The sequence below is a fragment of the Nannospalax galili genome, unplaced genomic scaffold (genome assembly GCF_000622305.1).
Source record: "Nannospalax galili isolate Female #2095 unplaced genomic scaffold, S.galili_v1.0 scaffold1519, whole genome shotgun sequence".
NCBI classification, from domain to species: Eukaryota; Metazoa; Chordata; class Mammalia; order Rodentia; family Spalacidae; genus Nannospalax; species Nannospalax galili.
This window is the reverse complement of record NW_008342631.1, coordinates 249,146-305,525: the sequence shown is the minus strand read 5'-3', so window position 1 is coordinate 305,525 and position 56,380 is coordinate 249,146. Positions and strand designations below refer to the sequence as shown.

The 56,380-nt window shown below is 41.3% G+C and overlaps 1 protein-coding gene across 3 annotated transcripts; it reads right to left on the bottom strand.

Moving 5' to 3' along the window:
* Positions 1-19,940: 19,940 nt before the first annotated feature.
* LOC103738610 (zinc finger protein 709) lies at positions 19,941-48,625 on the bottom strand. Of its 3 annotated transcripts, XM_029566218.1 has the most exons (5): positions 48,495-48,606; positions 46,201-46,414; positions 23,591-23,717; positions 23,326-23,386; positions 19,942-22,806 (listed from the first exon to the last, which is right to left on the bottom strand). In XM_029566218.1, exons 3-5 carry the CDS (start codon positions 23,622-23,624, stop codon positions 20,364-20,366), a joined length of 2,538 nt encoding a protein of 845 aa, XP_029422078.1. In that variant the 5' UTR covers positions 23,625-23,717; positions 46,201-46,414; positions 48,495-48,606; the 3' UTR covers positions 19,942-20,363. The 3 variants fall into 3 exon arrangements, with proteins under 3 accessions (XP_008836912.1, XP_029422078.1, XP_008836911.1); XM_008838689.3 differs by lacking the exon at positions 46,201-46,414 and having other exon boundaries at positions 48,495-48,624; XM_008838690.3 differs by lacking the exons at positions 23,591-23,717; positions 46,201-46,414 and having other exon boundaries at positions 19,941-22,806; positions 48,495-48,625.
* Between the last annotated feature and the right edge of the window lie 7,755 nt (positions 48,626-56,380).

Sequence of the window (56,380 nt, the reverse complement as noted above, 5' to 3'; positions counted from 1 at the left end):
CTCACTGTGTAACTGGCTGGCTCAAACTCATGAAGATATGCTTGCCTCTGTCTCCAAAGTACTGTAATTAAAGATGTGTACTACCACATCCAGTTCCTTTATTTTTATACAGTTATAACTTCATAAAGTCTTTAAAAGATGCATTTTATTTTTACATGTGTACATGTCTGTCTGTCTGTGTATTTCATGTATTTGCAGGTAGCTACATAGGTCAGAATGGGTGTGTCAGATACCCTACACATGGATCTATAGGTGGTTGTAAACAACTGATGTCAGTCCTAGGATTCAAACTCAATTCCTCTGAAAAAGCATGAAGTGCCCTTAATCTCTCTAGCCCACTCATGAATTTTTATAGTAACTGAAAATTACATACACGACTAACATTTTACACTCATATCAGCCTTTTGGATTTTTTTTCTTTTATACTCTTTTTTGGTCATCTCCATTTTTTTTTGAATTTTTGCAATTTTCACACAATATAGTTTGATAGTATTGAGATTACCCCTCCATAGCCGCACCCCCTTTTATTGCCTTTTTCCCACTTTAATGTACTCTATATAATAAGGCCTACAGAGTCTAATTTTTGTTTCCAAATGTTCTTGAATATGGGTCTATCCACTGGAGCCTGGTGAACCTATCAAAACTTCCATCCTTGAAAAAGACTGTCTCTCCCCCTACCAGCAGCCATCGGTTACCAAAATTTTCTTAGGTTGGGTTGGGGGTCTTTTACCCACTTCTCTATACCTATGCTGGGATTTTGTCTGGGTTGAGCTTACATGGGATTTGTGCATGCTGTCACCATTGCTGAGAGCTCATACAAGTAACTGAGCAGCTGTCTGGAAAATTCTGTTTCCTTGTGGTTATCCACCACCTCTCGCTTGTATGATCTTTCTGCCCCTCTTCTGCAGTGATCCCTAAGCCTTGGGAGGCACAAGTTTGATATAGGTGTCCTATTCAGGGATAAGCACTCTGCAGTCACTTGTTCTCTGCACAGTGGCCAGTTGAAGGTTTATGTGTTAATCACCATCTGCTGCTTAATAAAACTTCTCTGGTGGGAGCTGAGAGATGCAGCAATCTATGGATATAACAATGTCATTATAAATCAGTTTAATATGATATTTAGTAGAAAACTAGTATTAGACTCCCCCTATGTCCTGTGACTTATCTAACCTCAGGTTCTTAAGCCTGCTATCAATGTCAGGCATGGGCTCCATCTCAAGAAGTGGTTGGTTGCTCCCATAATATTTGTTCCACTATTGCACCAGTGGGAATATCTTGCCAGTCTTTGTAGTTCACAGGATTCACAGCTGGGTAAGTGTGCTAGATGGTTTTAGTTGTCAACTTGACACACCTGGGTAGAGGGAATCTCAATTGAGGAATCGCTTCCATTGGATTGGCCTGTGGCCACATTTGATTGGCCTGTGGCCACATTTGTGAGGCATTTTCTTGACTGTTGAGTGACATGGGAGAGTACTGCCAGCCCACTGTGGGAAGTGCCACCCCTGGGCAGGTTGTCCTGTAATGTATAAGAAAGCAGGCTGAGTATGGGCCAGGGGAGCAAGCCAGTAAGCAGTATTCCTCTATGGTATGTGATCCAGTTTCCTGACCCAAGGTTGGCTTCCCTTGATGAAGGACTGTGCCACAAGCCAAATAAACCCTTTCCTCCTCAAGTTGGTTCTGATCAGTGTTTTTGTTACAGCAATAGAAAGCTAAACTAAGACAGTAAGGTTGATGATTATCTTTTCCTTCCAGTAGCATACATAGCACCTTCCAGCACTATGAACACTAGCCAGTAGAGATGAGGCTCTGAAGTCAGCACCAGCTTGATTTCTCTCTATTCTATAGCTCATGTATGTAGTATCGTCAGCAATAAGGGCTTAGCATCCATTTTAGGTGGGTATCCAAGAGCAGGGGCAATGGCCAGTATTGTTTGAGGGTCCATCAGATCCCAGGTCAACATTTTCTAGAGAGGGAGTCCATTCCTGGCATTGAGGATTCTGTTTCATTACCTTATGATGTCCAGAAGAGTAATGTCCCCCTGTTATAGGGAAACTTCTTTCAATCTCTTTTTATCATGTATATGTATAAACTTTAAGAAGCTTCTATAGTGGTAGGTTTCCATATAGCTTTTTCTAAATGCCTTTAGTGTTACTTATCTCTCCCCAAACCCTGTCTTCTCTCCTGCCCTTCCACTTCCCAACCCATTTGACCTTTCCTATTCTAATGTTCCCCTTTCCCCTTCATATACCTTCATTCTAGATGCCTCTCAGGATTCACACACACACACACACACACACACACACACACATGCACGCACATACACACACGACACACGCATGCATGTACACACAGAGCCGTGGTTGTTTATTAGATTCCCGACCTCCCTGAATTTTCAAATTGAAACATGCATATCTAAGATTTTGAAGCTAGCATCCACCTATGAGAAAGAACATATGCATCTTTCTGGGTCTAGGTTACCTCACTCAGGATGATATTGCCTATTCCATCTATCTGCTGGCAAATTTCTTCTTTGATTTTATTAAAAATATTTTCTGAGGGCTGGAGAGATGGCTCAGTAGTTAAGACCATTGGCTGCTCTTGCAGAGGGCCTGGGTTCAATCCCCAGCACCCACATAGTGGCTAACAACTGTCCATAACTCCAGTTCCAGGGGATTTAACACCTTCTTCTGACCTCCTTGGGCACTGCATGACATGGGTGCACTTATAGACATGCAGGCAATACACTCATCTACATAAAATAAAAAGAATATATAAAATATATTTTAGGCACCAGACCAATGTGACTGACTTTAAATATATATTTTCTGAGCCTTTGACCTGGGTTTCTTTTCTTTCTATGCCCATGATTCATGGGTTTGGTTTTTTTTTTTTTACAGTGTTCCAAAGGTCTTGCATATTCCATTCCTAAGTTATCTTAGATTTGATATTTTGTTTGATTGTGATCCATTTCTGCAAGCTTGTATTCAAGATCTGACATTCTCTGCCCCATTTCCTCTACTTCATTTTTGCTTCTATCCTCTAAGGTTTTCGTTTGAGCACCTGAATTTGTTATTTCAAGTTTTATTTCAGTTTGACTTTTCTTCAGAAATACTATCTCTTTACTGGATTCTAGTTTCATATTTTGAACTGTTTTTAGTTATTTCGTTCAATGATTTGCTGTGTTTTCATGATCTTCATTCAGTTTTTATTCATATCCTCTTTGAGTTTCTAGAACATAAGTATAATTGCTATTTTGAAACCATTATCTTGTGCATTCACTTGGTTGTCATTCTCAAGAAACATTACAATGGGGTTGTTAATTTCTGAAGTAGCCACATTGTCTTGGTTATTCATGTTGTCTTTTTTCATTGAGACCTAGACATCTGGATTTGTGGGGTGGTGTTTCTCGGTATGGGTAAGCGATCTTGTCCTTGTTGAATGTTTGTATCCTGTTTGTTGTTTCTCCAACTTCTCAGGTTATGGCCAAGCTGCTGTTCAGTTTTGGGGCTATATTATGATGATGTAAAATCAAGGTGATAAGGCTCAGTGGTTAAGAACACTGACTCTTCCTGCAGAAGATCCAGGTTTGAATCCTACCACCCACATGACAGCAAACAATTGTCTGTAGCTCCAGTTCCAGGGGATCCAATGGATTCTTCTGTCCTCTGTGGACATTGCATGACACAGGTGCACTTACATACATGCAGGGAATATATGAATACACATAAAACAAAAATAAATAAAATATATTTTTTTAAATGGAGTGAAAGATGTGCTCTTGGTTCAGCTACAGATAGGTGCAACTTTTGAGCTAAAATTTCAGGATTGACTGCACTGGATCTGGATCAGCTGGGTGGAATGGGGCCACTAGGTGAGCAGGTTGACTTGTAGGTTGGGACATGAGTTCACAGGTCTGGGGCACTGCAGAGCTCAGACAACAGGGTACAGGGAGTGCTCAGGAACAGAGTTCTAAGACCACAAGTCTTGGGCAAGGAAGATCCTAGAGGCTCAGGCTAGGCTAAGAGTTGAGATTGAGGAGAGTGATTCACCCTGCCAAGGCTGGAGAGGCATGTAGATCCAGGATGGGATAAGATCCCATGACCCAAGGAGGTCTGAGCACTAAGATGGCAGGTCACTAGGCAGCCTCAAGAATGGAGCTCCAGACCCTAAGTCTGGGGCAGGGAAGGATCCTAAAGACCTGAGAGGTGAGATGGCAGCCAGTGACTCCTCTTTTGATGTTCTTGATTTTCTAATATCTAAATTCATGTTACAAATAATTGGGAAGAGTCTACATGGGAACAAAAATTATGTGTATGTCTGTTTCTATGTGTAGGTATGTGCACTTAAGTGCAGCTGCCCACAGAGGTGACAGAAAGGCATTGGATCCCCTCCAGCTGTAGTTACAGGTGGCTACCCAGCTAGCCTGGAACTCACTATGTAGACCAGGCAGGCCTGGAACTCACAGAGATCCACCTGCCTCTGCAACAACAGGTGTGCGCCACCGCATTTGGCAAGCAAATTAATTTTGAGAAGTAAAATGAATGACTTAAAAAACTATGTAGATTTTTAGTTCTGTGGTGAACTGTCTCCTCCAAATCTACTTCAAAAACCTGGCCTGCCTTGATTCTCACATAAATGGCATTTCATGAACTGTATTTGATTTTTGTTGGTTTTTTTTAAGCTTTATTATTTTTATTTTATGTGTATGCATGTATTGCCTGCGTGTAGGTAAATGCACCCGTGTCATGCAATGCCCATGGAGGTCAGAAGAGGCTGTTGGATCCCCTGAGACAGGAGTTATGGACAGTTGTTAGTTGCCATGTGGGTGCTGGGATTCGAACCCAGGTCTTCTACAAGAACAACCAGTGTTCTTAACTGCTGAGCCATCTCTCCAGCCCTATTTTTCTTGTGTTAACAGTTAATTATAGTTTCTATATTATCATCAAAAAATGTTTTATCTGATAGCTTGGCTTTTACTAATGTTCTATATTACCACACACCTTTTGACTTTTAAAAACATTTTCATATTTAGAAAGAGAAATGTTTGGTTCAAACTATCTTTAAGTGTTATGGGGTGTTAATTTCAATTATGTTCTCATGTGACCAATTTAAAGTGAAAAGAACAAGAACTTTTTGGCATAATAAGATCTAGTCAGTGCTATCTTCTTCCTTTCTGCCTTGGATTGCCAATCTTTGATTTGATGCAACACTGGTGACAACCCTTCTACTTTATTTTTCATCAGACAGTAATATGGCCTCTGGGACTTACTATGGTTAAATGTGAGCTTAGGCCTTTTATGTTCAAGAAAACCTCTAATTCTACCATTACCATAAAAAAAACCCTCTTCTTTCAATTTTTTTAAAACTTATTTTTGTTTTATGTGTATGAGTGCTTTGCCTGCATGGATGCACATGTGCCACGTACATGCAATGCCTGCAAAGGCCTGAAGAGGGTGCTGAGACCCCTGGAACTGCAGTTACAGATAGTTGTTGCTGGGAACCAAACCTGGATCCTCTGCAAGAGCAGTCAGTGCTCTAAACCACCGAGTCATTTCTCCAGCCCCTTGCAATTGTCGTTGAGAGCAGGTCTTACTAATGTTGCCCAGGGTGGTCTTGGACTCCTGGCCTCCAGTGAGCCTCCATCCTTGTACTCAACTTGTGCAATGTTATTTTAATGCTTTCATTGTCCTTAGTAGAATTCTGTGGTTTTATTCAATGTTCCTGTACACATTTTTTAAAAATCTACTGCTATAGGCTACTCATATTTCCCCATAGTGATTTGTTACTGGTCGTGTTATACTGTAAGGCTTCTAACAACTGAATACTTGTAACAATGACTGCATTCATTCATTTGCTGGATATTGTACACTTTTTAGATCTTCTGTAGTTGATAACACTCAGGTCTTTGTTCTATTTTCAAGATTTTAGAAAATTATGTGTATGTAAGCTTGGCATGGTGGTGCATGTGTAAAATCTCAGCACTCAGGAGGCAGAGATAGGTCAATCTATATGAGATCAAGGCCAGCCTGGTCTACATAGTGAGTTCCAGGCCAGCTGGGGCATATTCTACTTATTGAAAAGCAAACTCAAGCACGGTATGGGAAAGGAATGAGGAACTTTGTCTTATCAGGGGAGAATTTTCCTTTTATGGCCCCTGAACAGCAAACAAAACAACAAACAGATGTTATCAACCTAAGCCCATACATTGTTTGCAACATATACTATTAATAATTTGTTGCTTCCAATGTGCTTCCAAGATTGTTGCTTTCAGTAATGACATTCACAACATAAACACACAGACAGACAGACAGACAGACAGACAGACAGACAGACATATATTATTCTGAGCTAGAGACAAGGAAGAACTATGAAGGAGCAATAGGAAGCATAGTTTAAGATTAAAGCTATATGTTTATCTTTGTTTGCAAAAGTTGACTGCAAGAGAATTCCAAGGTCTGGTAAGATTATTTACCTTGTTTTCCTAAAGTCTAGCTAAAGTAAATAAGCTGATTACACTGGAAGGCAGATTGAATAGTGTTAATGACCTCAAAGCATGATATTAATTTTGGTTACAAGGTTAGATAAGGCAGGAGGCATGCTCAGAAAAGTCATTTCGAACCAGATTTGCAGATTGTTCTTCAGAATTACGTGGAATTTTTTCACATTCTTACTGTAATCTCCAGTCTCTATTCCTGAATTGTCTTACTTTTTTTTTTACTATTTTATGCCCTTGTTCAGATAGAGTCTTGCTTCACATGCTTATGAATTTTTCTCTGATAGTCAAGAAATGAAAGCACAGATGTTTTGTCTCAGAGCTGTTATTTCCCCTCCATCCTTTCTCCTTACTAGATTTGTGACTCTTTAGCTATTACTTTCTGATAATTTGTTCAATTTTTTTTCCAGGATTTAAGGGTACTTCATTTCCTCACAGTGTCTATTTTTAACTTAAACATTTTCCAATTGATTTATCACATTTTGGTGTTTAATGAAGTGTATGTCTGTGCATGTATGCATGCATGTGTATGTGTACTTGATTTTTCAAACTTGATTTCAAGATTTTATGTGTATGAGTGTTTTGCCTGCACCATGTGCATACAATAAGAGCACCATGTGCATACAATGTCCATGGAGGTCAGAAGACAGCATAGAATCTCCTGTAACTGGAGTGAAGCAGTTATGAACTGCCACATGGGTGCTGAGAACCAAGTCATGAACCTCTGCAAGAGCAGCAAGCACCTTAATCACTGAACCATCTCTCCTGTCCCTTATTTTTTGTGTTGTGTTTCGTTATGTTTGTTTTTTGAGGTAGTGTATCCTGTACCCAGGACTAGCCATGAAGATGCTGTGGAGCCAAGGATTATCTTGATTTCCTAATCCTCCTGCCCCTCCTCACAAATGCTGGGATACAGGCATGAACCACGTCTAGCTATATACTAGATTTCAATTCCACCTGTTCAGTGATGACCTACTAAGTCAGAAAGTTTGTGCCTGATCAAAAGATCCTTGTTCAGCTGACTTCAGCAACTAATTTTAATATAGAAATGGCTTGGTAGACAAAGAAACTGATTTTATTAACATGTATTCTATGAATTTGAAGCATAACTTTTGAGATTTTTAATAATCACCTGTATAGTTTACAATTACTCAAAATCAACAATTTTCATCAATATTTTGCAGCTATTTCATGTTCAAAGAGAGAGATTCTGCATAGTGATCCAATTTTGGTGGTATTTTAGTCTACATAATTTCATATTGCTAAAATGTTGGATTCTGGAAAACCTCTCAGTAGGAAAAGGCTGGATTGTTTTAAATGAGGTTGAAAAAGAGATTGCGAGTGAAACAGCTGCGTGCGTGGTGTAAAGATGAATTCTGAACCTACTTTCATATTTCCCTATCCATCTCGGAAGTAGAAAAGAACTTCAGAATGACAGCAATGACAAAAATCCTTTCTGATTTATGTTAGTTTCATTGTGCTCAGTGCTATTTCTCACAATCACACTTTTTGTCTCTGAGACTACACCACCTCACTCACCTTTTCTCTTCTTAGTTTCTATGAAACTTACTAATTTCCTTCTCTTCTTAAGATTTAGGAATTTCATTAATAATATCTAATGTTTGCTTGCTGAGAAAACCTTTTCCTGCTCATAGTGTTTTTGTTTGATTGATTTTCAATGAAATGGTTGGGAGTATATTTTAATTTTGTACTTTTGCATTTATGGCATAGGAATTTGCTGAAATTTTTCCTTTTAATGCATGTTGTTGGGTTTTTAAATGTACTACCCAACAATAATTTTTCTTAAATGGAAGGATGAAGTGAATTGATAGAAGGAAGGACAGATAGATGTGTGGTAGAGACAATGTTAATAGCAGAAAAGGATGAGAAGTTATCAGGAGTAAATGGCTGGGGGCATACAGCAAAGGAGTGCGAGGAAATAAAATGGACCAGTAAGATGGATAATTTTGTTTTGTGGTATTTTTCAAAACATCCAAGCACATTCTATCAACAGTTTAATAAATGTGAAGTTGGAAAAGTAATAATTTATACTTGCCTTGTCTCGTCCAAGTCGACAGAGATCCACTTGCCCTACAACTGCTCATCTTAACTAGTGCTCACCTCATCCCAGCACAAGGTTCCAATGGTTCATCTGCTGAAATAAATGCATCCTCACCTAGACCTCATGTTTCTTTCCTTCCTTGTCTCTTCTTTTTAGTACTTTCCACACGTTTAATCCTGTTTTAGTTGTCAGGTTAAATATTTAACTGTGTTTCCCAAACCACACCTTACCTAAGAGAAAAAAAGACTTCATCCACTAAAGACAGCTTTAACAGAGCTTAAAAACAGTTTGTGTAAATGATGGCAAATTCAGTGCTTCTCTGTTTGTGACTCAGTAAGCACCAGTGTGTCCTGGGGGATCTTATCAGTAGCTCAGATCATTAAACATTTTTTGATTGCACTACAATAGTCAAGGCAAGGGAAGAAATGTGTCCATCTGGTGACAAAAGACGTTATTTTAGAAGAACAACGGATCACTACTCATCTTCAGATACACTGTCAATTCCCATCTTCTTCTTCATTCACACTAGAAATAGCTGAGCTCTAAGCAGGAAGAGCTGTATAAGGAACTCCTGATCTCCAGTCTTTCCACTATACCCAAACATATCAATCATTAATTCTCAACTCTTACTGGGTTTGACTCCTCAAGCATAACCCACATGACAGGCAGAATGTTCTCAGGGGGAATCCCTCATCTCTTCCAAGGGTAAAATGGGGGCTATAAGTATCGCTACTCATAAAGAATATATTACTACTTCCACGTTTTACATATAAGAAAAATGAAAATTTGTGTTTTATATGTCAGTTATCAATGTTTAAGATATTATTCAGTGTTTCCTCCTAGGATAACTTGATGCATTCACACATGAATACTTGTTACCAAGTCAGTCATTCTCAACCTTTTTTCATTTCTACTTATCCTTGGATTAGTGACCAAACCTTTTTTTCTCCCTACTCAAATAACACTCCCATTCTGTGCTCTTTCCTGACCCCCTGGGGATAACTGATCTTGGACATTCTGTTTCAAGGACAGGGAATCACATATTGCACCTCAGTCCTTCCAGTATATTCTTCTCTTACTTGTCTATATGTGACTTTCTCTGCAGGATTCTAGGAATTTATTAAGATTAGTTGAAACATGATGGAAGATCCATAACTTTCCACAAGCTTAGTCTAATTCTAAAATTCCTTGCCCTATGGGCTGGCAAGACGACTCAGAAAATAAAGATGTTTGCTGCCATGCCTGAAGACCTGAGTTTGATTCCTAGGATTCCCATGGTGGGAGGAGTAAACCAACTCCAAGTTGTCCTCTGACCACCACATAAACTGTTCTCTTAAAAAAATAAAATTGCCAGGTGTGGTAGCACATGCCTTTAGTCCCATAGCACTTAGGAGGCAGAGGCAGGTGGATCTTTGTGAGTTCAAGGCCAGCCTGGTCTACATAGCGAATTCCAGGTTATCTGGGGCTACAGGGAGACCCTGTCTCAAAAAGACAAACAATCAATCAAATCCCCTGTGTCAGAAAGTCCCAAGTGTACCCAGGTCATTATGTTAGTGCTGGGCCCCGTGATCCCTGCATGGTAGCAAGAGTCAATGCTCCAGTAAAATAGTAGCTAAATCATCTCTTATATTAATAATGATTATGAGCAGCAATATCACACATTTCATTGCCAGTGGGTATGAGACATGTATGAACTACAATCCTACATACCACACTGATAATAAAGACACCACATGGATTATGTTGATGCATGAGAAACAGAAGGTTAACTCTGAAACAGGGAAAAAGAGCATCCCCTAGAGGGTTCTTAGTCTCATTCATAAAAGAATTTAAGAACGGACCCAAATGGAAGCTTTAGGACAACTGATTAGAATTCTAAAGAAAATTCCTCAGGGCAGGTAAGCTGGTAATCTTGGCAGCTGCCTAGAGGAGAATGGTGCAGAGAAGGAAAGAAAGCCATGAAATCATGTAGGTTTAGAGCCTGCATGAAGATCAGACATGTGGCTGACTGGCAACCACACGGCTAGGAGAAGGAAGCTTTAGTAAAAGTAGGCCAGGCATGGTGGCACACGCCTTTAATCCCAGCACTCGGGAGGCAGAGGCAGGCATATCTCCATAAATTCAAGGCCAGCCTGGTCTACATAGTGAATTCCAGGACAGCTGGGGCTACAGGGAGACCCTGTCTCAAAAAGACAAAAAACAAACAAACAAACAAAAAACAAGATGCTAGGGGCAGCCTAAAGCCTTAAAGATAGCATGTTTAGAAAAGGGATATGAAGAAGAAAAGGATAAATTATGCCTTTCTGAAGAATTCAGAGAAGCAGGAAGACTTACAGAGACCTACGTGTCTGTGGTTGGGTCAAGGAGTTCTGCAATAGGATGTGGGATTCCAAGCAGGAAAAATTCACTATCTTACTAACTAGGTATTCTGCCCATCTATTTAGCAAAACTTAAGGTGAACTCACCTTCCTAGGGGTGGTCCTATGACCAGATGATTGACCAGTAAAACTTAACTGCTACTCTAACAACTCAATTTCTTTCTTTCTTTTTTTTTTCTTTTTTTCTTTTTTTCTTTTTGAGACAGGGTCCCCCTGTAGCCCCAGCTGTCCTGGAAATCACTATGTAGACCAGGCTGGCCTTGAACTCACAGAGATCTGCCTGACTCTGCCTCCCGAGTGCTGGAATTAAAGGCATGTGCCACCATGCCCAGCAACAACTCAATTCCTTAATGTTAACATTGATAGAATGTGTGAATTGCAGAAGCGCCACAAGCCTCATTAGGGAAAGACATAAATCCCTTAAAGTGTCTAACTGACCCTAAATTGGCAGCCTAGCCTTGCCCAAGCCTTATCAAGTGGTCACTCCCTGGACTGAAAGAGACTGTTTATGGAACCCACCTGTCTTCTTTAGTGCTGTAGATAACTTGCCTGCCTGCCTGCCTGCCTGCCTGCCTGAGAGAATAATCTTGGGAGAAGAGACCCTCAAGGATGCCAAACCCTAACATGGAGTTAACTCTTGCAGCTGTGTGCAACAGAATTCCTATGTAAGTCCAGATTGCTCCCCCCTTTCAATGCAGATTCTCATTCTGCCAAACAGTTTATCAGCCTTTGCTGGGTTCCCTGAATAAAGGGAACACATTCCTTGCCTGTTACAGGTCTGGCTCTGGCTCTTATTTCTTAACTTTCAACTCCTTCCTTTTTTCTCTCCTAAATCTAACAAATGTGACATATAGAAGACCTTAAAACTGGTGTAAGGCTGTATTAAGAACATACTTGCAGGGTTTTACATGTACTGATTGTCCGTTTCTCAGTAAAGGTACGATTTAAGTAGCAGTTAAGTAATTCAAAGTAAATTTAACTTATGTCCCCTGCAAGAGCAGCACACACTCTTAATCACTGAGTCGTCTCTCCACTCTTCATATTTATGAGTATGGCTTATTTTGCTTAATATGATGATCTCCAATTACATCAATTTTCTGGCAAAGGACACAATTTCATCTTTGTGTATGTGTACATGATCATGTGTGTACATGTATGTGTGATTGTGTGTTCATATAAAGGCCAAAGCTCAACATGGGTGTCTTCCTTAATCACAACTCTACCTCACTTTTTGACACTGGGTATTTCAGTATCTATTCCTGTTGCTGTGATAAAATACTCTAACAAAAGCAAATTAAGGAAGGGTTTATTCAGCTCCTGGTTACAATCCTAGAACCACCTCCTGGTTACAGTCCAACATGGCAGAGAAGTCATAGCAGTAGGAAAGAAAGAAATAAATGAAGACATGATTACCAGTACTGAGCTTACCTCTCCATCCTATATAGTCCAGAATCCCCTGCCCACAATTAAGATGTCCTCCCATACCAATTAATGTAATCAAGACAATCCCTCACAAATATTTGCACAGAATTACCTTAGACAGTCCCTCACAGGCATGCAAAAGATGTTTCATAGGTGTCAAGTTGACAATATTACTCATCACAACTCCACTCCTTGTGAACTTAACACTCGAACATGTTAAGGCTATAACCTATCTCTTGTCCCCAGAAGTTCATGACCATCTTACACAATGCATTCAGTCCAATTTTTAAAATCCACATAAGGAGTTGGAGAGATGGCTCAGCAATTAAGAGCATTTGCTGTTCCTTCATAGGACCCAAGTTCAGTTCCTAGCATCCATGTTAGACAGCTCACAACTACCTGCAACTCCAGCTCTAGATCTATTGCCTTCTTCTGGTATACACACACACACACACACACACACACATTTTTAAAAATAAAAGTTCCGAGCCAGGTGTGGTGGCGCATGCCTTTAATCCCAGCACTTGGGAGGCAGAGTCAGGAGGATCTCTGTGAGTTCGAGGTCAGCCTGGTCTACATAGTGAGTTCCAGTACAGCTGGGGCTACAGGGAGACCCTGTCTAAAAAAGACCAAAAAATAAAATAAAAGTCCCAAAGCTGGGCATGGTGACACATGCTTTTAATCTCAGCACTAGGCAGCAGAGGCAGGCAGATCTCTGTGAGATTCAGGCTAGCTTGGTCTATATAGCAAGTTCCAAGGAGATCCTCTCTCAAAAAACAATGAGGCTGGAGAGATAGCTCAGTGGTTAAGAGCACTGACTGATCTTGCATGGATTTGTTTCCCAGCACCCACACAACAGCAAACAACTGCCCCTAACTGCAGTTCTACGGGATTTGATGCTCTCTTCTGACCTCCATGACCATTGCACAACATGGGTGCACTTACATATATGCAGGCAGTATACTCAATACACATAAAATTTAAATAATAAAATATATTTCTAAAACAACAAAGTCCCCATAGTTTAACAGTCTGGGTCTTTCACTGAATCTGGAGCTCACTGATTTAGTTAGACTTAATGTCAAAGAAGCCCTGAGGCACTTGTCCCACTTTCCCAGAACAGGAATTACAGGCAGTCTACTGTGCCTGGCTTTTACAAAAAGATTTGTTATTTTTAATTATGAGGGGAGAGGTATGCACATGTGTTGGTGCCCTCAAAAGCCAGAGACATCAGATACCCCTGGAGTTGGAATTACAGGTGGTTATGAGCAACCTGACATGGGCGCTGGGAATCAAACTAGGGTCCTTTGCTATAGTAGTATGTGTGTTTAACCAGTGAGACATCTCCCCATCCCTTTGTGCCTGGTGTTTGAAACATACTAAAAACTGTTCAACATCATTAGCAATTAGAGAAATGCAAATTAAAACCACTTTAAAATTTCATCTTGCTGGGCTTGGTGCTGCATGTCTTTAATCCCAGTAGAGGCAGGCAGAATGCTGTGAGATTGAGGCCAGCCTGGTCTACATAGCTACTTCCAGTCCACCTGAGGCTACAGGAAGTCACTGTTTCAAAAAGACAAAGCAAAAAAAAATCAAAAATGATTTCATCTTACCACAGTCAGACTGGCTAAGATCAAGAGAACAAAAGACACAAAATGCTGGCAAGGGTGTGGAGAAAGAGCAATGTTCATTCACAGCTGGTGGGATTGCAATCTCCTGCAACTGCTACGGAGAGCAGTGTGGAGAACTCTGAGAAACTGAAAATGAACCTACCGTATGACCTGGTTGAACACTCCTTGGCATATACCCAAAGGACTCATCCTACCGCAGAGATACATGTTTGTTGCTGTTCTTTTCGCAATAGCTAAGAGATGAAAGCAACCAAGTGTCCTTCAACTGAAGAGTGGATAATGAAAATGTGGTACATTTACACAATGGTGTTCTACTCGGTGGTAAAGAAAGATGAAATCATGAAATTTGCAGTTAAATGGATGGAACTAGAAACTGTTATACTAAGTGAATACAGACTCAGAAAAAAATGACATGTTCTCCCTCATTTGTGGATCCTAGCATCAAATCTTTATAGATGAGTATATATCCTGATGTAACTGCAGGAACCAGGAAAATGGAACCAGGTAGGTAAAGAAAAAGAAGGAACCTGAGAGGAAAGAATAGTAGGAGACAAGTGTTACTAAGGAGGAAATGGGGAAATGGAGGTATTTAAATGGAAGGGGGGCCATACAAGAAACGAATGGGGATAAAGGAAAAGGAGATGGGAGTCACAGGAGACAGGTGTTAGTAAGGGAAAAATGGAGAACGTGGGGATTCTTTAAATGGAGAGGGCATGGAGGGGTAGATAGGGAGCGAGAGAGGAGAGATAAGTAATACCTCACTAGTGTAAAAATCGAGGGAATCATATTAGTACAAAAACCTACTGACAAATTACACATACAATATCTCTACATGAGTCCGTGTGTATAGCTGAGGGCTACATAACCTGAAACCATGCCAGAAAGGAGAAACCTTCCTTGAGTTGCTGACCAACAGAATCCAAGAGACTCCTAAAATGATGGGCTATTGCCATAGTCCTTGACTGCCTCACAGAACTTGAAGATCCTTTTGCTGAAGAGAGGACATACTTTGAACAAAGGATTTAGAGCAATGGCCCTCAAAATGACCTGGAAGCCACCTCCCCTGAAGGCTAGTCTCTCATAGTTTTGGAGAGCACTACAAAAGCTCTTAAGGGAGAACATCAATCAATGGTCCAAAGCTTTAATGCCTAATAACCAAATTAATGACAGGCACAGCCAAGGATATTAGTGCAGTAGTGGCACTTTTATCTTGGGAGTAATAAACAAATACCTAATTAGACTTAAAGCCCACTCAGTGGGAGGAAACAAATGTGTGGTCCTGTAAACACAAATACACATTGCTGTACAGGTCATAGATCTTAGAGAAAACCCTAAGGCTGTCACATACCTAGACAAACGTAGTTTCTTACTATGTGCAAAATATGGATCCTTTTATTTACAGACAAGTATCCCAGTCACCACCCATCAAAGAAGCTTCTTTTGCAAGAGATGGAGATTACTACAGAATTCCACAACTGGTCACACACAAAGACGATCTGTGAACTGCCAAAGTCTGACTGGCACACCTACAATGCAACTTCAACACCTAAGGCTCAGGGAACATAAAGAGAACAATAATATATCTCTTAATTCTTATCAATGAAGTTCTTCATGCAACAGAGGGTCAGGAACACAAAACAAAATGGCCAAAGCGTAGAGAATAAGAATCTGCAGAATTTGGGTCCTTGAACAGGACTTCTATATTAAACACTTCCCATCCAGTGCTCAGGAACCATTGCGGATGAGGGGGTGGAAAGAATTTAAGAGCCAGGGAGGAGGTGCATGACCATATGGAAATAGAGTCCTTCAGGCTCCTGGGACCTTGCTCATATGAACCTACAGCAATGGTGTCATGTACAAGACCCATGCAAACTCATGCAGACAAAAATCCAGCAAAGAACCATGGGAATGGGCAGCAGGTCCCAATCTTATTCAAAGACTTATTGGCAGGTGATTACCCCTGGGTGAGAAAGAGCTGATCTTCTTAAAGGGAGCAACACTAGATCAGCTGACCAAACCTCAGTGGATGAACTTGCACTGAGGGATGTCGTGGGACACTAACTTGACACAATAGACCTTAAATGACAGGATGTATGAATTCTAGTGGGGGACAGTATGGGAGGGTGCCAATAGGGAAGGGGACATGAAGTTAAGATGTTCTGTATGAAATACACAAAAATTCAATGAAAATTTACAAAAAAATTGATGTAATGTTCCATTTTCTGACCCTAGAGAAAGCAATATGAATCTAAATCAATCTTTAACAATAAAATTGAAAACGTTATCAATGAAAAAACTCACACAAAGCTCAATAAAAACACCAAGAAAATGGATAAATATGAACCCAGGTTAACAAAGAAAAAAGGCAACAATTATTAATACCAAAAATGAAGTGTTCTTCCAGGTCTCCTTCCCAACACTCCCAATGGCCTCTTTCATCCTGGGATTGCTTCACCTGGAAGCTCCCACAGAGAGGAATGGCTCCTTTAAACAGGAAGAGGAGGTAGAATGGGAGTTCTCATCTGTCCTGGCTAGATCTGAGCTAGGAGAAAAGGTACTACAAGCAGAAATGTAAGAAAACTGGTTGCAGAAAGTGCAAGTGTCCTTGGGAGTTCAAAAGAGAGGGTATTCTCTGCAGCTTTAGTAACAGGTGGTTATGAGCCACCTGACATGGGTGGTGCCCAACTCAGGTCCTTTGAGCCACCTCTCCAGCCCCAAAGTCATGAGTTTCTATTCATGTTTCAATAAATACACGTTGAGCAACACACTGGTCACATGACCTCCACTATTACCCCACACACACACACCTCTGTGAATCAGAGGTACAACCTAAACTTGTTCTGCTCTCACTACTTGTTACTTTTAAAGATGTAACAGATTACCTGGCCTAAGAGGTAAACATCCATGGGATTCTGATGGAATTTACCAATTTAAAAAAGTATCAAACACACAGCCATATATTTACCAGAACAAGACCTGGATCAGATAAAACTCATCAGGTATTGAAATAAGGTTAAAATCAATAATGCAAAATATATACTGCTTCTGGGGGCTAGAGATATGGTTTAGTTGGTGTTTACAGGTTACAGGAGAAACTTCATTGGATCCCCAGTGCCACATAAACTGGATGTGGTGGTACATGCCTGTAATCACCATTTGGATATAGAGGCAGGAAGATAAATTCAAAGACATCCTTGGCTACATAGTGTTCAAGGCAACTGTACTACATAAAACCTACTCTCAAATAATAAACAAGGCATATGCTTCTATTTAATAGTTTCCAGAATAGCATTCTTCATACCCAGTCCCTTTATACATTGCTCCTGAATTATATGTCATTCCTGTGGTCACCCAGTGGCTAATAAAACTGATGTTGCAGTGAAACAGAATCTGAGGCCCCAAGCTTTATCTGTGGGGTCAAGAGACTCTTGTCTCATGATTTATGAATGTGACTTGCAAGCTGGAAGATGGAATTGAAAAAAATGAAGCATTACCTCCACACACTGTATCCTATTGGTACGGGGAACAAAGACAAACCTTTTTACACTGGTTAAAATTCTTTTAAACTTCCAGTGTAGAACTATCAAGGACTGATCACAAACTCCATGCTGCATAAATGCATGCCATGTGAGAGCTACATGTAGGCACTATGTATCCCTCAAACCTCTTGGACATAGATTTACAAAACAGCAGAAGTCTTTTGAATAGTATTATAGCCTAGTAGTTGTGTCTTTAATGATCACTACATTGTTCCCCTGGACTTCCTGGCCATTTTCCTATCTGATCCATCTTCTGGTATTGAGCAAAGCTCTCTGCTGTAGCTTACTGAGGAACAGAATGGAAGTATCCATGGATGTCTTAGCATCATCACTTCCTCACAGACAGGTTTGAAGGCTTGTTTTCATGGTGATTCTAAATCCAGGTTGGAATATTAATCATCATGATACAATGATTATCAACAATATCAGTACTGAATGTCCTAGTGTTTTATTTTTCTGCTATGAATGGAGGTGAACTGGGGGAAAAACTGAAGACCTGTGTGTCATTCTAGGTATTACCTTCAAACATCTAGAAGTGGAGAACAGATTGTCACATCTGAGGGCCTGGTTTGGACAGAGGAGGTGCAGGTCACATCAGGGTGCCCAGGCTGTGATCCTTTACTGTTATGTTGTGTTCCTTAACATAAATTAAGATGAAGAGGTCTCCTGGTTTCCTTCTGCTGAAGGTAATGTCATGCTACAGATTTAACAACAGAAGACATGGATTGATATCAGTGTTCAGCTGTGTAATGAGCCAAACACCTTCAATTTCTACAATATTAACACACAAAACTATACTCACTACTGTTAAAATGTTAAGTGTTGCCGTATTTAATATAGTTAAATAGCTATGGTTACAGCCAGTGTAATGGCTCACTAGTAAAAGCACATCAACAAGCCTGCAGTATATGAGTTTGAACCTTGGATGACCATAGAGGAAGGCGAAAACAGACTCCAGTTGTCCTCTAACCCTCACTTGCATATTGTGCTATGTGTACATGCATACACATACAATAACAAAATTTTATTTAAATAAATGAAAGTTACATTTAATTTCTGAAGATTAAATACAGCAAAAAAGAATAGTGCTAAACGTCACCCAATTACACTGAGACTGGTTATGCAAGCATTTTTAGTGCCATACTCCTGAAATCAATTTAACTCATAAAAATATTATCCTGGGGGGTGGAGAGATGGCTCAGTGGTTAAGGGCTCTGGCTGCTCTTCCAGAGGACCCAGGTTAGGTTCCCAGCACTAACATGGCAGCTAACAACCATCTGTAACTCAGCTGTAGGGGATCTGCTGCCCTCTTCTGGCCTCCAATGGCATTGCACAACATGGGTGCACTACATACATGTAGGCACAACAGGTGTACACACACAGATTTTTATTTAATTATCCTATTTGTCTTCCCCATGGCATGGTAATTTAATGAAGTACAGAAAAACCTAAGGAAAGAATACATAGCTTTATGCAACTATACAATGTGTATTTTAAGGGCTGAAGAGATGGCTCAGCAATTAAGGGCATTGACTGTTGTTCCAGAGGATCCAGATTTACATCCCAGCACCCACATGGCAACTAACAACCATCTCTAACTCCAGTTCCAGGGGATCTGATACCTTCTGACTTCTGCAGGCATTGCAAGAAACAGGCACACTTATACACATACAGGCAATACTCATACACACAAAATAAAAATAGTACATTAGAAAAACAATGTGTATTTTAAGTATCACAAATGTCTAAACGGCTATCAGCTATACATGTTAATATCCAGCCAGGTGCCCCTTAAAATACGAAAGACCTTATTGCGGGATTGGGGCGGGGGGCAAAAGGATGGAAAGTTTTAATGTTTACAGGATAAGCCACTCGGTCATGAGAAAATATTTTTATAAATTTAGTGTAAGTTATGTTTTATACAAGTATACAGCAAACTTCATATTCACTGAATCATCCAGAGCAATCTGTAGGCTTCAAAGTTCCACTCATGGTAAATGGCCTTCACTGTAGCTTTTTTCTTTATAGAATACCCTTATAAAAATTTACATCAATCTATCTTTGATATACAAATGCTTTTCATCATTACCACTGCTAATATTATGTAGTTCAATATACTATGGACATCTAGAGTTTGGGGAACAACAGGCCACAATAACCTGGATCTTACATGCTTAAATTCACTGGCTCTCTTTCCAGTAAGGTTCTCATACTGTAGTTATATTTAAAGAGATGTTTCAAGCCAGGCGTGGTGGCACACACATTTAATCCCAGCACTCGGGAGGCAGAGGCAGGCGGATCTCTATGAGTTCAAGGCCAGCCTGGTCTACCTAGTGAGTTCCAGGACAGCTGGGGCTACAGGGAGACGCTGTCTCAAAAAGACCAAAAAAAATAGATAAATAAAATAAAAAATAAAAAGATGTTTCACCCAAGAGTGGTGGCACATACATTTAATCCCACATCAAATGGTACTGAAGATTGTAACACATTTTCTTTGACAGGACTTTTTTTCAGTGAGTACTCTGAACATCTCAAAGAAACAACAAATGTAGGCTTCATCCTTTTTAATAACAGAAATTGATTTCCATGATTTTTTCCATACATTTGAAGAAAGTTGGAAGTCTGAAAATTTTCACATTGTTTACATTCACAGACTTGTTCTTCTACCATTGTTATTTCATACAACTGAAAGAAATGGTAACTTCTGAAAGCTTTACCAGTTTATATTCATAGTTATTTCAGGAATGTGCTCGTCCCTGTATCTGAAAAGAACCAGGAGGTGTGAATGGATTCACCATTGTTCATATTCATAAAACTGTTTTCCTAGTAAAAGGGGGCTTATGTTCTCCCTCCATAAGTTTTCACTATATTGTTTACAATCATAGTTTTTTCACCAATGTGAGTTCTTTCATGCTTTTGAAGTAAAGAGGGATAAATAAAGGACTTACCACATTGTTTACATTCATTGGGCTTTTCTAAAGCATGAATCTGTTTATGGTTTTGAAAGTAACCATAACGTCTGAAGATTTTGCCACACTGGTCACATTCGTGGGATTTTCCTCCAATGTGTGTTTTTTCATGTACTCGAAGGGAACTGTAAGACTTAAAGGCTTTACCACACTGTTTACAATCATAGGGCTTCTCACCAGTGTGAGTTCTTTCATGCACTTGAAGTAAGGATGGATAAATGAAGCACTTGCCACATTGTTTACATTCATAGGGCTTTTCCCCACTGTGAATTTTTTTATGGCCCCGAAAGGAACTGTGACCTCTGAAGGATTTACCACATTGTTTACATTCATAGGGTTTGACACCAGTATGAGTTCTTTCATGTATTTGGAGTAAGCAAGGATAAATGAAGGACCTACCACACTGTTTACATTCATAGGGCTTTTCCCCAGTATGAGTTCTTTCATGTACTCGAAGGGAACTGTGAGATTTAAATGCTTTACCACATTGATTACAGTTATAGGGTTTTTCTCCAGTATGAGTTCTTTCATGCATCTGAAGTAAAGAAGGGTAAGTGAAGGACTTACCACATTGTTTACATTCATAGGGTTTTTCACCAGTGTGAATTCTTTCATGTATCTGCAGTAAATAGGGATAAATGAAGGACTTATCACACTGTTTACATTCATAGGGATTTTTCCCAGTATGAATTATTTTATGTCTTTGAAGGGAATTGTGACACCTAAATGCATTGCCACATTGTTCACATTTATATGGTTTCTCTCCAGTATGAGTTCTTTTATGTAACTGAAGCGATGCCTGACATATGAAGGTTTTACCACAATGCTTACATTCATAAGGCTTTTCATCAGTATGAGTTATTTTATGTCTCTGAAGGGAATTGTAACTTCTGAAGGCTTCACCACATTGTTGACATGCATAGGGTTTTTCACCAGTATGAGATCGTTCATGGATTTTAAGTAAAGAGGGGAAAATGAAGGCTTTACCACATTGTTTACATGGATATGGTTTTTCCCCACTATGAGACCGTTCATGCATTTTAAGTAAGGAGGGATAAATGAAGGCTTTACTGCATATCTTACATTTATAGGGCTTCTCACCACTATGAGACCTTTCATGCATTTTAAGTAAGTATCGATTAATAAAAGACTTAGTACACTGCTTACATTCATAAGGTTTTTCTCCAGTGTGAGTTCTTTCATGTACTTGAAGGTCACTGAGGCGTCTGAAAGCTTTGGTACACTGTTTACATTCATAGGGTTTGATGCCACTGTGAATTCTTTCATGTATTTGGAGTAAACAGGGATAAATGAAGGCCCTACCACACTGTTTACATTCATAGGGTTTTTCCCCAGTATGAGATCTTTCATGTACTCGAAGAGAACTGTGAGATTTAAAGGCCTTACCACACTGTTTACAATGATACGGTTTTTCACCAGTGTGAGTTCTTTCATGCATCTGAAGTAAAGAAGGATAAATGAAGGACTTACCACACTGCTTACATCCATAGGGTTTTTCCCCAGTATGAACTTTTTTATGGCGCCAAAAGGAACTGTTAACTCTGAAAGCTTTACCACACTGCTTGCATTCATAAGGTTTCTCTCCAGTATGAATTCTTTCATGTGATTGAAGGGATCTCTGATATACGAATGCTTTATCACAATAATTACATTCATATAGCTTATCTTCAGTATGAGAGATTTTATGTTTTTGAAGAGAATTGTGATTTCTAAAAGTTTTAAGACGTTGTTCACATTCAAAGGGTTTTTCACCAGAATAGGTTATTCCGTGCATTTGAAATAAAGGATGAATGAAGGACTTATCAAATAGTTTATATTCATAGGGTTTTTCTCCTGTATTAATTCTTTTATGATTTTCATGGGAATTGAAAGAACTCAGAGCTTTACTAAACTGTTCATGTTCATGATAGATATCTACATTTCTTTCATATGTCCAAAATGAACTAGGAGAAACAGAGGTATTTACACATTCTTTATATTCATAATGGTTCTCTACACTGTAAATTTCTTGATGCACTCCAAGTAAACCGGGAAAACCAAAAGATTTTAAACATAACTTATAAGGTCTACTCTCATTGAGGGATTCCATGTTTCTTTGAATACTTGTAACAGAATTTAAGGATTTCCAAAACTGTTCATATTTATATTGCATCTTTCCATCTTTATCTTGGACATCTGCTTTTATATCTGTAGAAATTTTTGCACTTATATTCAGTTTTGATGTCTGGGTGAAGACTTCTCCATACTGACTACCTTCTGTATTCTCAAACAGTCTCTCAGCCATGTACCTTCTGTAAAAACAATGAAAAGCACATTAGCAATACTTGTCTTTCTAACACTTTTTAACAATTAGTTGGTCTTAGATGTACACTGTCTCAAAGTAAGAAAAAATTTATGCATTCTGTTATATCTGAACAGTCTGAAGATTCTCTGATATGGTTGCTACAGAGCTATTTTGAAAATGGAACATTTTTATTTAAATTTTTATTTTATTTCTTATTTTTTGGTCTTTTTGAGACTGGGTCTCCCTGTAGCTCCAGCTGGCCTGGAACATGCTATGTAGACCACACTGGCCTTAAACTCACAGAGATCCACCTGCCTCTGCCTTCTGAGTGCTGGGACTAAAGGCATGCACCACTATACCCAGCATGAACAACTTTCTGATATGGAACTACACATAAATTTTATGAAAATTTGCTAATGATGAATAAATTCAAACTTTCGCCTATTTCTTTTCTCTTTATTCGATTTTCATAATACATTAAGATTACTTCATGGGATATCTGCTTCTGCTTGTGCATTCAAATTACCTTAGATTTCTCCTAGGACTTTTGTACTGGTCTTCAATGTTCTGGTCTTCCCATTTGTTTCCTAAAATAGAAGCCCAGATAATTATGAAAAATCACTTTGTTAATACATAAAAATTATTATTTCCAGTATGTTCATTATAACTGCTCCTAATTTATCCACCAAATTCTGCCCTGTCTACATTTCAAAACAGAGAAGAGCACTGATAATAAGAACTTGTTAAACTTGTTCTCTAATAACTAAGTGAAGGAATGATAATATTCTTACCTATACAAGCAAAGTTACTATAAGTTTCCAGCATTACATCTCTGTATAGATGCTTCTGAGAAGAATCCAGCAAAGCCCACTCTTCCTGAGTGAAGTTCACAGCCACATCTTCAAAGGCAACTGAGTCCTAAAACATCCCACATATATGTATAAGACCACACCTCAAAGGCAACTGAGTCCTAAAAAAATCCCATATATGTGTAAGAAATGGGTAAAGGGTAGAGAGATGAATCGGCAGTTAAGAGCACTGACTGCTCTTGCAGAGAACCTGGGTTCAATTCCCAGCACCCACATGGCACCTAACAACTACCTGTAACTCCAGTTCCAAGGGTTCCGAAACCCTCTTCTGAGGTTTACCACCCTGTAGGGCACACCGTATATAATGCTACACACTGTTAGGATCCAGGATGGGTATCATACCATCCATTCCCTCTCAATCAACCCTGTGATAAAATCATAACAATGAGTCTAAATTTGATTCTGACCCTCAAAAAGGAACAACTTATTTCTTTTGCAACGAAACCTGGTCATTGCACAAATGTCTAGATGGTAAAAGCTGACTACTCCATTCCACACTAAATTATAACACTATCCTGAAAGTGGATCTCCTTTGTTTTAACTTCTGACTCCTAGATTTCTTAGATCCAGGCTTCAATGGACCCTTAACTGCAGGATATCTTGTGTTCCTTAGTAAATCCTCTTAAACTAGCCCATCTTCCTTAAACCCAGCTCCAGATGACAACCTTGAAGGTCCTTACTTTGGTCATATTCAAGCATGAATACAACCTTCCTTGGCTGTCTCTACAAAGCTCCCGTCCACCTAATAACTCTACCACTTTCCCCTTTTCCCTCTCTGTCCTTCCTCTCCACGTGTACAACCCCCCCCCCCGTGACACACACACACATACACACTATATACACTCTACTTCCAACACTTATTCAGGAACTTCATATATGTAACTCAGAGAAATACTAAGAGGCATTCCTTCTCATTCTTACCCTTTATAAGGTAACTACTGGAGTCCAACATGGTGGAAGGAGAAAAATCGATGCTCCCAAGTTGCCCTATGACCACAAACACTGAGGCATGCACATACCCACCCACCTATACATATTAAAAATAAAAATCACTCAAATAACACAAGAAGTTTTATATTTACATGCTAAGCAATAATAGTAAGAAATATTAAATGTCTCCATTTTCTATAAGAGCAGATAATTCTGAACATACAGTAAAAAGTATGAGAAAATAAACCTAATGTGGAACTAATGAACTATGGCCTTAGTAAAACTTTATGTGGTATCACAAATGTATTTGACAAGAACATTATATGTTAATATAAGTATGCATGTTGATATATGTAGAAGAGGACTTTGGAAGCTTTATACTTATAATCAAATCATAAAGGCCATTCTGAACACAGTCTCAGGCTGAGATAAGAAAAGGTAGACAACCATCAAAACTATAGTCTATGAGCACCCTGGAAAAGCTGCCTCTTGCAGTGGACTTTAGGAAGCATCTGCTGCCATGTGTCTTATTTAAACTGGCCAGCATATTGTTAGGAGAGTCATAATCCCATGCTTGTCCAAAATACATGATTCTTTGTAAAAACACTGTTTAAATTTCTTATAATGACCTAAGGCAGATATATACTTCTGTGCTGGAAGTCTCAAATCCACCTCTATGCTTACTGCCGAGGGATGATGTGAAAAATCCTATAAAATCTGTATGTATTTCTGGTACCTCTGGTGCAGGTTTGCCCATTCTGGGGCCCATGCACATAATAGTGACTCCCCCTTTATCCTGAGTAGGCTGGAGTCTTCTCAATAGGCCAGGTCAGTCTGTGGTAATTTCCATTAACACAACACTGTAATTCATAGCAGTCTCAACTCTAAAGGGAGGTATTTCAGGCAAAATATTTTACTATTATGTAGTATGAGAGCATATATAAGCAAAGAGCCTGTGGTATCAGACACTCAGTACAACACCTACAAGAGCTACCAGAAACACCTTGGATTCATTCCATGTTTAAATCTGAATTTTTGGTCATTACATGTTCAAAAATCTTTTACTACTACCCAGGTTGTCACAACCTCCCAGGTTGTTACATCATCCCATATAGAGACATGACCCACAATTTAAGATGTTGACTAGGGTACTAGAACCCCTAGCTCTTTTAAATGTCCATTCTTGTGTTAAGACTATAATTAAGGACTCCTTAGCCCTTGGCAGTGGCTGACACTATAGGTTTCTGGTGGGCCAAAGAATTAGGTCTCTTCATACTTTTGACAGCAACCACTTTTATACATCCTAAGCCTGAAGTGTCTAATACCCTTTGCTCTAAAGGCTTAACATCTCTCTTGAAACTTGCCAGAAGCCAAGGCCTGCAGTTTCTCTTTTCCAGCTCATTACAAAACTTTGATCCTTCTTCAATCTCAGCTCTCAGTCCTCCCTCTACTTCCATCATCTCCCCTTGTTTCTACCCTGACTGCTCTCAGAAACCACTTTTCTGTCTCTTCTTCAGCTCTCAAGTAGTTAAGATGAACTTTCCACTTTTTGCAGCTCAACCTGCCTCCTCACAGTTATTGCTGCTGCTCTGCAACTGTTTCCTCCATGTGCTGTGTGACATAAACAACTGTTTACTCATCCCAGATAAGGAATGACAGAATACGTGAATTGCAGAAGAGCCACAAGCCTCATTAGGGAAAGCCATAAATCCCTTAAATTGTCTAACTGGCCCTAAATTGCTCAAGCCTAGTCTTGCTCAAGCATTATCAACCGGTCACTCCATGGCCTGAGAGAGACTGTTTGTGGAGCCCACCCGCCTCCTTTAGTGCTATAGATAACTCAAACCCTCAAGGACACCAGATCCTGGCACAGAGTTAACTCTTGCAGCTGTGTGCAGCAGAGTTCCTATATAAGACCAGACTGCTCCCCATTCAGAACTCAGATAATCGTTCCTCAAGGAACAGCTTTTATCAGCCCCTTATTGGGTTCCCTGCTTCCAGAGAGCACATTCCTTGCCTGTTGCAGGTCTGGCTGTGGCTCTTATTTCTAAACTTTAAACTCCTTCCTTTTTCTGCTCTGCTAAATCTAACAGGGAACCAACAACAGACCAAAGTAAGGATACTACCGAAGTCCAACTTGGTGAATCAACAAGTTTTACTGGGGTTACCTACAGGAATGAGTGAGGGATTTCTAACAAGGGCAGAAATTATTAAAAAGACAGCTGCACCACCAAAAGTTCACTACAGCATGGGCAACAGTTCATGAAAGCATGAAACCTGCAGGCAGCTCAACACTTTGAAGTGTCCTTTCCAGGTACTGCAAAGTGGTCTTAGCTTTTTCTATGCAGCTTGGCTGGTCTCTAATTTCTTCCAGGCAATTTAGGCTGGTCTGAACCTCTTCTAGGCAACTCAGCTTACCTGAGCATGTCTGCCAATAGTCTTTAGGACTTTTATATGCTTGGGGAAGGAGAGGACAAGTGAACCTGGTCAATTTTAGAGAATTCCTCAACTTATTTAGTTGTTTACTTCCTGAGCTTAAAGAGCTTCTCTGCAGGGTGGAATGTTTCCACCCTCCCTTAGAGCATCCTGTTGTTCACAGTTTCCCTTCTCTACAAGATAGAAGGTTTTTTCCTTAGAGGAAAATTGTTGTGTGGCACATAACCATGTTACCAATTCAGCCTGCACTATTAAATTAGACAAGACCAATGAAGAATCCTTTTATTAAGCATAATGTAGAAACACCAAGTCAGAGAGCACAAGCCAGTAGTCCAGGTCTGCAGGCAACCCTCCTCCAGTGCAGTAAAGCCTCTTGAAAACAGGAATTGAGTCAGCAGCTGCTGCCCCCACCACCAGGAGACAGTTTCAACATAGCCTGTTTCCCCACCTAAGTTTAGAAGATAAACAGGCCACTGTACCCATGACCCGATGGCTGCAAGAGCTGCCTCAGCACAAACTGCTTCCCCTGATATATTTACTCCTGCTTCCCACCGCAACTGTTTGAATTTTCTGCCTTCCACATTACCTAAACCCCATAAAAGCTCCCAGCCAGCAAACTGGTGGTGTCCCACTCCCTAGCTGAAAGCCATCCTATGTGTTCTTCCAAGTGAATTCTTCCCAATTTCCTAACAAGTATCTCCCAGCCTACTCACCAAGTAAGCTAAACAGTCTGCTTACATAAGCAAAGGAGGCTTATGTGCTGAATAGCTTTAGTTGTCAACTTGACACACTTGGGTTAAGAGAGTCTCAATTGGTAAATTGCCTCCATTGGACTGGCCTGCACCATGTCTGTGAGGCATCTTCTCCATTAATGAGTGATCTGGGAGGGCCCAGCCCATTGTGGGTGGTGCCACCCCTGGGCATAAGAAAAGCTGGCTAAGCAGGGGCCAGGGGAGCAAGTCAATAAGCAGTGATCCTCCACGGCCTGCGCTCCAGCTCCTGACTCCAGGTTTCTGCCCTGAGCTCCTACCTTGGGCTCACTGATGAACTGTGACCTCGGAGACGTAAGACAAACCCTTTCCTCCCCAAGTTGGTAGTGGTCAGAGTGTTTTGTCACAGCAATGGAGAAAAAAAAAAAAAAACAGAACAAAAATTGGTACCTGAGAGTGGGGAACTGCTGTGACAAAGCTGACCTTGGTGTTTTAAAGAGGGTTGTGGAAGCATTTGGAACTTTGGGCTGGAAAAGCCATTGAGTGCTTAGAGTTTGTTGCTGTGGAACTTGAACAGTTATGCTGAAATGCGGGGTCGGAGGGACCTGCCGCAATGGGGGTCAGGGAAAGGTGAGTGCGCTGTCCACACCCGTTCCACCAGCCCTCCTCGACGAGGACAATCAGACACAACAGGGAGTCCAGTCAGGCAGGAACTCGTTTATTGCAGGTGTCACAGAGCTTACATAGGCAAAAACTGCAGTCTGGAAATCCCCTCAGAAAGTCCCCTCCCGACTGTATCCAATTGGCTTAAAGGTCAATCCGCCGCATGGGCAGAGTCCCAAAGACATCAACGATGATCACGCACTGATCACACATCCCCAGAGACTGGGAAGTGTCCTTTACCCAATCAGGAGGTTTTCAAAACAAGTCAAGCCTCGTCCTGCTCGCTTCCTCTCCGTGCCATCTTTGCAGGGTCCCTCACAGGCTCCCACACTGAAAGAGTTGTGAACAATGGAGGCCTGGCTTGTGAAGCTTCAAAGGCAAGCAGAGACTATCAGGGCTGTTTGTGTGATGTTTTGGATTGAGAATCTGTGCGTTCTGGTCAGCTGGGGCTGAAGAATCAGCTGTGATTAAGAAGAGACCAGAACAGGAAGTAAAATCTTTGCTTTATTGGGAGAATTGATGGTTAGCTGGGGCTGAAAAATCAGCTCTAAGTAACAAGAGACCAGCATCACTGTGGTGAAATCTGGACAGTATTTCCTCAGGGTCAGCACACAGAGGGACCCTAACCTCTATCTCAAGCTGGAAGCAGGACTTGGTAATGTCTAAGAGTCTCCTGCATGGTTCTGGTGTTGAAAGCATAAAGGAGTCACAGAGATCAGCTGAGGCTTGGCACTCTGAGAGGCCAGGAAAGGCCATAGGTGAAACTGCAGCTTCAGTTGCAGTGAAGACCCCAGGATTGAAGGGGTCATGGAGAGAATCTGAGGCTCTGCACCCCGAGAGGAAAGAAGAGACCATTGGAAAAAGTGTAACCTCAGTTTCAATGGCGACCCCAGCTTTTTGGAGATGCCAGGACCATGGGACGATCACCAAGGACAGCAGTAGGTGTGGAATGGAACTGGCCTGAGTCTATGAGACAAGCTGTGTGTGCTGTGGACGGCAGAGTCAGAGGTGGTGCTGCCAGGACCCTTTGGAGTCCAGAAGATCATGAGTGAATCCCAGATGTCCAGCCTTGACCTACTTTGCTGGACTTGGGTTCTGCTTAGGTGTGCCTGATTCTTCCCTTTGAAATAAGACAGTGCTTGTTTAGACTTTACAGAAGCCCACCCAGTTAAGAGGCTTTTAAGAGACTATGGACTTTTAGGTGTTTGAATTTAAGGACTGTGGGTTTTTAAGGTTGTAGTGTCTTATGTTGTCATATTAATGTTAACATCATATCTTGGGGACAAGAATTGGAAAGGTTATGGTTTAATAGTGATGTGTTTGTGTGTCAAGTTAACAAGGGGTCAATTGTGCTGGATAGCTTTAGTGTCAACTTGACACACCTGGGTTGAGGGAGCCTCAAGTGGGGAACTGCCTCCATTGGACTGGCCTGTGGCCATGTCCATGGGGCATCTTCTTGATTAATGAGTGATGTGGGAGGGCCCAGCCCACTAAGGGTGGTGCCACCCCTGGGCAGGTGGGCCTAAGAGAGCAAAAGAAAGCATGCTGAGGAGGGGCCAGGGGAGCAAGTCAATAAGCAGTGATCCTCCATGGCCTGTGCTCCAGCTCCTGACTCCAGGTTTCTGCCCTGAGCTCCTACCTTGGGCTCCCTGATGAACTGTGACCTAGGAGATGTAAGACAAATAAACCCTCTCCTCCCCAAGTTGGTAGTGGTCAGAGTGTTTTGTCACAGCAATGGAGAAACAAACTAAGACTGTATATGTACACCAATCAAACTTTTCATGCAAATGAAGGATTATATGTACACCAATCAGATCACTGTATCTTTAGCAGCACCAGTCACAACAGTCTCTCTGAAAGCCAACCAGAGGAGGTACTCCCAATGTGACCTAAAAGGAAATGGTTGCAAGGTCAATCAGACTGCAGGGTTTACTGAGAGTTGTAATAGGAAAAGTTCAACCAAAAAGTGTTTGAGAGCTGGAGCTGTAACTCAGTTTGGTAGAGTGCTTACATAACATACAGGAGGCCCTCAATCCCCAGCACCACATAAACTGGGTGTGGTGGTGCATACCTGAAACTCCAGCACAGGAAAGGTAAAGGCTCAAAGAAATCATCAGCTACAAAGAGAGTTAAATGCAAGAGTGAGCTAGAGATGGCTCAGTGGGTAAGAGCACTGACTGCTCTTGCAGAGGACTGAGGTTCAGTTTCCAGCATCCACATGGCACCTAACAACTATCTAACTCAGTTCCAAGGGATCTAGTGGCCTCTTCTAGTCTTTGTGGGCATTGCACAACACAGGTGCACATATACATGCAAAAAAAAGCATGCATACACATAATTTTCTTAAAAGGAAATAATTTGGGGGCTGATGGCTCAGCAGTTAAGAACACTGGCTGTTCTTCCAGAAGACCCAGGTTTGAATCCCAGCACCCACACGGCAGCTAACAACTGTCCTTAACTCCAGTCCCAGAGGACCGGGCAGCCTCTTCTGACCTCTACAGGCATTGCACGACATGGGTGCACTTACCTACATTCAGGCAATACATGATGCACAGAAAATAAACAAATTTTTAAAAATTTTTAAAAAAGGAAATGATTTGAAACACTCCTGTATAAGCCTGAACCTTCAGTACAACAATCATCTAGATCAACAATCATGAATTTTCATGTAGGTTTCTCAAGGCATCTATGAAGTATTGAAAACCACCAGTTTGGGTGTAAGGATAGTCCAGCTAAATGTCTAAGAGTCAAATCTTTTGCTCAAAGTAGTCAGGGTAGTATGGGAGAACTCAACAGCTGCCAATCTGGGAATCAAACTGCCCCATCAGGAGTGTTCACATTTAAGAACGTCAAAGAACTTATTAACACTGCTAGTGATCATAACAGTGCTTTAATAATGTTGAACATGCCCCAAAAGATGTAAATCTCTTGTCATCTATCTGAATGAATTTCTGTCAATAGCATTATAAAAACTTTTAAAAATTACATTAATGCTCAATCTCGTACCTAATATTTTTTTAGAATTCCTCAGCAATACACTGTGGCAAGGCAGTGGCAAGAGCCTTAAGACGATAAAGACAGGCATGCAGTCGCACATCTGTAATTTTAACACTTGGGAGGTGGACGCAGGATTCCAAGTTCCAGGACAGTATGGATAATACAGCTAGTTCAAGGCACACTGGCCTACAGGGTGACACCCTGCTTCAAATTCTGCACCCCACCACTGATAGGTTTTGGCAAGGGAGAAGAAAGGGGCAGGTTCAAGAGAAAAGTGCAGGGTTGAATTATCCTTCAGGTAAAAGCTTTATTAATGGTATAGGCAGTAGACAGAGATCTGGAAGAAACTTCAAGTCTATCAAAGCAAGTTGTCCATTGTTTTAAAGACATGGTCTCACTATGTAGCACCGGCAGGCTTGAAACTTGCTATGTAGACCAGGCTGGCATTGAACTCAGAGATCCACCTGCTTCTGCCTCCTGAGTGCTGAATTAAAACAATGCACCACCATAACCATCAAGTTGTCCATTCTTAAGGATTTTGAGATAGGAGGCAGCAGGCTTAGACAGTATGTGACTTAATGCTACGTGATAATGGAAGAGGATCAAGATTTTAGGCTATGCCACAAAGGGTCACAAAAGTGTTATATGGGGGGAGGGAGCAGGGCCTAATACACGACCACAATAAAGCTACCTTGAAACTGGGTGTCTTTTGCACTATGCTCATAGCCCTATCTTCTTATGGCCTGGTCACTATAGAAGGCCTGGGTTTTCTAGTATTTCTAGCCTTTTTGGTTATATGAAAAAAGAAGCACAGAATAATTTTATACAAAAGAAGATGGGGTGAGGGGGGCTATGGGATTAATGGACACAGGAATCAATTTGGCTTCTTACTGAATTGAGGTGTGGTTGTGTCAAAGGTCTGTTCTGTGGACAGTGAGGTGGTAGCCAGACGGTTACAGGCTGCTGTCTGTACTCTTTTATCAAAAGGGTACTATTCACTTGCAAAACCACTTGGAGTTGGATTTGCAGAATTCAATTGCACTGGGGTATCTTCTGAAGAGAAAATTTAGATGTTTTACTGGCTCACAGAATTATGTTGTCTGAGGGAAGCTGACAGGACTCTTCTGGCACAGGAACTCCACTTTGAAGAAACTGGAAACATGACTAATTACTCAGATGAGGAAGACTGTCCAAGAAAGAAACTACAGGAAACACTGCCAGCAGATCGTCCTAGTCGAGAAAGAATCAGAGGGGCAGAGAGTCTCACCATCAGTCTGGTAGGTCAAAAAGGAGAAGGGGGAGGCCTAGCTTCAGTAGACTAAGGCTGAGATCTTAGCAGACAGCCTGAGAGGGCGGATTCCGACCTCCCATCAGTTTAGTGGCTGTGATCTCAGCAAATCGCCAGAGTGTCAGTTCTGGCCTCCCTTTGGCATAAGGGCTGAGAACGCAGGGGACTGCCTGAGAGAGCCTGGATCCTGCCTCCACATGGTGATGAGATGAAGCCATCAGTTCCCTCCAAAATAAAACCTGAGAGAACCTGAAACCTGTAAAATCAGCTTAATATAACATATAAAAAGGACCCAGGCACATCAATAATACAAACAGAAGCATACTTCAACTTAATTCTCATATTAGAATCATGAACAACAAAAGAAATTCACATGCCAAAATCAGAACAAAAGAATAAAATGGAAAGGCAAGCCACTCTGTCCCCACCAAACTTCAGCAGTCCTGAAGAAGAGTTCTAAAAGGAGAACACCTAGAGATAACCCAGGACACTGAATTTAAAAGAACAACCATAAACATGGTCAAGGAATTCAATTAATTTAAAGAACACATGCACAAACAATCAAAGAACTAAAAGAAGATAGGGAAAAACTTCTGAATGAATTCACAAAAGAGATAGAAACATTGAAGAAAACTCAGATGGAAATAAAGAAGGAAGTAAAAAACTCAGTAAGCCAACTTGAAACAACACAGGAAAGCCTCACCACTAGAATGAATGAAATGGAAGACAGAACATCAACACTGGATGATAAGATTGAATTGGACCATTCAAGCAAAGATTTTGGAAATTTTAAAAAAACACAGGAATGGAATATGCAAGAGATGTGGGACACCATGAAAAGACTAAATCTACATACCATAGGCATAGAAGAAGGAGAAGAATTTCAGGTTAATGGTATTGACCAGATCTTAAACAGGATTGTAGAAGAGAATTTCCCGAAATTAAGGAAAGACATCCCCATACAAATACAAGAAGCAAACAGAACACCAAATAGACAGGATCAGAAAAGAAACTCCCCACAACATATCATAGTAAAAACACTAAATACACATAACAAAGAGAGACTACTGAAAGCAGCAAAAAACAAGTCATATATAAAGGAAAGCCTATCAGAATTACACCTGACTTATCAATGCAAACTATGAAATCCAGAAGATCCTGGACCAGTTTTTCCAGTTCTACATGACAATACATGCCAACCCAGAATACTTAACCCAGAAACAAAAAATTAGAGAACACAAACAGCAATCAAAACGATGGCAACCAATACACATCTTTCAATAACCTTAAATATCAATGAACTGAACTCCCCAGTCAGAAGACATAGGCTAAATGAAGGGATTAAGAAACAAAATCCATCTCTTTGCTGTCTGAAAGAAATCCATCTCACCTTCAAGGACAGGTACTACCTTAAGGTAAAAGGATGGAAAAAGAATATTCCAAGCAAATGTCACTAAGAAACAAGAAGCGGTTGTCAACATCTGACAAAACAGATAAGATAGAACAGATAAGGAGGGTCCCTTCATTCTGATTAAAGGAACAATTAACTAGGAAGATATTACAATCCTTAACATAAATGCACCGAACTCTGGTGCACCCAAATTCATAAAAACAACACTACAGGACATTAAGACACAGATTAACCACAACTCAGTAATATTAGGGGACTTCAGCACCCCACTGTCTCCATTAGACAGGTCAGCTGGACAAAGTATAAACAGAGAGATGTCTGAATTAAATGATACCATACATCAAATGAAACTAACAGGTATCTTTCTTATATTCCACGCAAGCACCAAAGAACACACTTTCTACTCAGGGCCCCTTGGAACTTTAACAAATACTGGCCACATACTGGGCCACAAAACAAACCTCAACAAAAACAACAACAACAACAACAAAAAAAAAAAAATAGAAATAATTCTATGCATTCTATGGGCCCACAATGCAATAAAGCTCAAAATCAACACAGGACAAAACCCAAGTTACTACATGAACTCATGGCAATTAAACAACACACTCTTAAACAATGAGTGGGTAAAGAAGAAATTAAGAAAGACATAAAAGTATTCCTGGAATTCAACAAAAAGGACAATACAACACAACACAACCTCTGGGACACTTTTAAAGCAGTCCTAAGAGGGACATTTATAGCTCTAAGTGCCTACATTAAAAAATTAGAAAGAGCCCAAATAAATGAACTAACACTGCAACTCAAGGCACTGGAAAGGCAGGAACAAATGAAACCCAAACACAGCAGAAGAGAATAACAAAAATCAGAGCAGAAATGAATGAAATACAAAGAAAGAAAACACTACAAAGAAACAATGAATCTAAGAGCTGGTTCTTTGAAAAGCTAAACAAGATAGAGAGACCCCTAGTCCAGTTAACCAAAAAAAAAAAAAAAAAAACCCCCCAAGCAAAAAAAAAAAAAAAAAAACCCCCCAAGCAAAAAAAAAAAAAAAAAAACCCAGCAAATCCAAATCAACAAAATCAGAGATGAAAGGGGAAACATCACAACAGACACCCAAAAGATCCAAACCATTACAAGGGACTATTTTAAAAACCTATACTCCAGTAAATTTGAAAATCTGAAAGAAATGGATGGATATATAAAATGATGGGAACCACCAAAGTTAAACCAGGAAAAGATCAACAGTTTAAACAGACCCATAACATATAAGGAAATCGAAACAGTAATACAAAGCCTCCCAATTAAAAAAAGCCCAGGCCCAGATGGATTTACAGCAGAATTCTACCAGACATTTAAAGAAGACCTCCAACCAATACTACTTAAATTATTCAAAATGAAAGAAACAGAGGGAGAACTCCCAAATACCTTCTATGAAGCCAGCATCACTCTATTCCCAAACCAGGTAAAGACACAACCAAAAAAAACTATAGATCCATATCCTTAATGAACACAGATGCAAAAATTCTCAACAAAATACTTGCGAAACCACATAGAGATGTACATCAAAGAGATTATCCACCATGATCAAGTAGGTTTTATTCCAGAGATACAGGAATGGTTCAATATATGCAAGTCAATAAAATCATTAATCATATAAATGGACTCAAAGACAAAAACCATGTTGGCATCTCGAGATGCAGAAAAGGCTTTTTACAAAATTCAGCATGGATTTATGTTCAAAGTCCTAGAGGAAACTGGACTGGAGAGAACATACTGCAACATAACTAAAGCTAAATACAACAAACCCACAGCCAATATCATTCTAAAAGAAGAAAAACTGGAAGCATTCCCATTAAAATCCAGAACCAGACAAGGATGACAACTATCTCCACTCCTTTTCAACATAGTGTTTGAAACTCTTGCTAGAGCAATAAAACAGGAGAAAGAAATTAAGGAGTACTAATTGGAAAAGAAGAGGTCAAATTATCACTTTTCCCAGATGATAGAATACTACACCTAAGAGATCCCAAAAGTTCCACTGGAAAACTCCTAGAACTGATCAAAACTTTCAATATAGTGACAGGTTATAAAATCAATCTACAAAAATCAGTAGCCTTTCTCTACATACCAATAACAAGCAATTGGAGAAAGAGAACAGTGAACTGCCCCCATTCACAATGCTGCAAAGAAAAATAAAATATCTTGGAATAAATCTGACCAAAGACAACAAAGATCTCTACAATGAAAATTTTAAATCGTTAAAGAGATTGAGGAAGACACCAGGAGATGGAAGGACCTCCCATGCTCATGGATACGAAGAATTAATATTGTGAAAATGACCATACTACCAAAAGCAATATATAGATTCAATGCAATTCCAATCAAAATCCCCACAGAATTAGAAAAAAAATCTTTAAATTCATATGGAAGCAAAAAAGACCCCAGATAGCCAAAGCAATGTTGAGAACAAAGAGCAATGATTGGAGGATTAGTATACCAGATCTCAAAATATACTACAGAGCTATAGTCATAAAAGCAGTGTGGTACTGGCACAAAAATAGACACACAGATCAATAGAACAGCACTGAAGACCCAAACCTGAATATATACAATTTCATCCACCTGATATTTGACAAAGGTGCCAAGAACACACAATGGAGGAAAGACAGCATCTTCAACAAAGGGTGCTGGCAAAAATGGATCTCCACCTGTACAAGAATAAAACTAGATCTTATCTTTCACATTGCACAAAAGTAGACTCCAAATGGATCACAAACCTCAATGTGAAACTGGACACCCTGAAACTATTAGAAGAAAATATTGGCTGTAACTTACAAGATATAGGTGTAGGAAAAAATCTTCTAAATCATACAGCAATCAATAAGTGGGACCACTTTAAACTAAAAAGCTTCTGTACAGCAAAAGAAACAACCAAAAAAGTGAAGAGAAAACCCACAGAATGGGAAAAAATCTTCACCAGTAACCCATGTGACGGAGGTTTAACATCCAGAATATATAAAGAACTCAATAAATAAAGAAGAAACCAAATGACCCAAATAAAAAATGGGCAAAAGATCTAAACAGAGAGTTCTCAAAGGAAGAAATACAGATGGCTAAGAAACATCTCAAAACATGTTCAACATCATTAGTAATTAGGGAAATGCAAATTAAAACCACCCTAAGATTTCACCTTACCCCAATCAGACTGGCTAAGAGCCAGAGACCAAATGATACCAAATGCGAGGATGTGGAGAAAGGGGAACGCTCATTTACTGCTGGTGGGATTGCAAACTTATGCAACCCCTATAGAAAACAGTGTGGAGAACTCTTAAAAAACTAAAAGTGAACCTACCATATGACCCTGTTATACCACTCCTTGGCATATACCCAAAAGACTCACCCAATTGTAGAGACACTTGTGCAACTATGTTTGCTGCTACTCTTTTCACAATAGCTAAGAGATGGAAGCAACCTCAACTGATGAGTGGTTAACAAAAATGTGGTGTATTTACACGGTGGAGTTCTAATTCAGCAGTAAAGAAAGATGAAATGGTGAAATCTGCAGGTAAATGGATGGCTCTAGAAACTTTTACACTAAGTAACACAGACTCAGAAAAGTAAAAGATGTATGTTCTCCCTCATTTGTGGATCCAAGCACCAAGTCCTTTTAAATTCCATGTCCTTTTAATGATGCCATAGAGCTGTCTCTTCTGCATGAAATAATGACCATCATCACAACTTCAGCTGTGCCTGATGGCTAACCATCAGCACAACTGGGCTTGTTGAAGGTTGTGCTCCTTCTTTAAAGGAGGTGCGGCAAGTAGAGTCATTGGAACCTCACCGGATTATTCAGCCACTCTTCCCAGCCAACTGTATGTAATTTGGCTCCAGTCACACATGGTCTCCTGGATTTGGGGAGGGCTAAATTATGCAATCTAGGGAAGGCTAGGAAGAGAAGGCTTGACCCATGCTGGGTAAAAACTTTTCAGTGTGCAACCTCAGGTCATTCATACACCTCAGCAACCCTTCAGTTATCTTGGTAAGTAAACTCAGTAAATTCATTAGATCCCCGATAAAACTTTAATCAAACGTTGGCTTGATACTAGAACCTTAAAAGGGAATAAACACTGCTTAGTATCCCCAGGATAAGAATTCTCACAACAAATGGAAATTTTATTTGTTAATGTTATTGTGTCTCATAATTATCTTAAAAAAAGAAAATGAGGGGGCTGGAGAGATGGCTCAGAGGTTAAGAACACTGATTGTTCTTGCAGAAGACCCAGGTTTGAATCCCAGCACCCACATGGCAGCTAACACCACTGTCCATAACTCCTGTTCCAGGGGATCCAACAGCCTCTTCTGTCCTCCACGGGTATTGCATGACACGGGTGCACTTACCTACATGCAAGCATAACACTCATACACATAAAAGTAATGAAAGAAAGAAGGAAAGAAAGAGAGAGAGAGAGAGGGAGAGAGAAAGAAAGAAAGAAAGAAAGAAAGAAAGAAAGAAAGAAAGAAAGAAAGAAAGAAAGATAGTTGAGCATGAGCCAGATACTAAAAGGCTATGGGAATGGAGCTATTTTCCAAAATAGAAAAAATGAGAAAGCCTAAGCAAGTGATGAAGGTCTATGTAGGCTTACTATGATGTATAAAGGATGAGAGATAATATACACATAATCTTAAAATTTCTAAGGTCATAGTTTAGTCAACTAATTTAAGGAACAAAATATCTATCTAGTCAAGGTTTATCTGAGAGTATTTCTTTTTTTTTACGCAAGCTTTATCCACATAGCACATGGTAATTAAAAATACCAGACTGGTGGAACTAAACTTATTGGATGTTTAACAGCCTTACTTTGAGGCAGGCCTATACTTATCTGGTCAGAGGGACTTAAAGGAGAGTTTTTGTTCCTTGCCCTCCAAGATTGACTAAGTTCCAGGGGACTATGGAACATTTCTCAAAATGTCCTGTAACTGAGGTGAGTCACCTGTCCTCTTGTTCAGGGAGGCCAAGGAGATCCCACGAGATGGACTTGAACCAGTGTCCAGTCTACAAAGAGGAGGGTCAACTCAGAGGAAACATCTTCATGCTTTCCAAGTGAAGCCAGCCATGGTTGAGCAGGACCTTTGACTTATCTTCACACAGATGGAACTGGTAAAAGAAAGGAGCCAGGGCCTCCTCCCAAGCACATGAGACCCCTGAGGAACAGATCCTCAAACAACCGTAAGTGTAAAAATAAATTGACTTATTTGGGCCAACTGTATAGTCTTAAACACCAAAAAGGAAAGTATAACCAAAGAGTAATATCATCAGTATATTTCTTTAAGAGTTCAAGGAATTACATTTCCCAGCTATTAGGCCTAAGTACATATAAAAAGTTATTTAGACAATTATTTCTCATTGATGATGTTGTTCCTGATCAGAAAGTGCTGCTCAGATGTTAAGTTTTCAAATCTTGGTATGCAATACTGCAGTGCCCACCTGTAGCTAAAGGGAGACAACCTGCTATTGTTCTAAAATAATGGATAAATTTGTTTTCTCCCTCTATCTAAAAGCCTTTGAGAGGGAACTGACACTGATTCTAACCACTCCAACAGGTATCAAAATGCCTGAATGCAAATTCTGAATCCAGCCTTGGCAGAAAGAAGAAAAATGAGGAGGAACCCAATAGAGGGATGCTTTTGGAAGTTGTTGTCAAGAAATTCCAATGGACTCTCATATGAACATCTGAAAACTGCCCTGCTCTTTTTTCTAGGTCCCTATCTAACACTTGTAATGCTAATTACTCTTGCCTTTACTTCTCCTTCACATTTCCTATTCACCAGTCAAGGACTTTCTTTTCCCCCTTCAGATAAGAGTTATGCAATCTGAGAGTTTAGCTAGACCCACTAAAGGGATCTGTGTCTTGATTCCCTATCAGCAAGTTGGGTAACCTCTTCAGAGGATAGTGTGATAAGAATAGAAGGTAAGAACTGGCTAGGCAGTTAGTGTAAAATGACCCCAAAGAAAAGTAGCCAGTTTCTTGGCTAAAAGTTACAATGTCCTTGGGCCTCTTAGCAACACACTGCGTTCCAAAGACCAAAAGTGTCGAAAGTATTTGGGAGCTTTTGTCTAATCCTTAAAAAATTTTAGGGTTACCTCTTCAGAGGGGGGAATGTTAGAGTAGCATAAGCCCCATACAAAAATAAAAGAAGACGAAAGAGTACATGAAGTTATCAGAAAAAAAGTGATGGGGAAATACGGGAGGAGTTGGAGAGGAGGGAGTGAGCATGGATTTGATCAAAACACCTTATATGCATGTACGAAATTCTCAATAATTGTTTTAATAAAAAAAGAAAAAGGAGAAGAGAGACACGGCAATTCTTAGAGGGAAAGATTACAGCTGGAAGAAAAGTAGGCTTTCACCCTACCGACCAAAAAGACCGCCTTAGTTTTCAGCATTGCTCAAATTAGTCACAAGCAGCACCGTAGGGACAGGCTCAAGGGAGACAAGAAGAAAGAAGGCTGGAATATAAGTTACCGCAGACCTCTTGCCACTGTCAATAAGGCAATCAAGGGGAGCTGATATTTAAGTGAGACTGGTACCCTCAGGGATGCTTGGTGACTCAAATTGTTTGGAAAAGGGAAAAAAGGAAACAAACATCTTCATGACCTTCAGGCTCCCCTTTGGAGGTATGTGGAAGCCGCAATGGGAGCTGAATTTCTAGCATCCCAAGAAAGCAGCAGGTCTGAGCACAACTGAGAAAAAAACAGTGACTACTGGTTTATGGTCAGTGAGATGGGCAGAGGTTCTGGTGGAGACTCAGGAAGAATCACTAGTCAAAGACAAAAGGAGGCAACAGCAAAAACCCTTGGCTGGAGGAGCAAGAAGCATGCCCCTACGGAGAAAACTGAGCATGCCACGGCAAGGGCAGGAAATACCCCACTTCCCACATGCCAAGGATGATCTATTTTGGCTTATTTCTGAAACTCTCAAGAACAAAAGTCTTGGAAATGAATGTAGGGAGCACAGTTTTGGGGTCACTCAGTCTCCTATAAGTAACCCCTCACCAAAGCTCTGTAAGACAATAGTAAATACATTGGTTCACCAGGTTGAGCTTTAATGGAATTGTGACTCTGGTCTGCCACGGGTGCCCCTTCTTGGGTGAAGTTTGTTCATGTCTTCCAGGAAGAGTTAATGCACACAAAAGGGGGGAAAAAAAACAATAATTATTGTTTGAGAAAAACAAGGCCAGGTGTGCTGGCACACTCCGGTATTCCCAGCACCTGGGAGGTGGGGGCAGGGGAATCAGGAGTTAAAGATTATTCCTGGCTTTACAGCAAGTTCAAGGCCAGACAGGACCCAGGAGACTTTGTCTCAAAACAAATGAACAGATTGGCCTCGCGTAGCTCACAAATGTAATTCCTCAAGACACAGAAGAACTGCCATGAGTTTAAAGCCAGCATAGGATACACAGTGAGTCCCAGGCCAACTACTGGAACTACACTACAAAATCTTCCTTCAAAAGAGGGACAGCAGGAGGAAAGGAAAAGAACTAATTATAGAAACACTGACATGCCTATATCACTGACAAATGAAGTAGGCACAACAATCAATATCAATGTAGTATAACTGAAAATCTTCATCATTAAACTGAATTTATATTTTTACTTCAACCAACAATAGCAAAATACACTCTTCCCAAGATAACAAAATATTCACCAAAATAGGCCACCTTCTAAGTGATAAATATAAAAGATTAGTATACTTACAAAAGTGTACTCTGAGAACATACTGAAATTAAAACAGAAATGAAAACCAGAAACACTGGGAAAGCCTAGAAATAATTAGATTAAATCACAAAGATCTAAGAACATATGGGTTATAAAGAGATCTCAAGAGAGGGACTGGAGAGATGGCTTGGTGGTTAAGAGCGCTTACTGCTCTTCCAGATGACCTAAGTTCAGTTCCCAACACCCAGATCCAGTGGCTCACAACTACCTGTAACTCCAGCTCCAGGTGATCTGAGGTCCTCTTCTGGACACCAAGGGCACCAGTACTCTCAGGTGAGACACACACATAAACACAGACAAAAATAAAATATTTTTCAAAGATATTTCAAAAACAAATGAAAGTATCTCTGATGAAAAGTTATGGCATGAAGTATAAGGAGTGCTTGAAAGGCAATTAAAATAACACATGATATACTAAAAAGCTACAGATATGGAAAACCATTTAACCTTCCAAGTTAGGAAGCTGGAGATCAGCCTATGCCCTGCTCTAAGTTACTTTAAATTATATAAAACTGGGTTTTCAGGCTGTGCTTTTTCATTTTATAAGCAGCTTTTTACTCCATCTTGAAAGTAGAAAATGATTTCACGCCAAGGTGCAGCCACAAACACCATCTGTCCAGCACCACCCATGCAGCATCAACTGATAAATGATTTATTACTGGGAGTGGAAAGAGTGCTGCCCTGTAAGTTCATCAGGATGAATTAAGTCTGTAAGGAGACACAGGCATATGGAAAGAAACCAGGTCCAAGAACTTCTGACACACCAGCCTGAGGGAAGGGTATAACCCCCTCACCTGGGCCCCATAAAGTAATGGGCGCCTAACACTGCAATGGAACAACCCCACACTAACCTATCTCTTGATACCTGGTGTATGCATCAAGGACCTCCTGGCAGAGGGCTCCTCTTCCTGGGGCTTGAGCTCAGCCTGGTTCCCGCTATTCACGCTGCCATCTGCTTGTCAACCTTCTCACCCATATGGGCCTGAAGCCAGTTTCCTGCTCTGGATCCATCTGTTTTTCACCTGCAGCTTCACTATGAACACCTGACTCAGGTGGCCAAAGCAGCAGCTCCCTTCCAGGTTTGTTATCTATCAATCCAGCCTCTCTCAGCACACTTCTGAAACCTCAAACTCTGCTGTAGCCTCTTTAACTTCAATTAATTATATAAAACACACACACACAACATATAACACACACATATACACTGTATCTACATACTGTGTCCTATGTAATATGAGTTAGTATTTATAATTAAGATTGGAATGAAAGAACCTGTATTCACCTTGGCCAGATTACCAAGGCAGGCAGGATTATCTGGAAAACTGCTGACACTGAAATCACCAAACTTTGTGAATTGTTATTCAATAACTTGTTACATTGTACAAAGATACAAAAGTGTTCCTCTATATTGCTGGTATAGCACACTCAGGACAAGAGATAAAACTAAATCAGGCACAGGAAAATAACAATTAAGGAATGAAACTGAAAACAAGAAACCACCAGAGAAAACCAACAATTCAAAATTTGGATCTTTAAAATTATCAATAATCAGGGCTAGAGAGATGGCTCAGCAGTAAGAGCACATACATGGTGGTTAACAACCATCCATAACTCCAGATCCAGGGGATCCAGTGCCAAGGAAGGATAGGAAGGATAGGGAGGGACAGAGGGAGGGAGGGACGGAGGGAGGGAGGGACGGAGGGATGAAGGGAAAGGGAGAGAAAATAAAGAGTCAGGCATGATAGCTCATACCTGTAATCCCAGCACTCAAGAGGCTGAGGCAGGGTGCTATAGCATGGTTTTTACCTCATGGTTACTATTTTGGAATACAGAATACCCTGGGCTGGTAGCCATGGCAACTAACTAATCAAAATACAGTAGCTAGGTCTGTGGTAATAATGGTAATGGAGTTATTGACACACTCCAGTAAAAACAGAGAAGGAGGGCCGCAGGACCCTCATTTGAGATACCGTTTGTTGCTCATCCCCCAGTTGCAACTGATTTTGAGAGATGTTCAGGTATACAGGAAGTAGGCTAACTGAAAGGGTACAGAAAGAGAGTAGAGGCTGGAGAAAGATATATCACATTAACATAAGAAAAAAGCCATTTGGCAGAGAAGACTAGAAACCCTTCTCTACCTGGGCTACATAAAACAAAGCACGCTCAAGAACAGCACACAATATTAAAATATGGGAGAGCTGTGTAGTACGTAAATGATCTACAAAGGGCCAAGCCACTCATGGCCAAGTGCTTTTCCACCACATTTTTTCTCCACTCACTCGTCTACTCTTGTTTCCAGATTAATAAATGTGTCTATTTTTGTTTCTAATTACCTGCCCCTGGTCCAATTCTTTGCCCTGGGGTGCAAGAGCCTGGAAATTCCAAGTACCCTTGGGATTCAGAGATACCTACAATATTTGGGAAGTCCACATTCTCTATCTACATTCTCTCTTCCTAATTTTCAACCTCTTTCACTTTCCTGGGGCACTTAAAAACATACTAGTGTGAGAGCAACTCTTTCTTTTCTGTCCTTCCTTTCCACTATGGTTTCCCCACAAGCAGCCATGTCCCCAAGTGTGCTGTGGTGACAGGGGCACTGCATATTCTACAAGAACACACTTTGTACTTCATTCTGTAGGAAGGCATCTACATGCACACATTGCTAATGGTTTGTTGGCTGAGTTAACTTTCAGTCTAGCCATCATCCATATGGCAGGCTCAGGAGGAATGCAAGCTTTGGTGGCCAGGGGAGGGAGAGTCAGGTTTTTTTAGGAGTGTAACCCCCTGTACGTTAACCATGCAGGACAAACTGTGGACAGCACAAACTGGATGCAATGGGTTTCTTTCTTTCTTTAAAAAAGGACATGAAGTTGGGGGATGGAGGTGAACCCAGGAGGAATCAGGGAGAGGATTATGGGCTGAATATGTTCAAAATACATTTGATATATGCATGCCCAAAACTCTCAAAGAATAAAAAGCATCTTTTTTAAAAGATTCAGTGGCCTAGATGATTGTGAACAAAGAGATAAGGAGAAAAGGATGAACAGCATAAAGCTGAGGCCAGACTGAGTATGTGGCCAGAGGGGGACAACCAACTTTGAAATGATTACCTGCCTTTGTTTCCACTCCCTACATATCTACTGGCTAAAAATGAAACGGAAGATACCTTTAGGACGCTAACCCACTGTCTTCTCAGATTGCTGGCTCTGAATAAAACCGCTTAAAAATTCAATTCCTGGGGCTAGAGAGATGGTTCAGCGGTTTGGAGTACTGGCTGCTCTTGCAGAGGACCCAGGTTTGATACCCAGCACTCACATAGCAGCTAACAATTATCCAGAACTCCAGTTCCAGACCTCCAAAGGCATTTCACAACACAGGTGCACTTACACACATGCAGGCAATACACTCATACACGTTAAATAAAAATAGTAAATACTTTAAAAAAAAAAATTCAATTCCAGCTGGGCATGGTGGCACACACCTTTATCCCAGCACTTGGGAGGCAGAGGCAGGTGGATCTCTGTGAGTTCAAGGCCAACCTGATCTACATTGTGAGTTCCAGGCCAGCTGGGGCTACAGGGAGACCCTGTCTCAAAAGGACCAAAACAAAAAAAATTCAATTCCTGTTTTTTGCCTATTGACTCGTAGCAGGGTCACTATACATGGACAAAGTACACACATTGGCAGAGGCTACTATTAGGCACTATTAGACCTCCATGGGCATTGCATGACAAGGGTGCATTACATACATGCAGACAATACACTCCTACACATAAAATGAAAATAATAAAATATACAAAAGAAAACTAGGAGACTGGGCCCATGGCATGCGCACATCTGCACTCACAGCGCGCACACACGCACACACACAAAATAAATAAAAATTGAAAAAAAACCCTGAGTGGCAGTTGCCCAGGAGGACCCACATTAACTGAGAGGGCCACATAGATTCCCAGTGACCCAGCAATGACAGTGAAGGTGTGTAGATCCTGCTGGGCCTAAGTAAATAGGCAAGCATCCACAGGAAGGTCATATCCAGGGGCACATCCATTACTTCTTTCCCTGCAGTCTTTCCTTCTGGTGGCTTATGTAAGACAAAGCCCAGAGTGCCTGGACCTGGCAGTGGCCTAGGAGAGCCAGCTCAACTTGCCTACTGCACAGTTATCACCGCTGTCCTACAGCTGTCTCCACCATGTGTTGTGTGGCACTCTTCCTGGGCAAGCTCAACAAACGTCTACAAAACCAACAACAGAGCAAGGTAAGGATACCACCAAAGCCCAACTTGGTGAACCAATGTGTTTTATTGAGGTTACTTACAGGAGCAGAAATGACTCACAGAAAGCCCATGCCAACATGGGTGACAGCTGATGGAAGCAGGAAACCTGGAGACCACTGCTCGACCTGCACGCAGCTCAAGAGGCTGCAGTGTCTTTTCCAGGTAGCTCAGCTAGTCTTAGCCTCTTCCAGGCACCTCACTTGATCTGAAGTTGATCTGTGAGAATCTCTCAGCAGTCCTCAGGGATTATACATCCTGGGGGGTGGGAGGGTGTATGAGGTGGGGGTAAATCTGGTCAATTTCAGGGACTTCCTGAAGCTGAGAGCTGTTTACTTCCTGAGCTAAAGGAGCTGCCCTTTGGAATGGAATGTTTCACCTTCCTAAAACATAATATTTATCTCCCATTAGACATCTGTCATTTACCTGCCTTTTAACACCTGCATCTTAATGTGCTATACAAGAAATGGATAAACCAGGGAGGCACTTGAGGATCCAGTGACCAGCTCAGGAGCAAGGAGATGCACGGACCAAACCAGTGAATCATGAATCATGCCTGGAGTTAAGTGGGCCCCCCTAACGTGGAGCCACTGCTAGCAGGAAGGCCAAGCACAATGACAGACAGGTTCCACACCCAAAGGAAGACAAAGACAAGCCAGAATGGCACCACCAACATGGTTGCTCAGGAGCCCCAAAGCTGCTGGATTCCTCAACACCACCACACACAGGGCTTTCCCTGGAACACTGGCATTAAGTCACATATGCCTATCTTCTTCCTATCTTCCCAGAAGCCTGCCAGGGATAAAGAGAAAGGCACTCAGATGCAGCACAGCAAGTGTAATGGCACTTCAAAGGCCAAGTGTCACTTACAAGGTCTTAGCACCTGCCACCTTCTAGTTAACTTGGCTCCACATTTTACTACTAATTTACTTAGTTTTCAGCTTCACCAAACCCTAACTGCTCTCAACTCCTCCCTGTTTGTTTACTGTAGACAGTCCCATCTCCAATACTTTAAAAAAAAAAATTCCCCAAGCAAAGCGATGCTCCCTTGGCCAATAGCTGCAAAGCATAAAAAACCCCACCCATTTATACCCCAGAACTGGAGTTATGGACAGTTGTTAAATGTCATGTGGGTGTTGGGAACTGAACCCAGGTTCTCTGCAAGAGCAGCTACTGCTTTTAACCACTGAGCCATCTCTCCAGCCTACCACCTTATTTTTCTAAGAGTTAAGAATGACCTCATTCCACTAAAATTCAAAAAATAACCACAATGATGCTTGTAGTAGAAAACAGCATTCTGATTATTTTTTTCTAGTTGGGGGGGACAGGACGACGACGACACCCTAGGGAACTAGTTAATACACAAGCCAGGAAAAGGGTAACTGCAGAAGAGTAGGGGATTCAAACCAGGATTTCAGATTCTCCTGTAACTACTATGCTCAGTCTCACCCAGAGACATCTGTGTAGGCCAGGAATAGCTCCACCATCAGATCTTAAGGACTCAGAGAATGGATCAACATGATGTTTCTCTCCACTCCAGATACTTGTCTCTTAGCATCCTTTGTAGTACATACTACGAGGCAGCCTCAAGAAATAAAATAACGTAGAGGCCTGCCAGATGGCTCAGCTGGTAAAGATGCCTGTCCAAGATTGATGACCTGAGTTCGAACACTGGAACCCACTTGGCTGAAGGTGAAAACCCATTCACACACGTTGTCTTCTAACCCGCCACATGTACACTGCGGCACACGTCCTCCTCCCCAATAAATAAATAAAGTCCTTAGTTAAAATAAAACTGTAGGAAAAAAAAAGCTCTCCCAAAAGGCTGTCAAAGTATAAAAAGTAAACCTTTAAAATTGGATCCTAACCTTTAGTCCCAGGAATTGGGAGGCAGAGGCAGGTGGATCTCTGTGAGTTCAAGGCCAGCCTGGTCTACATAGCGAATTCTGGCCAGAAGGGGTTACAGGGAGACCCTATCTCAAAGACCAAAGAAAAAGAAAAAGGAAAAAAAAAGTGGCTCCTAAATAGAAAAGTAATATGCGCAGTTCAGAACTTAAAGGTAACAGAAAACCTAGATTTCTCAACTTGTGGAATGTGATTTAGAGAACCAGGTCAAAAGCACCAACGGACGACGACATAACTGAAGCTTCTCCGCACAGGGCGGAGCCTCCCACCGCTGCCCCGCAGCAGAACCCGCCGGCCGCAGCGTCCGGGAAGCCAGCCCCCAGCCCCCGCCACGCTCCCGCCCCGACCCCGCCCGGGGAGGACGTAGCACAGCCCGCTTTGGCGGCTTCAACGACCGCTGCTCCCGTCCGGGCACTGCGGGTCCCACGCTCACCATGGCGCTTCCGGGTTCGCCCGCGCTCTCCTCAGTTCCCCACCGCCCGCGCCCACAACGCGGAACAAGCAAAACCTCCCCCGGGTCGCGGAGAAGAACCCGCAACATGGCGGCCAGAAAGAGCCCGCCTCCCCCGATGCGCCTGATTGGTCGGCCTGCTAAGATGCGCTGATTGGCTAATGAGGCCTGAAAGACAGGAGCAGCTCTGCTAGGCAGCGAGTGGAGCTAAAGGGACCCTGAAAACCACTTTCTCTTTCAACCCCCTTCTGCCGCTGGTGCAGACCTGGCCCAGCTCCTGGAAGTTTAACAGTTAAACAGAACTCCTGCCTCCCAAAGCTAGCACTGCTGTCTTCTTGCACTCAGTAGGCACTTCTGCTCTTCCTCCAGGACTGTGCACCGTCCACTACATACTCAATGTCCAAGGGAGCAATCACCTCGCCTCCAAGCGGGGAAGTCTCCCAGGTCAAATTGAAACAGGATCTACAGCCTGATACTCCAGGGGTCAGGAATTTCTGATAAGGCATACCAAAGATTGCTCACGCTTGATAAAGTTGAACTTTTTCAGCCAGAAAAATCACATTCCAAGCCTGTCCTGGTATTGCTTGCCTGTAGCCCAGCACTCTGGATGCAGAGGCAGAATCGAGAGTTCAAGACTACCATCAAAGTAGGCAAGCATAAGGACAGCCAGAGATGAGGCACCTCCTCCCATTGGAAAAATGTGTCTGCTCCTTCCCAGTAGGGCAACACCTAGCACCTCCAGTCCCCAAGCATGTCCTGGTAGGAGAGCTAAACAAGGCCTACTTAAACTAGTATTGGGCTAATGGACAGTGAGGATAAATGTGTCCTTGAAACGACATGTCGAGGAAAACCTCTAACATTTCGTGTATATACATGACCAGCATATATATGCTTAAAATAAACACCCCAGGCTTGTGCAGATCTCCCAAAGTTATGTAACAGACCATATGTCACTCAGGGTAAGGATTCACCCCATTTCTGCTCCTGGGAATGAACTCCCCCTACCTAAACATAGAAAAAAGAAAGAAAACAAAAAACAAACGAACTTCGAACTTCGAGATCTTGGATCGTGTGCTTGCTCAGCCTTCTCCCATTCTGTGGACATGAAAGCAGAGAATATTTGAGAAGAAGGGAACTGGGAGGGGGCGGCATAGGAGAGTACAAAGGGGGAGTGAATATGGCAAAGTACCTCATATACAGGTGAGAAAGAGACTTTTTTTTTGTCTTCAGGCAGCTTCAGGCACCCTTTCAGCACATGTCCCACTATAAAGGCTGCTTTGGAAGGCCAGCATGGTACTGGTTCCCTTTGACTTGAATCTCTGGGCAGAAGCAGCCTGTGGCAGTTTGCAGTTATGCCTCCTGCACTGGGTGGAGGTCAAAAAAATTCAAAAGATAGTTTTTTTTCATATTGTTTTGATACAGGGCCTCACTATGTAGTCCTAGCTGATCTGGAACTTGCTATGTAGACCAGATTGGCCTTGAATTCACAGAGATCCACCTGCATCTGCCTCTTGAGTGCTGGGATTAAAGGTGTGCACCACCATAGCAAGACCCAGAAAAGGTATTTTAAAAATAAGTCTCATTTAGAGTTAAAATTTGAATAGAATGGAGATTTATTACATGCATCAGACAAGGAGAGCATGAGAATTAATTCTGAAGCAATGTTCTCCCTGAACAAAGGAAGCATGAGGATTTTCTTTAGAGTCTATACATATTTATATGGAGGTAGGCACGTTTCCTTTTTAAAAATATTTATTTTTATATTTTTTATATGTACGAGTGTTTTGCCTGCATGTATGTAAATGTACCACATGCATGCAATGCCTACAGAGGCCAGAAGAGGGCATCACATCCACTGAAACTGGAATTACAGGCCATTATTAGGGCTGTGTGGGTGCTGGGGACTGAACCCAGGTCTTCAGCAAGAGTAGCCAGTACTCTTAACCGCTGAGCCATCTCTTTAGCCCCAGTAGACGCATTCTTAAGCATGCTGGGTTAACACCTACACTTCTGAGCATACTGAATTTAAGGTAACAATTTTAAAATCAGAGACTTTTTTTAACTTTTTAAAAAATTTTATGTGTATGCGTGTATTGCCTGCATGTAGGTAAGTGCACCCGTGTCATGCAATGCCCTCAGAGGTCAGAAGAGGCTGTCAGATCCCCTGGGACTGGAGTTAGAGACAGTTGTTAACTGCCATGTGGGTGTTGGGATTCTGACCCAGGTCTTCTGCAAGAACACCAGTGTTCTTAACCGCTGAGCCATCTCTCCAGTCCCAAGTAGAGACATTTTTAAGTGTGCTTAACTTGAAGTTGTGGAGCAACACATGTAAAAGATTAAAGTGGACAGAAGTACCTCTAATCATAGTTAGCTTGCATCATAAGGTTTAGCTGAGAACAAAGGAAACAATACTTTGAAAGTAGATTAACACGGATCTGCCCCTGCAGGTTTCTGCCTTACTTATGGCTGACACCTCTTGTCAAACAAAGCTTATAATCTAACAGATTGATGTATCAATGCCAAAATTCTCACAAATAATGGAGGGATTGAAGATAGAGCTCAGTGGTTAAGAACACTGACTATTCTTGCAGAAGATCCAAGTTTGGTTCCCAACACCCACATGGTGAGTAATAACAGTCCATAACTCCAGTTCCAGGGGATCCAACACCCTCTTCTGGCCTCCATGGGCACTGAATGACATTGGGCTCACTTACATATATTCAGGCAATACACTCATACACATAAAATAAAAACAGAATTTAACAAAAAAAAGAATGGAATACATAAATACAAAAAATTCAAGGACAACTCACCTGTCAATACTGTGGATGCTGTTCTGAAATGGATGGCTCTGCTAAGCCATCAGAAGTAGCCTCAGAATTAAGGTTGCCTTTGCTTCAGAGCAGACTGGGATGAGAGCAAGGCCGTAGTTAACCTCCAAGGCAGACAGGAAGTGTTAACCTTAACAAGCCGGAGTCTGGAGAGCTAGCTCAGTCCCTAACGTTCTTGCAGCATCAGCATGAGGACCTGAGTTAGATCACCAGAATATAGGTTGAAACAAAAGCTTGGCATGGTGGTACACATTTGTAATTTCAGCACTGGAGGGGTGACAATGTGTGGGGGGGTGGGAGGCAGATTCCTGAGGCTCACTGGCCTACGTGGTGAGCTCCAGGACAATAACAGATTCTGTCTCAAAAAATAAGGTGGATGACGCCTAAGGAAGTATACCCAAGATTGTCTGCTGGCTCCATGTGCACTTACACACACACACACACACACACACACACACACACACACAAAGAGTTAACCTTAACAAGCCAAGGTGCCAACTGTCTTTGGGCAGTTGACACCACTGTGGAGAAGTCCATGCTTTAATAACGAATAGGATGCTGACCCCTAGGCACTCAGCCTGCTTTATGCAGACAGCCAGTCTCAAGAAGAAACATCTTCACTATAAAACTTATTCCTCAGCAAAACAATGCGATATCTCCCTAGTCATCCAGATATGAGCCCTACGTAAGGTATGTCCCTCCAGATAAGACTAAATAACCAGGACACCGTGACACTGAAATGCTGCTGAACTGCCTGCATAGAAGCTTCCCATAAAGGGGAATCCATTTATTGAGAGTTTCTCCCTACTATATTCCCCCCTATGGCTGTGCTGCAATATCTCTCATAAACTTCTTTCTGCCTCTGGTAAATTCTTTCACTGCCCATGTTACTGTCAGTACCATGTTACACACAGCAAATACTATTGTTTTCATCATCACAACTTTCATTACTTCAAAAATCTACACTGTCAAACAAACCTGAGAAAAAATTTCAATGAATGTAGCACTATTCATTAACAGGACATATAGTACACAAATAATGGTTGTTGGTTTGCGTTTTGGTTGTTTTGGGTTTGGTTAACCAGTTTTTGTGTATGATGGTGGGGGTTGTTAGGATTTTTGTTTATGTTTTTTTTTTGACAGGGTCTCACTGTGTAGTCCTATCTGGTTTAGAACTCACTACATAGACCAGGCTGGCTTCAAACTCAGAGATCTGCCTGCTTCTGCCTCCTAGGTGTTGGGTTTAAAGATATACACCACCACACTCAGCTGTTTGTTTTTGAGAAAGGATCTCCCTATGCTGCTCACGTAGGCTTTGGGCTTACAATTCTGCCTCATTCTCCAGAGTACTAGGATTCCATATGCACACTATCACATAGCCTTTCTTTTTTTTAATTTTTATTTTATGTGTATGAGTGTATTGCCTGCATGTATGTAAGTGCACCCATGTCGTGAAATACCGCAGAAGTCAGAAGAGGGCTTCAGATTCCGCTGGTACTGGAGTTAAGGACAGTTTGTAGCTGCCATATAGGTGCTGGGAGTTGAACCCAGGTCCTCTGAAAGAGCAGTCAGTGCTCTTAACCACTGAGCCATCTCTCCAGCCCCATGTAGCCTCTCTTAATAGCAACAAGCCCTACTGATAAGACTTCCTACAATTTTTAAAAATATTTTAATTTTTATTTTTATTTTATGTATATGCTGCATTGCCTGCATGTAAGTAAGTGCACCCATGTGGTGCAGTGTCCACAGAGGACAGAAAAGACTGTTGGATCCCCTGCAACTGCACTTACGGACAGTTGTTAGCTGCCATGTGGGTGCTGGGATTCAAACCCGGGTCTTTTGCAAGAATAGCCAGTGTTCTTAACCACTGGTTCATCTCTCCAGCCCTTCCTACATTTTTTTTTAAAGTTTGTATTACTTTATGTGTATGCGTACCTGAATGAGTTTATGTGTACCATTGTGAGTGTAGGTGCCCATGGAGGCCAGAGGGGATCCCCTAGAACTGGAGTAACAGGCAGTTGTGAGCTACCTGATGTGGGTTCTGGGAACTGAACCTGGGTCCTCCACAAAAGCAGTAACAACTCATAAGTACTGAGCCATCTCTCCAGTCCTGACCTCCTATAATTTTAAAGCATGAAGCGCAGCAAAGCTACAACATAAATAATTCAGCTTCATTTTTGTAAAGTATGAATTGTGTACATTGTAGGACAAAAGAAAAGCATTAAAAAGGGGGCTGGAGAGGTGGCTCAGCAGTTAAAAGCACTGGCTGCTCTTGCACAGACCTGGGTTCAAATCCCAGCACCCACATGGCGCCTAACAACCAACCATAACTCCAGTTCCAGGGGATTTTCCCTCTTCTAGTTTCCATGGCCACTGCATGACATGGATGCATTTACATACAAGCAGTCATAATACTCATACATATAAAATAATAAATCAGGAAAAATTTAAAGCCCTGCACTAGATGCCAAAATTTAAAAGTACCATGAATTAATAAATTAACAGTTACACTGGCCATACTCATCAATAATTGTTCCTGAGGATGTCATTTGAGCTTAGTTTCATTTCCTGTTCTTAGAAGTAAAGATTCCCTCCCACATTTCTATGAAATACTCATTAACTAATTTTTTTAAAAAAATCACAGGGGTGGGGCTGGAGAGATGGCTCAGCAGTTAAGAACACTGGCTGTTCTTGCAGAAGATCCAGGTTCGAATCCCAGTACCCACATGGCAGCTAACAACTGTCCATAACTCCAGTTCCAGGGGATCCAACAGCCTCTTCTGTCCTCCTGGGCATTGCACGACACAGGTGCACTTACCTACATACAGGCAATACATGCATGCACATAAAATAAAATAATAAAATAAAATAAAAACAAGAACACATTAAGGTCATACACCATGACTAAGTTGGTTTTCATCCCAGGGATGGAAGACTGGATCGACATATGCAAAACAATAAATGTAATATACCATATTAATAAATGTGCTTAAATATACTTAAGGATTGTTCTAGATAGCACCTGTTTTCAACTTAAGACAATTGGGGGAAGGAACTTCAACTGAGGAATGGCCTCCATCAGACTGGCCCATGGGCTTGTCTGTGGGGCATTTTACGGATTGCTGTTTGATGTAGTAAGTCCCAGCCCACCATGGGTGGTACCTTCCCTTGTCAAGTGGAACTAGGCTATATAAGAGGTGACTGAGTAAGCTAGGGAGAGCAATCTAGTAAGAAGAACCCCTCAATAGTCTGTGCTGCAATTTGTGCCTCCGGGATTCTGCCCTTAGTTCCTGCCCTGGTTTCCCTCAAGGAAAAAGTGTGACAAGGACTTGGAAGCTAAGCCAAATAAACTTTTCCTCCCCAACTTGGTTTTCATTAGAGTGCTTTTTTATGTATTTTATTATTTTTATTTTATGTGTATGAGTGTATCACCTGCATATATGTAAGTGCATCTGTGCTGTACAATGCCCATGGAGGTCAGAAGAGGGCATTGGATCCCCTGGAACTAGAGTTATGAATGCCTGTTAGCTGCTTATGGGTGCTGGGAATTGAACCCAGCTCCTCTGCAAGAGCAGCCAGAGCACTTAACTACTGAGCCATCTCTGCAGCTCCCTGTCAGAGTGTTTTATCATAAAAATAGAGAAGCAAACTAGAGCAGAAATTTGTACCAGAAATGGGATATTGCTGTGATGAAACTGACCATGTTGTTTTGGGGAGGACTGTGGAAGTTTTGGGAGCTTTGAGCTGGAAAAGTCATTGAGTGCTTGGAACTTAGTGAGTTGTTCTGTGGCAACTTGGAAGATAATGCTGAAAGAGATGTAGACGATGGCAGTGTGGCTTGTGACGTTTCAGAAAGAAGCAAACACCCTATCAGAGCTGTTTGTGTGATATATTTGAATTAAGAAGTTTTGAAAGTGAAACCTTTGTTTTACCGAGGCAATCGATGATGGTCAGCTGGGGCTGAAGAATCAACCATGATTAATAAGAAACCAGCATCATTGAGGTGAAATCTTTTGGGAAGTATTTCCTCAAAGGCATCATACAAAAGCTGTGGTACAGAGGGGAGTCAAAACTGCATCTCAAGATGGTAGCCAAACTTGGTACTATGTAAGAGTCCCCCACATGATACCAGTTTTGAAGGTGTGACAGGATCATGGAGAACAGCTGAGGTTTGGCACTGTGAGAGACCAAGAGAGGCCTTTGGTTATGAAGCCTTAGCTGTAATGAAGACCCCTATATACTAGAGATACCAGGATTGTGGAACAACTACCAAGAATCACAGCAGCTGTGGAGTGGAGCCAGCCTGAGCCCTTTTTTTAACTTTTACAAAAACTTTATTGAGAATTTCATACATGTATATAAGGTATTTTGATCAAATCCATGCCCACTCCCTCCCCTCCAACATTTCCCCCTCTGAAGAGGTAACCCTAAAATCTTTTAAGGATCAGATACAAGCTCCCAAATACTTTTAACATTTTTGGCCTTTGGAACAGAGTATGTTGCTAACAGGCCCAAGGACATTTTGACTTTTAGCCAAGAAACTGGCTACATTTCTTTGGGGTCTTTTTACCCTAACTGCCTAGCCAATTCCTACCTCCTATTCTTATCACACCATCCTCTGAAGGAGTTACCCAAATTGCCAGTAGGGAATAGGGTCCACTGACCACTCTGGCTTCTTCCAGGCTGAGCAGGGATGCAGGGTGAGGAGTACCCCTTCAGTGGGTCTGTCCTACTTTGTTCTTCATTGCTGTGACAAAATACTCTGACCATTACCAACTTGGGGAGGAAAGGGTTTATTTAGCTTACATATCCCGGGTCACAATTTATCCGGGAGCCCAAGGTAGGAATTCAGGGCATGAACCTGGAGTCAGGAGCTGGAGCACAGGCCATGAAGAAATGCTGCTTACTGGCTTGCTCCCCTGGCCCTGCCTCAGCCTGCTTTCTTATGCAACACAGGACCACCTGCCCAGGGGTGGCACCATCCACAGTGGGCTGGGCCCTCCCACATCACTCATCAAGAAGATGCCCCTCAGACAT

Bases quoted from the DNA above. Each gene is read 5' to 3' on its own strand.
- LOC103738610 (XM_008838689.3), bottom strand. From the start codon at position 48,602: ATGTTGCGGGTTCTTCTCCGCGACCCGGGGGAGGTTTTGCTTGTTCCG. The intron at 23,718-48,494 runs GTGAGCGTGGGA...GGGATGTTTTAG, and splicing joins GCGAACCCGGAAGCGCCATG to GACTCAGTTGCCTTTGAAGA. The intron at 23,387-23,590 runs GTAAGAATATTA...CTTCTATTTTAG, and splicing joins TAGTAACTTTGCTTGTATAG to GAAACAAATGGGAAGACCAG.